Source organism: Sinohyriopsis cumingii, chromosome 9, assembly GCF_028554795.1.
Source record: "Sinohyriopsis cumingii isolate HCF-2022 chromosome 9, ASM2855479v2, whole genome shotgun sequence".
Lineage (NCBI taxonomy): Eukaryota > Metazoa > Mollusca > Bivalvia > Unionida > Unionidae > Sinohyriopsis > Sinohyriopsis cumingii.
The window spans coordinates 77,455,791-77,527,879 of NC_142969.1; the positions used below are offsets into that span (position 1 = coordinate 77,455,791).

Below are 72,089 nucleotides of genomic sequence, written 5' to 3' on the forward strand. Positions count from 1 at the left end.
TCAACAAAATAGGGGGAGGGGGTTTGAAGGAGTTTGAAAATTGTTGACATGGGGGAGGGGGAGTTCAAGATAAATTGACGTCAACCATGTTATTTTTTACAATAAATTTAATAAATCAAAAAATAGGACATTAGTCGATGTGTTGGTATGGCACACACTCGCTTGACCGTCAACAGCCCAACAATTTAATCCTAAACCGGTTGAGCTCTTGCCAAGGAAGTCATAGTCTTGCATCATCATATTTTGTTTTTATTTAATGTAGATTGTAGACTGTAGACAGATTAACCACATATGGTAATAATCTGAAGATTAATACCATTGTGGTTATTCATGTGACAGATTTTAATTTCCATAATTCTATATTTAGCATAAAAGCCAGCCGTATAAAATATTGTTAGTTTGGGGGGGGGGGTTTAAAAAAATTTGACATAATTTTATTAGGGGGGTCACTGAAAGTTTGACAGTTGTTGACAAGGGGGGAGGGGGTAAAAAATTGCCTAAAAATTGTTGACATAATTAATGGACGTCCCAAAGATACAGGCATATGTCATATGCACAGTCCCTTGCCTATAATTGAAGTTATCCATGATTTTGATGACAGTAAAACAACCATATACAAAAATAACTTCAACAGTTGTAACAAGATCAGCTAACCAGGCAAAATACCTTCTCATGAATATACAATGATCCCACTTATTTTTTAAACTGCCAAAGATTTTGATGACATAAGCCAATATTCCAGTTTTCATCAAACTCAGATCTGAATTACTGCTTCCTGAGTGGTAATAAGCACAGACAATTACATGTAAGATTGCACAGACAATTACATGTAAGATTGCCTCATTGTTATTCATGACTCATATTCATTACTGAAACAGTCCAAGATCCTGACAAAAGAAACATGTATTCCATGTAACCTTCTGCAGTTTATGGAGTTTTGCAAGTTTTTAATGTAACATTAGCATGTACAGCATTATTATCACAACCATTAGCTGGGGCTGACTATTGTCACAGTATTGTGGTATACTACACTTTTGTTACATGTGTTTAAAAAAAATCAACTGAGAGCCATCAGTGTCCTAACAATGCAAAGTGAACTCTGATCTTCAATGAGGCTAAAGTGTCACATTGAAATAGTTGGTGAGTAAAGACTGAAAATTGAAAGAAAATAGGAACATATCAAACGTTTGGGTGTAGAACACGGGTCTTGATGCATATATTCCAAAATGAAAGAAGCTTCTGTAGCTGTTATTAGAATGAGTAGGTAAAGTAGTGGTCATTATCCCATCTCCTTATTCAATTTTATTTACAACAGGATTGTACCAACATAGAAATTAGAGAAGTACATAAAAACTTTTTTAAAAAAATCAAATATAGGACAATAAGAGTTTCAAGCTATCTCTGGGAATACTTGAAAGCATCCCTCCATCAGTCCCACCCTAAAAATTGAATTGCTGGTCCCATTCAAGCTTGTTATAGTCCTGGCTGTAGCAGATACTGTAGATCTTCCAGCACAAGAAAAGGCTCAGCACATTACAAATTCACTGATAAACAAAACTCCTTACAAGTGAAAGCTACCATTTTTGTTGAACTTTAATTTATTTATTGGCTGTCAAACACACCTGCTAGGCCGATACATCAGCCGTATACCTGTAATGATATTGACTGAACCCTAAGGCTGATTTAATCGGCCTAAACACCTGCACGACAAACACATGAAACATTCATGCAGGTAATCAACTACTTCTAAGATTTCGCTAAGTTCAGCCCATTATCATATTTGCAAACAAAGCTCTAATCAACTTTTATTACAAGACTATCTCATTCATACATATGGTGATCATCATGACATATCTTTCTGTATGAAGCAAGGCTGCCACTTTAAGTAAACAGCTTCCATGTTGTTTACATCAATGTCTGCTGTTGACAACAGACTTTCACAGCAAAATGAAGCAGCTGTAGTGCTTCTTTCACTGATGTACTGTTATAGTAGCATAAAGCTGGTTACTATTTGTCCATCGCTTGCAGTAGCTCCCTGCCATTATCATCTGACATCTGTTGACATCATTATCCTGATCCACATTTCTGTGTTTCTGCATACAGAGAGGTTCCATTCAACCATAATTACATGCTTAATGATTGGCTGAGATTTGACATCTGTCCGAATCCATATTTTTGTACAGATCCTGCATAGAGATTCTGTTCGATCATAAATATACTGTCCCCACATTGAGAAGTAGGTAACATCATCCGTAAATATGACCCCCATACTACCAGGTTAACTATCATACTAAACATATCAAAGTACCATTAACATCATAGTAAACATTTTAAACTACCAATAACATCACAGTAAACATTTTAAACTACCATTAACATCATAGTAAACATTTTAAACTACCATTAACATCATAGTAAATATTTTAAACTACTGTGAACATCATAGTAAACAGTTTTAACTACCATTAACATCACAGTAAACATTTTATACAACCATGAACATCGCAGTAAACATTTTAAACTACCATTAACATCACAGTAAACATTTTAAGCTACCATTAACATCACAGTAAACATTTTAAACTACCATTAACATCACAGTAAACATATTAAACTACCATTAACATCACAGTAAACATTTTAAACTACCATTAACATCATAGTAAACATTTTAAACTACCATGAACATTATAGTAGACATTTTAAACAATCATGAACATCATAGTAAACATTTTAAACTACAATGAACATCATAGTAAACATTTTAAACTACCATGAACATCACAGTAAACATTTTAAACTACCATGAACATCATAGTAGACATTTTAAACAATCATGAACATCACAGTAAACATTTTAAACTACAATGAACATCATAGTAAACATTTTAAACTACCATTAACATCACAGTAAACATTTTAAACTACCATGAACATCATAGTAAACATATCAAAGTACCATTAACATCATAGTAAACATTTTAAACTACCATTAACATCACAGTAAACATTTTAAACTACCATGAACATCATAGTAAACATATCAAAGTACCATTAACATCATAGTAAACATTTTAAACTACCATTAACATCATAGTAAACATTTTAAACAATCATGAACATCATAGTAAACATTTTAAACCACCATTAACATCACAGTAAACATTAAACATTTTAAACTACCATTAACATCACACTAAACATTTCAAACTACCATTAACATCACAGTAAACATTTTAAACTACCATGAACATCACAGTAAACATTTTAAGCTACCATGAACATCATAGTAAACATTTTAAACTGCCATGAACATCATAGAACATCATAGGAAACTTTTTAAACTACTATGAACATCATAGTAAACTTTTTAAACTACCATTAACATCACATTAAACATTTTAAACTACCATCAACATCACAGTAAACGTTTTAAACTACCATGAACATCGTAGCAAACATTTTAAACTACCATGAACATCATAGTAAACATATCAAAGTACCATTAACATCATAGTAAACATTTTAAACTACCATTAACATCACAGTAAACATTTTAAACTACCATTAACATCATAGTAAACATTTTAAACTACCATTAACATCATAGTAAACATTTTAAACTACCATGAACATCATAGTAAACATTTTAAACAATCATGAACATCACAGTAAACATTTTAAACTACAATGAACATCATAGTAAACATTTTAAACTACCATTAACATCACAGTAAACATTTTAAACTACCATGAACATCATAGTAAACATATCAAAGTACCATTAACATCATAGTAAACATTTTAAACTACAATTAACATCACAGTAAACATTTTAAACTACCATGAACATCATAGTAGACATTTTAAACAATCATGAACATCACAGTAAACATTTTAAACTACAATGAACATCATAGTAAACATTTTAAACTACCATCAACATCACAGTAAACATTTTAAATTACCATGAACATCACAGTAAACATTTTAAACTACCATTAACATCACAGTAAACATTTTAAGCTACCATGAACATCATAGTAAACATATCAAAGTACCATTAACATCATAGTAAACATTTTAAACTACAATTAACATCACAGTAAACATTTTAAACTACCATGAACATCACAGTAAACATTTTAAGCTACCATGAACATCATAGTAAACATTTTAAACTACCATGAACATCATAGAACATCATAGGAAACTTTTTAAACTACTATGAACATCATAGTAAACTTTTTAAACTACCATTAACATCACATCAAACATTTTAAACTACCATCAACATCACAGTAAACGTTTTAAACTACCATGAACATCGTAGCAAACATTTTAAACTACCATGAACATCATAGTAAACATATCAAAGTACCATTAACATCATAGTAAACATTTTAAACTACCATTAACATCACAGTAAACATTTTAAACTACCATTAACATCATAGTAAACATTTTAAACTACCATTAACATCATAGTAAACATTTTAAACTACCATGAACATCATAGTAAACATTTTAAACAATCATGAACATCACAGTAAACATTTTAAACTACAATGAACATCATAGTAAACATTTTAAACTACCATTAACATCACAGTAAACATTTTAAACTACCATGAACATCATAGTAAACATATCAAAGTACCATTAACATCATAGTAAACATTTTAAACTACAATTAACATCACAGTAAACATTTTAAACTACCATGAACATCATAGTAGACATTTTAAACAATCATGAACATCACAGTAAACATTTTAAACTACAATGAACATCATAGTAAACATTTTAAACTACCATTAACATCACAGTAAACATTTTAAACTACCATGAACATCACAGTAAACATTTTAAACTACCATTAACATCACAGTAAACATTTTAAGCTACCATGAACATCATAGTAAACATATCAAAGTACCATTAACATCATAGTAAACATTTTAAACTACAATTAACATCACAGTAAACATTTTAAACTACCATGAACATCATAGTAAACATTTTAAACTACCATTAACATCATAGTAAACATTTTAAACTACCATTAACATCATAGTAAACATTTTAAACAATCATGAACATCATAGTAAACATTTTAAACCACCATTAACATCACAGTAAACATTAAACATTTTAAACTACCATTAACATCACACTAAACATTTCAAACTACCATTAACATCACAGTAAACATTTTAAACTACCATGAACATCACAGTAAACATTTTAAGCTACCATGAACATCATAGTAAACATTTTAAACTACCATGAACATCATAGAACATCATAGGAAACTTTTTAAACTACTATGAACATCATAGTAAACTTTTTAAACTACCATTAACATCACATTAAACATTTTAAACTACCATCAACATCACAGTAAACGTTTTAAACTACCATGAACATCGTAGCAAACATTTTAAACTACCATGAACATCACAGTAAACATTTTAAGCTACCATGAACATCATAGTAAACATTTTAAACTACCATGAACATCATAGAACATCATAGGAAACTTTTTAAACTACTATGAACATCATAGTAAACTTTTTAAACTACCATTAACATCACATTAAACATTTTAAACTACCATCAACATCATAGTAAACATTTCAAACAACCATGAACATCATAGCAAACATTTTAAACTACCATTAACATCACACTAACCATTTTATACTACCATGAACATCATAGTAAACATTTTAAACTACCATTAACATCACAGTAAACATTTTAAACTACCATTAACATCACAGTAAACATATTAAACTACCATTAACATCACAGTAAACATTTTAAACTACCATTAACATCACAGTAAACATTTTAAACTACCATGAACATCATAGTAAACATTTTAAACTACCATTAACATCATAGTAAACATTTTAAACTACAATTAACATCATAGTAAATATTTTAAACTACCATTAACATCACAGCAAACATTTTAAAATATCATTAACATCATAGTAGACATTTTAAACTACCAATAACATCACAGTAAACATTTTAAACTACCATTAACATCATAGTAAACATTTTAAACTACCATTAACATCACAGTAAACATTTTAAACTACCATGAACATCATAGTAAACATATCAAAGTACCATTAACATCACAGTAAACATTTTAAACTACTGTGAACATCATATTAAACATTTTAAACTACCATTAACATCACAGTAAACATTCCAAACTACCAATAACATCATAGCAAACATTACAAACCACCATGGACTTCACAGCAAACATCTCAAACTACAAGTTCAATTCCATAAATTAAATAACTTAAAAGAAACAATACATATATTGACATAATTTGACCTTGAATGATTTTAAATTACCCATTTATCTCATTCTAGGTGATAAATTCCCTCTTTTATTAATAAGTTATATTGATCTGTTTTACCCGATAATTTTGCTTTTGTTGGTAAATTTACTGCATGATCAGATGATGAATCCCATTGATTTGTGTCCTTCAGATGTTTTATAGCTTTCCACAGTGATTCCAAGTTACACTCGAGTACATTCTAGGTGATAAATTCCCTCTTTTATTAATAGGTTATATTGATCTGTTTTACCCGATAATTTTGCTTTTGTTGGTAAATTTACTGCATGATCAGATGATGAATCCCATTGATTTGTGTCCTTCAGATGTTTTATAGCTTTCCACAGTGATTCCAAGTTACACTCGAGTACAAGAAAAGGAAGATCCTTCATTGTGAGTGAGACTCCTTCCTGAATCAGCAGGTCACATACATCATACCTCTTTTTGTAATATGCAGTTTGTAATACTTCAGATACACAATCACCTTTGGGATTCCAGGTATTATTGTCTTTCAAATGTTTTACTGCTTTCATAATACTTTCCAATGACACTCCAAATTTCATTATGATACCAGAAAGATTCTTCATTGTCATTGAAACTCCCTCCTGAACCAATAAATCACACACATCATGCTTATTAAAAATACAATCATTATAAGCTTCTTCTAATGCTTTAGATGCATCATTACACTTGGGATCCCAACTGCCAGTCTTTTTCAAATGTTGTACTGCTTTCTGAACAGATTCCAATGATGGATTAAATGTACATATAACACTAGCAAGATTCTTCATTGTCAGTGAGACTCCCTCCTGAATAAGCAGATCACACACATCAAACTTTTCATCACCATAAGCCTCTGCTAATGCTTTAGATGCATCATCACACTTGGCATCCCAACTCCCAGTATCTTTGAACCGTTTCAGTGCCGTTTTCACATATTCTAGTGAATCTCCCAATATTATATGAGAAAGATGCTTCATTATTAAGGAGACTCCCTCCTGAACCAGTAGATCAAACACATCATACTTCCGTCCACTATAAGCATTTTCTAATGCTATAGATGCATCGTTACACTTGGGATTCCAACAGTCAATCTTTTTCAAATGTTGTATTGCCCTCTTAACACAGTCAAATATTGGACTGAATCTACATATAACCCCAGCAAAGTCATTCATTGTCAGTGAGACTCCCTCCTGAATCAGCAATTCACACACATCAAACTTTTGTGCCTGAAAAGCATTTGCTAATGCTTTAGATGCTTCATCACATTTGGGATCCCATTCATCAATATCCTTCCAACACTGTATTATTATCTTAATTTCTTTCAATGACACATGACTTGCCCCTAAAACATCACAAACATTTTTCATTGTTATTGAGACTCCCTCCTGAACCAGCAAATTAGCTATATCATAGTCCTGTAACACAAAAGCATTTTCTAATACTTTACATGCATCATCACACTTGGGATCCCAACTGCCAGTGTCTTTCAAATGTTGTACTGCTTTCTGAACAGATCCCAATGAAACTACAAATATACTTATGCATATACCAGTAAAATTCTTCATTGTCAGTAAAACTCCCTCCTGAATTAGAATATCACACACATCATAATTCTGAGCTGTTTCTAATGCTTCAGATGCAGGATCACACTTTGGATCCCATCTACCAGCAACTTTCAAATTTTGTATCACTCTGGCTACAGCCTGCTGTGAACCATCTTCTGACACAAGAGGAAGCATCTCCAGAGACACCTTTGTTTCATTTGTCAAAAGATAATCTGCCATATCAAACTGACCATAACAGTAATTATGTAAAGTGCTGTGGAACATGGATTTCTCATCATTTCATTCTTTATATAATAGAAATCTTTGACTGTATCTAAATACATCAAAGGATGGTCGAAATAATGTGATTTGTATTGCTCCTGATGTGGATCCCATTTATTATGACATTTCAGATGTTCCACCACCTTCATTAAAGCATTTATATCTCCATGCTGAACAACATATACTACATGCCTTCTGTCTAGTGTGGTCCCTTCTTGTAATAAAATGTCTATTACATCTTGGTGTCCTGATATATAGGCTCTACATAATCCTTTTTTCACCTCAATACATCCTGGATCAAAAACCAGACTTGTTTTCAAGTACTCGAGAATGGCCTGAACTCTACTGAGGTCACCATGTCTGGCAGCATTACAGAGGCTTACATGTGTATAACAGGCATTCATAGAAATTAATTTGCCTGCAATCTCAAAATGCTGGTAGTAGAGATCTAATTCCAGTAGGTTCTGCTTCTCTTTACACTGCCAACAGTCATGAACTCTATTATTATGTATGCATACCAAGAATCCATGAAATGACTGTACACTAATCTGACTACATCTTCATCATGTTCTAATACATATTGCAAAAATGTTATACACTCTCCTTCTGATAAATCATGGTCAAATGGTAAAAGTAAAATCATTAAACCATCGTATGACCTTTTAGCCATGACAAAATCCCTGATCCTATTACTTTTTAGCAACTCATCTTTCAATGTAATCAAAAAATGGCACTGTTTGAGAGCTGAATGATTCACAACTCTCTGTATAAATCCTCTCTCTATAACATCATGAACCATCCGCTCCACCAGAAGTCCATATACAGACACAGGTATAAACACATTATGGGAAGTAATGTCCTTTGTTTCTGCTGCGTAGGTCATAGGGTATAAATATTCGAAGTCACCATATTTTACAAGCATCTCTGGACACCTATCCCCAAGGACTTGTCCAACAGCTTCGTATACTGTAGCATGAGAGAACTGGATACAGGATTTATGAACCTCCCCTCCAGAATGATGTTTATATGAAAAGTTACCTCTAGAATGGTGTTTATATGAAAGGCCCTTTTTGACATACAGTCCTGTATAATGGTCATATGATTCTCTCAATAATATCACAGTTGATTCATCAAATGAAATGGTTAGATGCTTTGCTAGATCCTTCAATACTGGTAAATATTTCTTAGATTCATTTATTTGTGAAGGTGATAAGTATTCTTCCCCTATTTCAGCAATACAAAAAAGAAATGCCAGTGACAGGAAGCTGTCAGCATTTAAATTGGTGATATTGTTAACTAAGAATTTCTCTGGGGATTTGAAGAAATCTGGACCCTGACCAAACAGGTCATTATCCCCTGCAAATAGAGAGCAGCACTGGGGAAAACCAATTAAGCCACTAAAATTAGCAATGCATTGCTCTTTTTTATCAACAGTCATGTCCTTGTTATTTCTCTCAAGTTCTCTATTTAAAAGACTGATCTTGTCTGAATGTTTCAGTTCACCTGAACACAATGTCAGTGACCTATCACTCTGAAAGAGTTTAAATGACTTTAGCTTTGCAAAAGCCTTTGAGAATATATCATCTCTAATGGTAATGATGACCTGTAATTTTCCTACATCAACATGTTTCTGTATGCTCCATAGATAAGTATCTATCCACTCCTGCAGACGACCAGGGTCAAGGTCATATTGTCCAAATATGTCCTCGAGGACAATAATCTTCACCCAATCTGTGTCCACTTTCTTCCAATCTTTGGGCCTACTGACTACCACACGCTGATCTCTATAGTTATCATTGTCTATCAGGTGAAGGGCCGTTGATGTTTTTCCTTCACCAGGGTTCCCCTTAATGACAATTGATCTTTTCTGCTGTAACAGTTTCTTGGCTTCCTCTGTCTGTGTTGTTGAAATAAAACTTATTTTTCTAAATGTATCAAGGTTGTCCTCAGTTTGATCTAAAAAAGAAAAGTTTCATTTTAAACTTTATAATGTCTCAAGCTGAAAACAGAGCTAGAAAGAAGGAGAAACAAAAACTTACTCTGGAGCTACATCATTGTCTCCCATAGACGGGCAGATGCCAAGAAGAAGAATGTCTCAAAAGAATGACATCACTTTAAAAATAGTTATTCTTGATTTGTTGTTCAAAAGCTTTTCCAGCATACTTTTGCATGTTATCATATCATCTAAAAAAAATTCTCAGAAAAGATGACGGTGAGCAATTTGCTAGCCCATGATGGAGAAAAAAACAATAGTTTAAGAGATCAGATAACTCTTCAGAAAATAGTATGAATACAGTGACTTGTCAACATGCTTATCTTCTGCTGATCATAGTAATCCACTAAAACCTGCCAATTCGTTCAAACCTTGCATACATCTAAGTCAAACAGGGCAGAATCCCTCAAGACCAGAATGTAATTAATGATTACATAGCTCACCTCTATTTTTACCGATCTCCAGACTCCACTGTAAAGATTATGATGCAGAAATTAAATTCAGACTACACTGACTTTTACCCTTCTGGCAATATTTTCTCTTGACATTTTGAACTTTTAATAATGTTAAAATTAAAACTTTAGGCTTTTAATCAGCACTACAGAAGAGTATTGCACTAATAAACTGAAGCCACCTACCTACTTACTCTCCCTCCCACCCACATACCAACCTACCTACTGTGGTAGGACCATAATCACTAGAATTTAATGGGTAAAATTCACAGGGTTTGAGAAACCTTAGACTGAAAACCAGAAGTTCATGCTAATGACTTGGAATAGTTACTACAGTTTAGGTCCCACAAAAAAATGTACTGTCTGATTATCTAATTCCTATACTCATTCACATTTACAACACACAGTTATCCTGATGCAGTAAGACTTTGCAATACACAATCTAAAATCATTAATATGAAATGTTCATTAGTGATTGAAGATTAAACAATAAAAGCATAAAAACAAACAAAAGTCAGTGAAATGTCAAAAATGGGTCACAGTTACCCCTCTTTGAAGATAAAGTAGTATTCATCAAGAAGAATGGACTTCTCACCAAATTTCTTGTTTCCATGTATACAACTATTGTAAAGTAGATAAACAACCAATGTGGTAATAAGCTAACTGTAAAACTAAACCCAGTACTATATAAAGTGTAGGACATAATGACCTTCTTTGGATATAAGGGCGTGGTAATAGCAGAAATGCATACAACCATCTGGTTTGATTATTCTGGTATGAAGAGTGCTTTGGACTGAATCCAAGTCATGTGAAGTTATGAATTTTGGATCACAGTGGCATACCTTTAAGATGTATAACAATATTAGGCTATAGATAAGCAAGAGGTCCAAGTGGGCCTGATATTGCTTACCTGGCTAATATATAACTTAAGAGTTAACATCATTAATGTGCACAGTCTCTCACTCATAATCAAAGCCATCCATGATCTTGATGACATAAAGTCATTTAACGACCTATAAAAAATTGGATGAAAAATACAGTCATTATAAATAGAGATATAACAAGTTCAGCAAAGATTTTCATTAATATCAGCTGGTCTCACTTATTACAGAACCTGTCTATGACAGTGATACTTAATTAACAGGACACAAAGTATGTCCATAAATGAAAAACATTCCAGCCCAGTTGATCTGTTTTTGTGTTCCACAAGGTCCTGCTCTTTGCCCTGTTCTCTTCATTCTGTACACTCAGCTGTCACAGATACTGACATTCGGTGCCTCACTAATTGTATGCTGTTAACTCAAATATACAAATCTAGTTGCTCAGCTGAAATTGAGGCTACCATCAAAAGCATGGAAAGTTGCATTTCCGATATGAAAACTTGGATGATATTTATCAAGCTGCAGATAAATGATGATAAAACTGAAGCCATCCTGATTACCATGCAAAGGCTCCCTCATTCACATCCGTAACCTCAAACAAAAAATATCAGCAATACCAAAATTTAATTTACATAGTGAATACAAAACCTAGGTGTCACTCTTGACATTACGTTCTCCTTACACCAACATGTAATGAACATATGCAAGGCTTCACATCTAGAGCTGAGATGCATCAGCTCCATTTGCAATTTTCTTTCAGCTGATACCACTAGAACACTTGTGTGTCCCTTACTTCTTTCAGGACTGGACTATTGTAATTCACTTCAATCTGGTTCGTCTCAATATCTATTACAGAAACTTTAATAAGTTTAAAACATGACTGCTTGGATCATACTTAGAGCGGGAAGAACTAAGCACACCTCTCCTCTGCTCTGTAACACTAGGAATCAAACAAAATATATGCCACTTATTGTTGGCTCAATAATCCCAAAATAGTGTTTTAGTCCAAAAAGCCAATGAGTACTTAGTAATTCCAATAATAATTTAAATAAATAATTCCTCTCATATTGTATATGAACACAACTACAAAGTTAACTCTGATCATATATTCCCAAAGACAGATATGAAAGACTGATGTGAAATAGAAATGAATAATTGTTTACCAAGTCCTATATATTGTAATTTCACTTGATCTAAGACACAAAAGAATGCTCTGGAAATTTTTTCATTTCTAATGCAAAATTCCATCAAACTCATAAACAAGGACATGCCTTGAACTCAAAATCAGGTAGGCACACCCTCAATCATGACAAAAGCAAGGTACACCATATAGGTATATGTAACAATGTATTCAGCAGACCTTTTTCATACTTTATAGTATGTGAGAAAGCTTGCCAGTAGCTTCTCATGGGTCGGTGGTTCTTTCCTGGGTTTTCCCGGGTTCTTCCTCCACCATTAATACTGGCCGCCATGTATAGCCTATTGTGTGCTGAAAAATGGCATCATACCACATAACAACAACATATTTTATATAATTGATTCATATAAATTATTTTGTTGTCTATTTTTAGACAGATTATGCGATTATGTAGTCATGAGGATAAATATTCAGATAATATAACATTTGGCCAATCAACTCTTAAATCAATCAGCTGCTTTCTTACCCAACATGTAAGTTATCCACAAACTTTGTCAAGGTAGATGGTCTAGAAATTACATGTTTGTGCAGAAACTATTATTCTTTTAGCCCAGTGACCTTGCACCCTAAAATCATATTGGCTTCACCCTTACCCCAAGTACAAGCCATCCACAATGTTTGTTTTGGGTCGGGACTGGACTATGTTTCTGTGCTGAAACCATTTTCTTCTTTCAGTCAGCAAATCTTTATTTTTTATCTTTAAACCCCAAATCAATAAATGTTTTCTTTACACCAAGTGCAATCCATGATCAAGATTTTGTCCAGGTACAATATATGTAACATGGTCCTAAACAATCATCTGTCCTGGGCTAAACAAATCAGATAGCCCAGTGCCCAATGCCCATAGCCCCAAACCCCCCTAAATCAATATCAGATCTTTCCACGAGTTTTAGAGAATTACATGTCAGGTTTGTCAAAAACTCATTTGCCTGAAAGAAACTTTGAGTACTGTGATGCAATGCAGCATTTCCATTTTGAATTTCATTAAAGACACTGATAAATAATTCCAACCCTTGCTGTGACTTCATTTATAGCTACCTCCACCTCACAAAGATTGCTATCTTGGCTTTATCATTATCTATAAACTTTCTGTACAAAATAAAGCACAATACCTATGAATGGGAAACAGTGCTATTTCTGTTTTCCATATTTCTTTGGTTACCTATAACTAACACTCATTTGTCCTGCATGAAATTTATGAATAATGAGTTGTCCCTTGATCATGCTTGGTATATTAAGTGGTAATGTGATTGCTTGAACATTAAGTTAAACTAGTGAATTATTTACATATAGAGCATCCAATAAAATGTTTTCCACCCCAAATGAATGTAAATAATTACACCATACTTTAAAGAGTTGGTAAGCTTCTTATTCTGTTGATATATGGACTAAGTATCTTTGTAACTGTGGCACATCCAAAGTACTGTCACACAACCTAAATACAAAACTTTAAGCTAGTGTTTTTGATAGACATCTGAAAAGACCAATCATTATCCAACTTCATTTCTATTTTTCAAATTTGATCAAGAAACAGATTTTGGTGGCATTCTGAAAACAAAACTACTCAATAGTCTACTCTTTTCCAGCAATCTTGATAAAATGCAGAGACTGTACATCGACCTGATCATTAAGCCAAAAACATACAGTCAGAGATCACAAGAGCAGAGGTGTATATACCTGAAGCTGCAGAAATTGTGAAATTGTCCAGGTACAATTTATGTAACGTGGTCCTAAGCTGCAGAATGTAAAGAGTTCAGTTTCTTTCTGTAAAAGATTTATATTAAGCAGGTTTTTAAAAAAAATAATGATGTACTGGTATACATGTTTTTCTATTTTTAGGAATAGTGGCCATATCTAATTCAATATCATTTGTATAAATGTGGAAGGCTGTCACACTATGATGCTTTAAGTAAAAAGCATTTTTGATGAAGTCATAAGAAGTTTTATATTTTAGTAACTGCAGCCATATTGTTATGGTAGAATGGTCTTATTTGCAGAATCTTAAAATCCTTTCATGCAAGGATGATTTTATAAAAATGCCGTTGGTCAAATTCTGTCCAGTGGGTATTTATAAGTTATTCTTAATAAATTTGTTTTGTTAATTATAGTAACCATATCTGATGGCAAATCAGCACTCGTTGTCTGTATAATTTGATGTGAGAGTCCATAATGACACAATGTGTTCTCTCAAATTTAGTCAAATTCTGCGATCATTTTGCAACATGTCAGTCAATTGTAATTCCTTTTAATGTTGTAGAGTTTAACACCATGTTTCAGCACACAATAGGCTATACATGGCAGCCAGTATTAATACTGGAGGAAGAACCTGGGAAAACCCCGGAAAGAACCACCGATCCACGAGAAGCTACTGGCAAGCTTTCGCACATACCCACAATGGCCCATTCCGAGACTCAAACCCACACAGTCAGAGGTGAGATGGCAGTGATCCGTAACAGAGAGCACTTTAGACCACTCAGGGCCTACGAACAATAGAAGTAACTTATAGTGAACTGACTATTTTTAAAAACTTCAAAGGCCTTTATGCCAAGATGCCTTCTGTAAAACTTATGCTGCTGAACTTGGTAAAATTCTGATCAGGAGATGCTGAGAAGTCGTTTAAAGATTTGCTATTTTCTTGTAACAAAAGCCATTACTTGATGATAGACAAATTGACATTATCTGAACAAATTGGAAAGACTTTCAAACCAGAATGGTCTCAATCAGAACTGGTCATATTTTGTTAATCAGTTTCTGCAAAGTTATTTAAAAGTTTTTCTTTTTTAGATAATGCTGGGCATAATGAATCATGGATATGCATCCATCGAACAAACTCAAAGGCTCTGATGCCAGAATGCTCTCTTTAATTTCATGTTCGTATCAGTCAAGTGTTGATTCAGAAGAAGTTGAAAATCTCAATGGTGAAGGTCCACACCATAAGCTCACTTGGCCTTGTATCCAGATGAGCCAACAAGAGGCTAAAAAAAACTCCACTAAAACTGCTCCCCTGTCTCGCATTGCTTATCTGCCTAATAGCCAAATGAAGTTGACCCAAAGATGTTCTGCAACAAATTGTTTTTGATAACTTTAGCTATATTTGATAGCGCATCAACATAATTTGTCAAAAACTATGCCAGGACAATTTAGCCTAATTTGATGGTACACTGGCAACATTCCATAAATCTGCAACCCATTCAAGATAGGATATTTTCTGTCAAGTGTGGTAAAATACAGTTATGTGTTTTTTCATACAGGTTTTCAAACAATTTTGTTATTAATAGCAAATTTGTATTATAGCAAACTGCATCAATTGTACAAATTTTTTTTAAAAAATGTCTTGCTTTGATGTTTTCTGTCAAATTTGTTTAAATTTTCTTGAGTGGTGTTTGAGAAATCATTCAAAAGATTGTCTATTTTTATGTTGCATTATAAGAAGATTACCAGTAGGATCAGCATGGATTCCTGGGGCTGACATTATCCCTTTGAATCGTAACTTGGAAACCACTGAGATCCCCACCCAAGGCAGTTGTGGTGGCTCAATGGTTAAGCAGCTGGACACCTGACCAGAAGGTCCTGGGCTTGATTCCCAGCATCAGATCATGCATGGATCTTGTCCATGATCAAATTCACCAAAGATCTTCATAACATAAACATCTTACATAACAGATCTATCAGAAATATGGACACTAAAGTGTTCAAATAACTCAATGATGCTAAAATGTTACATAATCAAATTTATCTGAGATCTTGATCGCACAGGCTTACATACCAAGTCTGATGTGATCATAAGCTTGGCTCAGCCAATCAGATGCAAGCAAGATCATCTCAGTAATATGCATGGACATTTCATTAATGTGCTCATCTGAGATCTCAGTAATGTTTATGTAACAAAATCTGATCTAAATCAGCTGAGGAATATGGCCTCTAGATATAAACTTTCAAGTCAATTCTAATCAAAATATCCCCCAGCTCATAGATGATGGCTGAAAATGACAGTGCTGCAAAGTGACACTTTAAACAAACACTCAGTATTTCTTTTTATTAACAAACGTGACTAATACAATGAACAAGCATGTGTTGATACAGCTTAAAACAATTAATTCAATGCTGTTTCTTTATTGCCAGTGTATTTTTGTATTACCCCCCACCATCATGAATTTCTCTACTGGTATCGGTCATTTAACAGCGCATGCCATGCCTTGTGTGTGGAGCATCATGGGAGGCCAGGTTGCCAGGCTGGACCTATTCATGATTTAAAATTCATGATTTAAACCTATGTTCCAAATCTGATCAAAACTGGATCAAAATATTTCTTCCAGAGTGGTAACAAGCAATATTTATGGATGGGTGAGATAAGACCCACTGGATTAAATCATAATCTAACCTTGATAATATTAAATAAAAACAGAACAACTGAGAATAATAATAATAATAATAATGTGATGTGATGTGATTTTTATTTTTAACGTAGCTTTAACAATTTTCCAGTCATATCGCTACGATGTCTGCAATGTGGCAGTTTATAGTGATGTCTAGCACTGGGGCATCATGCCACAGACATGTAGCATGATGTCCCACTCAGTCTCATTATTCTGACACCAGGCCGACCAGTCCTAACACTAACTTCTTAATGCTGAACACCAAGCGAGGCAGCTGTTAGTACCATTTTTTAAGTCTCTGGTATGACTCGGCCGGGGATCGAACCCATGACTTCCTGTATCTGAGGCGGGCGCTCTAACCACTAGGCCACCAGAGCGGTCAATAATAATAATAATAATAATAAAATATCTAATTGTTCAAACAAATCTCCCTTAGGGTCCTATATGACAGAATTGAGGCCATGGAATAAGTTTGCATGATCTTAGAGTTAATACAGTCTATGCAGTGTGCTAAATAAGATAACTGTGTGTGTGTGTGTGTGTTCAGACTTACTTTTAAGCTGTCTCAGACTATCACTCTCTGTTCTTCTCTTTGCTGGTACATATAAAGATATAAAAGACAAATTAAAATTTAATTGTTCAAAGATTATAAAAATATTTTTATGAACAAAATCTTGTGTGGGGTTTTCATGGTTTTTTCTCAACTGCCTTTGTAAGATGAAATTTCCAGAAGTTTTTTTTTCTAAGTTTAACAATTGGTGCAAATTAACGACAAGAATACGGCACATGAGCACATATAACTAATTCAATTAAATGGCCAAACATTTGGTGCAGTAGACACAAACTTCATATTTTCAGAATTAGCTGTGCTTATGCATTTGTTTCTATTCTTAATCAAGAAACAAACCTTTAACATTTTGGCTAACTATCGACCCACAATAAGCTACTGGCAAGCTTTCTCACATACCCACATTGGCCGAATACTAGACTCGAACCCATGCAGACAGAGGTGAGATGGTAGTGATCCGTAACAGACAGCGCGTTAGACCACTCGAGGTCCCTAATCAAGAAATAAACCTTTCACATTTTGGGATCAGCTTACAAACATAACTCACACCAATTTGATTTTAAAGAATTCAAATATTTTAGAAAATGAAATCTGGTTTGTTGAAATAAAAATATTTAAATTAAAACGTTTCCAGAATCTATGTCTGAAATAGAGATCGTGCAAAAATCGAAATTAAAAAAATGAAGTAAATTTAGTCCAATTATTTTGTGTTTAGTTCTATTTAACTCATCAATAATTCACGTAAATTTTTCCATCTTTTCTTGCCTATGTTGGAAAATTTCCTTTTTGTTATTGATGTGAATATTTCCTCAAAATGTATACCTTTCCCTTGTAAACATCCTAAAACCATGGAAAATGTAAATTTCCATGGAAAAAGTTTTAATCCAGAATATCTACTGATATAAGTGTGGCATCAGCAATGAAATAAAAATGTTTCAGTTTGAAGCCTGCTCTAGACTGATTCCACAGTTCATTAAATAATCTGTTGTATGTGAACAAATGGTACTGATGCAGCTGTTTTAACAACATTACTGTCAGTTTGGAAAATGATGAATCCCAGGGTACTCAGAAAACTTGTTCTGTAAATAATCTAGAATTTTGTCTGTTGAACTTGTAAACCTACATTTAATTAAGGTTGATAGTATATTTGTCTACGGCCACAAGTGGAACAAAAATGTTGTAAAGACCAGAACATATTACAAATCCCACTTTAAAACAAAAACAAAACATAAAAAAATATTTAATTTTTCTACTTCAACGGTTTTTGTTCAATCATGCTAATAAGGATTTCATCCAATTTTGTCACAATAGTCTTTTTTTGTGAATTTCTGTCACAAAAGTCTATATCCAAATTTTTTTGAAAAAGTGACTGCCAATCTTAAATAACATTTCCTAAATTATTACAAAGGTTTCATAAAAGCTCAACAAATGGAGAAATAGTTGTGTTGGCCAGAAAATATTCAGGTCAACTATTCATTCATACAAAAATGCTGCTAGCAAATTTCATTTTCCCATCTTCAGTGGTTTTTGCTTAGACATGCTGAGAGGGTTTTATTAAAAAGTTGTAAACAATTGATAACATCTAATTATATTGAAACACCTAATTATATTGATATAATATACTCATATTGATAACATATAATTATATTGATAACATCTAATTATATAGATAACATCTAATTATACTGATCATATAGTGTGTACAACTTAAGGTCTCAAAGAAAAATAGGTTTTGCACTATTGTGCTAAAATTAATTTCAGACAGATGCATATTACAGATATACTGACTAGATACTCAGATGAAAATCAGTAGAAAAACAAAATGCCCATTTCTAGCATAATATATGAAACTAAAACAGATAACACAGCTAGCATTCTGTGAAGCTTTAATAGTCTTCTGATTTCAGTGTAAACAGTAATTATCCTGCAGACAATAATTTCAGACAAAACTGACCTTGCCATCTAAATGTTGGACCAAGTGACAAGTCACAAAAACATATCAATTGAAAAACATTATATTACATCAAATTAGAGGTACATAAATGATTGATAAAAAAAAGATTAATTCTGTTTTTGATTTTTTTTACATTATTTTTCTGGAAATCTGATTCATAATCTACTATCATTCACCACCTTTAGTCTGGTCAGATTTTACTTGGTGACTGTCACAGGCTCTGAGTAAAGTTGGAATCCATGTCAGAATGATCACTATTGGAAACATACTTTATGCATCAGTAATTACCTTTATTAACCACTACATAGCTGAGGCCTCAAATGAATTACATGCAGTCCACTCATTTAAATACTCAAAATGCACAATGCAGCTAAACCTGTCAAGGGCAACCTATCACATTATGTATCATTATGTTTGTGGAAATTTTACAGATGAATGCCTATCTTTATTCCTACAGTCAGTTTTGGCCTTCTGTGTAGGCTACAATGCAATAAAGCATACATAAATTTGTGGTAATGAACTAAATAAAAATATGTAACCTATGTTAGTAAAGCGTAACATTTAGGTCACAGTGACCTTCACTGAAAGGATGACATTACAAACATTTGCACCCAATTATCAACTTTTACTAACATCATATAAACTGCTCCCAATAAACGAACTTTAAAACCCATTTCAAAAGATTTCTGAAACATGCAATATAGGTCACATAAACCTTTTTGTAATCAGTGTAGTACACTATCAAGATATATATTTTATGGTAGCTAGGATATTATACATAATTTGCAAGCCAAATACACATGTATTCTAGTGTTAGACACAAAAACATAACCAATATCAGTGAAAATAGAAGCTAGTTCATGACAAGATTCTTTTGCTGTAAGGGTGTGATACGAACTACTTGCATATCATCAATTCCATGATTTTTGCATTTAACACTGACTGAGAACTGAACAAAATATTTATCCCAAGTCAATGAAACATAAATATGGCCATAATGACCTTAGTCATATTGTACTATGAAAAATTGGTTTCTTCAAATATGTTATCCAGTCATAATACCTTAGAGGAATAGGTAAGAGGTGGATGGAGGTACATCCCCTTACCCTGTATATATCATCTCTGGTCCCTTAACCCTTTACCTCATGCAAGCGCCTTTGGACACCTCTACTCCATTCACATGGAAGCGTCTTTTGATGTCTCTACTCCATTCACATGGAAGTGTCTTATCCAGGCAGGGTAATACCAACAATAGGTTCTGCTTTGGGCATTGGGTTAGCACTTTTAGCTGTGTAAACACAAAGTTGGCGAGGAGGTCGGATAAGTCCAAGATCCAGTAAAATCATAGATTCCAATAACACTAGCTTCAAATGAATCCAGATTGCAAACCTAGATCCAATGATCTCAGATTTAAATATATATATATATATATATATATATATATATATATATATATATATATATATATACACATACACACACAATGAACTTCGATCCAATAAACCTAGATTTCAAATGTGGATTCCAATAAACCTAGATTTCAAACCTGTATCCAATGATTCCAAATATAGATTCCAATCAACACTGATTCCATGTCAAGATCCAATGAACCTATATTACACGCCTAAATACAATGAAGCTAGAGTCCAAGGCTAAATTCAAAGAACCAGGATCCAATGAAGGTAGTTTTCAAGAGAGTGAAATGTATTAGTTTAGTTTTTAAGTTGACCATAATTAAAGCAGATAAAATAGCACAGTAGAAAGGTTTACAATGAAATCAGACTATAAACTAAATCTGACATATATATAATATAACCTTACCACTCATATAAAGATTTCTCTTTCATACCTGATTTATCACAGTCCGATATTCCTTCTTCAGCAGATGTCCTTATCCTATGAGAGTTGTTTTCCATTTGTGGTAGTGTATTGGTTTCAAGCACTTCTAATTTTCTAGCAAAAGCTTGCACATTTTCTTCAACTGCAACAAATCTTGATTCATGCTTAGCTACACATGTTGACATGGTTTCCATGGACTCTGACAAATGAGTTACAGCTGCATGCATCTCCTGGCATTTTTCTTCTTGCTTCTTTAGTACAGTATCTGTCTCCTCTTTAACTGACTGAACATCTCTTTGAATGAGGTCCATCCTAACCCCATGTAACTGCAACTCCTTTTCAGCATCCTCAAATCTTTCGGTTAGTTGTTCTCTAAGCTGTTTATATTCCTCTTTCAAAGAGTCAATAGTGTTCAATACTTTCTCCTGTGTTCCATGTTCCAATCTTAACTCATTTACAGATTCCTTCAAAGCTTTCATCTCAGTGTCCACATTGAAGAAGACATCCAAAGAATCATTATTAATCTGAAATTGAACATGATAGGAGTGAAATAATGGTTTTCATGATTGTAAACAAGATAGATCATGAGATTGCTAACCTGTCTGACACCTACCAAAAACCAAATGAAAGGGAGTTGGTCAAGAAATCTGGTTTAGTATGATGTTTGCTGATTTGAAAATGTCTTTCTAGTTTTACTAATGGCGACCATATTTCAACGAGGAAAAGTATAATTTGAACAAAGCTTGCAGAGACTCTATGTACTTGCTTAAAATACCTCTATCTCATAATTTTCTTTTATCAAGTTTTCTTAAATTATATTCTGCCATTTTTAAAAAGATAGTTACTTGAAGATTTTTCTTCTCTGCTTTGCAACGGCAGTCACATTTAATAGTTGACTGGCATAATTTTAACAAACTCAAAAGGAATTCAGGCCACAATGTTTGCAATCATTTGGGGGAATTTTGTCATAGCAGTTTTTGAGAAGTCATCTGAAGGTTTTACGAGTTTTAGATCTAGATGGCCACATTTCCAGAAAGATGGGAATTATTTTGTGGAAATTACTAAGACCTGTGTGCCAGATTTATGCAAATGTACCGGTAGTCACATTCTATTCAATTATTTTTCTTCTCCAAAGGCACTGAAGCCCCAGTGGTTGAATATAATTTCCAGCAATCTAAGAAAATACCATTTATTTTCATTTTAAATCCTGTATCTTGAAGAACTCTCTAATATTTCTGAGGGATATCAAGATTTTCCACTGCTGTGGTGGCCATATTGGATAATAAGATTGGCATCCATTTTGTTAAGAACCAGCTAGACATATTACAAATCTTGGTGAAAGCACTGAATACCTGATATAAATATAACCTTCTAATGAAGAGAAGTAATAACAATAGTTTTAAGATGGACCTTGTGGCAGCCATACTGGATAATGTTTGGCACCATTTTCAGTTAGGACCAGCTCGATATCATAAGAAATGTTTTGATGAAAACCCCCATGTCAACATCTCCATCCATTCAAAAGGAGTAGCATGATACTGTCACCATGTTGACCATAGATGACAGAAGTTGTAAGAAGTCTTCTGTTAAAAAACCCATGTTGATTCAATTTTCCATTTGGGAATGGTAGCGAACAATGTTCTCAAAATGGCTACCATGGTGGCCATGTTGGATGTCAGATGAACACCATTTTCATTTAGGACCAAACAGACAAGATAGGTATTTTGATGAAAAGCCCATGATGATGCTAAGATTGATTCAGGAGATGTAGTAATAACAATATGCTCAAGATGGCTGTCATGACAGCCATATCAGAAGTCAGGCTGGCACTATTTTCATTTTGGACCAAATGGATATCACAAGGAATCTTTCAGTAAAATCACCATCCTGAAATGACTATCACATCAGAAGAAGCGATAATATTTTTAAGAAAGTCTGAGTGGCACTATTATCATACCAGACCTTGGGATCAATGTGCATGTAGAGATTCATGGCAATTCTCCATAAGTTCTTCAGGTTAATGTAATTTAGAGGTTTCTCAATATTTAGTTAACATGGCCATATATAATATAATCAATTCCACAAGTCTTAAAGGTCTCCTTGTCAGAATACTTCCTGCCAAATATAATTCAGTTCTTTAAAGCACTTTCTAAAAACTCTATTAAAGATTTATCTTAAATTTGGTCAAATTTTGCTCACTTGATTTTGAGAGCAAGGTAAGGGAAAATTATCCTTGCTTAGTTTCATTATGCAACACAGGTAAAAGTAGTTGGTGAAATCTAATCACTCATATGCAGCCTTCATATTGTCCTCCAGTGACAATGCAGGTAAGCTCATGAGGCAGCAACAGTCCTAACGTTTGAGGTAGCAACAGTCCTAACTTCACAAGTTTTGATTCTTAAAAATTAAGCAAATATCATCTCAGTAAGAGACAGAATGGGACAGATATGCTCAAATATTATGCAATCAACCTAGTGATGGTGGATACAAAGTGTCAGCAGGACCTATACACAGTAGGAAAATATGTTCCCAACCTGTGCGTCTCTTTTTCGTAATTGCTCAATAGAACTTAACCACAACTGGGCAAAGCAATTTATTTAGATCAACAGATGGGCAAAATATGGCATGTGCACCAAATCTGACACATGACCTAGTTTTATCCATTAATTTACATCATATGATGTAACTTTGAAAATCCCTTATCCAGTCCATGTACTGGAGGAAGTAGCTCTTGCTTGATCAGACTGTCCCCGGTGCCGATATCTGGAATCTAAGGAGGAAATGGAAGTACCAAAGGTAACCTGGGGTTTTGGTAAGGAGACCCAGCTAACAAATAAGAGTAACTTACTCACAATTAAACTCAACCATAAACATCCCTCCACTATAGAGAATGCACGAAGCTTGCCTCTCTTCCTCAAAGAAGCTAAAACAAGGCAATCGTCCTTCAAGATCACTCACATATCTCACCTCTGTCTGTATGAGTTCAAGTCTCAGCTCAACCAATAAAGGTATTTAAGAAAGCTCACCATAGTCCCTTGTGCGTTGGTGTTTCTCCCCTAGGTATTCCTGGGTTCTTCCACCACCAATCCAACAAAAGAAGCAAAATCTTTGCTAGGGGTTCATGACCCTGTCTCTTACCATGGAAGCAGACATGACTGGCCCTTTGATCCTGTCTCCATGGAGAAAAGGGATTGGTGAGTCCCTCTCAGCAAAGTAGTGCTCCCCTCTCTTTTCCCTACTAATAGCGCTAGAGGAGGCAGTGAAGACCTCTCAAGTGCCCTAGCCATTAATCCATGAAGCCACAGCTAAGGAATTTATGGTCTCATGATCAGAGAAAAAGAGACAAGGCAGACTCAACACTTACAGTTGGAGACCCCAAGGAATATTTCTGCTACTAAACTTCTGTTTAAGAAAAAAACCCAAAAAAAACAGAAAACAGAAAACACTGAATTTACACAAAATGTGAAACATGTGTGTAGTCCTTAACCAGCAATGGCCCAGTTACAAGGATGAATATACACGTACACAACTATGAACTTGTTCCATTCTGACTGTGTGTACAGTGGTACTGCCCATTTAATGTGGGACTATACTGTTCTTTCCAAGACATGCATCAAAAGAAAAGAAAAATTTTGAGTAAAAATAAATTAAGCAGAAATAAAGGCTGTAACCATTTTGAACACTTATAAAATATTAGCATCAGAAAATGTCAATTTCAGCTTGCGAAAAGTTTGTAATATACAAACCCATTTGACTTGGCACTTTGTATTTAACAGCTCAAATTATGGTCCCATCATTAATAATGGAAGCTTGGTTTTAAATGAATAATAATGTGAAACACTGTCAAATCTTAGATGCTCTGAGATTTTAATTTCCATCACAAGGCATTCTGCATCAATGTCTCCATGTTATTTGTTCATTATTGTAGGAAAAATTTACAAAATTTGATCATGATAGAAAAATAATTAATCAAAAATTATGTATCAATTACCTAATCATAACAAAGACCTAATTTTTATAATTATTTTGATGCATATATTAAAGTATGCAGTTTCATGTCTGTGACTGTTGGTACATTAGGGTATTGAGACAAAAACAAATTACAAATTTATTTCTTTAAATAGTATTTGGTGTTTCTATATGTGGTATACTTTTGCAGCTTCAGCTGTAGTTACTGTGACGTGGATTTTTATTACACAGAAAAGGGTAGCTACATCACGGAAGATGTAAGCTACGCAACGGATCATGAATTACTCATATTAAAAGGAATATTTATCATGGTGGCCTACATTTATCACCAACAGTAACACCCTGTATGGTGCAACCTTTTGTTGTCATCAAGGGATTACTCATTCACAGGTTTAGTGAGATGCTTGCATAGTGAGAGCAAGCCAACCTTTGACTTTGTTAATTTATCATGCCAAAAATAAAATAATGTCTTAAAATGCAGCAAATACATATTTTCAATTCTTGTTGAAATTCTGTCATGCTGGCACATTCAGGAATTATTTAAACTGCAACGCTGACAGAAGCTCCTTGAAGTAATTAATGCTCAACTTGCTGGAACATTTTTCAGGAATTACAAAAAAAATTGTTTCTTCTCTCATTAATTTTCCTCTTAACTGCTGAATATTAAGCAATTTGTTTTTCTTTAGAAATTCTGATATACCAAAAATTAATAAGAAAAATACTTTCTTACACGTTTAAGTTAACCTGATCGTACTTAACATGTTCACATTATACATGTGATGGCAGTACACATTTCAGTATAGACCATTGCTGTCGAATCTTAAATCATGGGCAGAAAATCCATAAACTCAATTGTCAATATGTAGACATGTGTTCAGTTTAGTTACATAAATAATATTTTGGATGAAAATGAAGTTATGTATGTGGCATCATTTCAAGCATCCATCCTATATATCTATACACTCATTTCTGTGATCAGTACAGCCAACAAGCTGCACGGATTGCATTAATACACTTCGGTCATGACCTCTGACCCTAAAAACAGAGTACTGACTATTAACTTGTGCACTTGAATGCAAATCAATGCAAGTGGATTCTGACCAGACCTGTGATCTTCACAAGTTCAGTGGAGTGCAAAAATTCAAGCAATGGTCTTTGACTTGACACAAAGGTCAATTAGATTTAGTATTAAAAATTCCTTCACAATAAATGCAAGTATATTGGTGGTCAGACCTAAACAATTTTCATACTAAACCAATAAAATAATGTAAAAGCGTTTTAATGAAAACTACATGACAATGCCACTATCCAGGTACTATGAGAAATGATAACAATACATACTGTTGCCATGGCAACTATGATGCTATGTTGGTACACAGATAAGCAACGTTTTCATTCAGAAACCAGCTACATACTGACAGTATATTAGTGAAAACTCGATACTGATATGACCACCAATTCAAAATAAAGCCGGTTTAATACCGAAGAATCAAAACATTTCCTCTCGCTACAAGGAAGAGGATAAGGACTGAAAACGATGGTAAGAAATAGTCTCCACTGGTTAATCTACAACTCATGGGAGTCCACAAACAATGAACAGATGTCACTTCGCTGTTCTCACTCACATTGTCTCTCTGCTGCAAGGGAGAAGAGGGAATAGGGATATTGTTGTCCTGCTGTCCTTCATGTGTGGAGATATAACTGCCCTTACTAGGAGACCTAAACAAATGAAAATGCTTCTCGCCCATTCTTGAAAGTCTAGGATGTGAGAGTGCCCACTTTTCCTTTCTTGAAATATGTGTCCTGCCTCAGCTCAAGGGTACAGATATCCATGGTGCCATTAAGGGGGAAGGAATACCCATTTTCCAAACATGAATAGTTATGTGCTGTTATTACTCTCATTTGTAGGTAACTTGGCCATGTGTGGTGCAAATTCTCCCTTTCATTCATTATTTATTTGTATTAGTTGCATATGCTTTTGGAAAGTGATGATATTTTACCACGTTTGAGGCAAAATCAGAAAAACTGTAAGGATTTTACTTAGCTACATGTATTTATGGAATTTTCAAAGATTTATTGTTTGTTCTCATCATCAAACTCATTTGAGATAGTCATGATATAAACCAATTTAGAAAGTCTGATCGAAATTCTATTAAAAACAAACAGGTACAATTACATGTTTTTCTACGATTTCTACTGATGATAGCCTCTAAATTTTCCCCAATGCATTCGTACCACAATCAACAATCATTTAATACATAATAACAGAGAACCTTCAAAAAATTATATCCATGTACCTTGTGGATGTTTTGCAATTCTCTACTGACTGCAGGTTGACAGAACCTTTTACGCCTGTATGAATTGTTTTCTGAACCCTAATATATGATCATAAAGCTCCTACAGATAAACATACTGTCATGGACCTTGTAGATGTTGTCAATTATAGCTTTACCATGCCATATGACTTGATGATAAAGATCCTACAGATAAACATACTGTCATGTACCATGTCATGTACCTTGTAGATGTTGTCAATTATAGCTTTACCATCACGTACTGACTTGATGATAAAGATCCTACAAATAAACACACTGTCATCTACCTTGTAGATGTTGTCAATTATAGCTTTGCCATCCCGTACTGACTTGATGATAAGTATCTTACAGATAAACACACTATCATGTACCTTGTAGATGTTGTCAATAGGAGCTTTACAATCCTCTAATGACTTTAGACTGGTAGAATCTTCTGATATCCGTATGATATTGATGCATGTATCCTAATACATGCTTATACAAAACCTACAGATAAACATACTATGCATGTACCTTTTTTATGTTGCTGACAGCAGCCTTACAGTCTTCCAATGACTTCAGACAGACAGAATCGTCTAACATCTGTATGAATTGTTGTATAAAGCCTTATACATGGGGATACAGATTAACGTACTAAATATGTACCTTGTGGATGATGCTGACTGCAGCTTTACAATCTTCCAATGACTTGAGACAGACAGAATCTTCTAACAACTGTATGATCTGTTGTATGAAACTCATTCTGTTTGCATCTGAAACTTTCATTTCACCATTATGGATCACTGGTTACGTATGGTAGAAATCTGAAATTATCAATATAAAGTACAACAAAACTTAAAAAAGCCAGATTCAAAGAAGATGCAGAAATTGGGGTGAGAGTTTAGAGATGGGTATTTAAGATCAATGACTAATGATATCACATATTTTCCATGCATCTTTTGATATGCTACCAACTTTCAAACTTCAAGAAAACATCAAAAGGTGTCAAGAATCTAAGATCGCCAAAAAGTTCCTAAGTTTCTTGTATAGTGAGGTCAAGTTAATAATAAAATGTTTCCTTCAGATTCAATCATTGTCATGGAAACAAGTATATATATCATACAAAAATTAAAATGGGTCAACTAGAATCTGTATTAATATGTCCTTTGACTAAATATATATAAAAATATAAATATATAAATCCTTCATAAACTGGTAGATTATTAAAAACATTGATGTCAAGGACAATTCTGATTGCTCTTTTTGAAGTATTTAAAATTTTGACATATTATTCATTTTGGAAGCAATAACTGATGTCAGTTACTGGATATGGATTGTACACTATCAACTCCTACACTAAGAAATGAATAAAAGGTCAGTATCTAGCATTTGCAATAATGACACTATTTTGTTCATATTCGTTGTTCGTAACGACATCTATTACCAGCTTGAGCAAAGCTTGATTATTTTTATCATGTCCTGCTTGTTTAACTAAAAGGGAAAACCAAGAAAATGTTTATTACTTGCAGGGATACCACACTTTTTTATACAAAACTTTCCAGCTTTTCTTCTGGATGAATTTGATTATAATTGAGGTTCAGATATGACTCTTATGGAATAAAATTAAAAACATTTGCTATGACAACATGCAATTTTTAAAAGTCTAAAGCTGTTTCTTTTTCGTCTAGATTTCCCCATAACATCTGAACTAGTCATATAACCATGTACTAAACCACAGGATGTGTCACTAAACACAAGTATAACTACTGACACTCCTATAAGTCTGCACATAACTCATTTTGATTTACAAAATAAAAGTACTAAATTTTACTTTGCTGAACAGCATATATTTGTATGAGAACAGTATTGTAGGATAGTTTTGTTAAAAGCTACCGCATATAACTTTGTATAAAAGGCCTGAATTTTTGTTTCTTTTTCTTTGTTGACTTTTTTAAACAATTTTAACATATGCAAGTAAATTTCTTCCAAACACTCATCCTTGGAGTGAGATGCAACATGTATGCCTATGTCATAACTTTATTCAGCAGATGACTTGCATATCATATGCACTACTGTATATAACATTTAAGGTCTATACTAACAAACCACAGGCAGCTGATACAAATTTGATACTATCATAGAAACTGTCTTTTAAGGCCACACCTACAACCAAAAAATCATGGTTTCTCATGACAGGTCATAATACTATATTATCAATCAAACAGTGCACTGAGAATAACAGAAACAATGTTGGGGTTTGGACCAAGTTTAGAAAAACCTAGTCATGGGGTTATATTATTTGTCTCCCCAATATGATTTCCTTGTCTTGGTAAAACACAAAACATTATTTTTCTCACCCAAGTTTATCCAACTAAAGTAAAATAACCCTTCAATGTTGCAATTTAGTTAGCAGAGTTAAAACACAGTATTCATCTTGTACTATTATTGCTTCTCACTCTATATAAAGGTCATCAGATTTTGTACTCTTTTATGAAAATCAGCAACAGAGGGGGTGAACAGACCACTTGTCTGAAACCTAATTTGCTTAAAGTATAAGCTTCTTCCGAAATAATAAAAAAATAAGGTCACTACAAACTTGACCGAGAGTTGTGTTTACATACCAGAGGTCCCCGCCCCCTCTGCTGCTATCAATTTATCCAAAAACTGTAACAAGTCCAGTATGATATCTTGTTCTAGGATCATGTAAATTTATTGTTATAATCAATTTATCCAAAAATTTTATCGAGTCCAATATGATATCTTGTTCTAGGATCATGTAAATTTATTGTTATAAACCCGTGCTGGGTTGATTGTGCTTGTGAAAAGAAATTTCTGAATTTAATTATATCCATGTCACCGCTACACCAAGTTTGATGAATATTTTGCAACATGTGTGTATCAACTCCATTAAACATAACTAAAATATTACAGTTATCTCTGATTACTTTGGTATTTGTGTGTATTGCTGAGTAACATAAATCACATCAGTATTTTTATGTCTGCCACGTGAAAAAATTCTGGCAGGGTTTGATTGTTTGTCCAGCATCACATCGTCGTATACAACTAAATTATTAATAAATCCGTCTAAAACATCAACGCTCGGCACTTCATCAATATTGGTTATAAACTCTATAACATCCTTATCTTCGTTCAGCAATCTTGCATTTTCATTGAAATCTTTAAGTACATCATAACATCGTTGATCATCAACTGATGGTGCTACCAAATACAATTTATCCCACTTTAACCATCTCATTATCAGATTAAGTAATAATTGCGTCTTACCCGATCCAGAAGGACCTATTATTATCATTCTGATCAAATTTGGCAACGCAGGATGGTGTTTAATTGGCTCTTGTTTTCGTGTCACTGAGAAATCAATTATATCCATATATAAATAATATGAATCTATATTGTTTACATTACAAAGTTAAGACTCCAACTAATGATCATCTACGGTTACAACAAAAAATGCGAGAATAGCAGATGGTGGAAAGTGTGCAGTATGTAACAGAAAAAAGTTTTTGTTTTTACCCACAAAAGATGGTGGTGATATTGCTAAATTAATGTCAACTTTCCCAGGAACCCCATGGGCTAAATACCCTGGAGAAAAACATCTACCAGGATATAATTATTGTGGTCCTGGTACCCGACTTGATATCAGGCTTGACAATCAGGATCAAACAAAACCAGGTGAGTATCCCATAAATGATATTGATAAAGCATGTCATGTTCATGATGTGGCTTATAAAAATAAAGATCTACAACATAGGCATATTGCAGATGTGAAGTTGATTCATTCACTAGATTCAATAAAAAATAAAAATATCAAAGAATCATTAGCTAATTGGTTAGTAAAATCTGCGATGAAAGGTAAACTCGTATTAGGGGCTGGTAATTAATTATAAATGGAATCAATTTATTATAGTCCAAGGGGATATTGGAGGGGTAAAGCAGCAATTAGTAAACTCGATGATGCAGCAAAAGTCAAGCAATCTACTGCTAAAGCGTGGTTATCCAAACAAGCAATATGGCAAATTTACCTACCATCACCGAAACAAAAAATTCAGTACGCGTATTTCGATGTTAGTGTTCCTAAAGAAGTTCATCAAGCAGATATTCTGTTTTTACCACATGATACTGTACGTAGAAAAACATACAAATATGCGTTAACTGTCATTGACGTTGCAAGTAGTTATAAAGATGCGGAACCATTAACGACTAAAACAGCATCTGAAGTAGCCGATGCATTTGAACGAATTTATCAACGAGGACCTCTACGATGGCCACAGCTGCTACAGGTTGATCCTGGCAAAGAATTTCTTGGTCCAGTATCATCGTTGATGAAACAACATAACGTCACCATCAGACGAGGACACACTGCAATTCATCGTGATCAGGCAATTGTTGAACGATTTAATTGAACACTTGCTGAGCGGTTATTTGGATATCAACACGCGAAGGAATTCATTCAAGATAAAAGATCTCCCGAATGGGTGGCAAGATTACCAAGTGTGATAGCCGCATTAAATAATGAGATTACTCAAATGACCAACATGAAACCTATTAATGCAATTACCAAAAAAAACATACCCGTACAAAGACATGATTTTTCAACACAGCCAGTATTAGGTAATGTGACCGTAAGATATTTATATGAACGAGGTGAACTTGAAGGTGGCAAAAAAAGAGCGACTGATCCTATTTGGAGTATTACGACACACAAGATATCCACCGTGACAAGATCCACTGGCAGACCAGCAATCTACAGACTAGATTCAACTGCTCCTCAACGTGGATTTGTACATGAACAACTACAAATAATTCCCGAGGACACTCAATTACCACCGCAATCACTTAACTAGCACCCCTAAGTCGATTACACTCAAGACAGGTCAACATCGTGTTTCTCGTGTATGGCCAAGATGGTTATCTTTCCTATCTACGGTAAATTGTCTTGGATCATGTTTCAGATACCGCCATAACATTATGCAATTACAACTCGCACAGTGATTATTCTGCTGCTGTTTCAGCGTATTAATAAATTCAACGTCAAGATCAAAATCACGTTTATTTTTTTTATCACACTGTTTATAACCAGCTAATTTTTATCTTGTTATATCACCATCAACATCATCATCAATGATCACTGACTCGTTCATGATGATCCTTCGTAGCTGAGATATTCTTCTGACCCAAGATACAGCGAGATAAACTAAGTTTGACCACTCGATACGATCATTGACGATCCAAACAACTGTATCAGAAATAGTTAATCCCTGAGATGAGTGAATCATCATTGCGTATCCTAGCGTCCACGGGGATTTATTTGTTTTTAGTGCATCTTCAACAACATTGACACCAACTGCGACAATATCATTCAACACTAAATTCTGTTTCTCGATCTGTCCTGGTATATCAACGTCAATATTTTGTCGCCATGTATCTGCTGGTCGATAACATAACGGAACTGGCAGCATTGGAAACTTTTCTCGTTGTAACTGAAACAACCGCTGCTGAAGTGTGTCTCTGACTATCTTTCTGCTTGCAACTATCAGATCATTTGGTCTCCACGCGTGTAAAAAGTCGTTCATGGGTGTTTCTGAAATCACTTCACGCATTACTTGACATTGAATTTTATTCGACTGTAGTCTGATTAATTTTTTAAACTCCCTTAATTCTGGATCAAGTGCTCTATGATCATCAATTATGTGAAGATGGTCCAACAAAAGGTGGTGGTTGACCGTCATTGCCACACATTATCAAAGCAGTATTTCTTGTTAATAGCCAACCAAAAAATGTTTTTAATGTTTCTAACGGTACTGTACATATTTCATCCCAAACGATATTCCGAGGAATATATTTCTCACCCATCCTCGAAGAAAGTCCATGCGTCACCCTTCCATCGAAAGAAGCTGTGATAAGTACACGATTGTACCCCTCGTTGTTTCATCTCTCGCGCGAGTCTATGTGTAGGAGTTAAAACGATCATATCTGAGTTCTGAAATAATTCAAATGCTCGAGTCGTCTTACCAGACCCTCCCGGTCTGTTCAGATAAACTGTTTTATTTCTGGTTATTGGATCGTACACCGATAGTGCAGAAGAATTTTTCAGTGTTTGATATTTTTTACAATAAATATCCTTGATCGTAACATCAGCGGATTCGGAATAATCGAGTATGTTTTCTTTTTTTATTCTCCACGAACCCCACTGTGCACAAGTATCGATATGTAGTTGTTCTTACAATCCTGAATATTTTTTATTGATATAAAACAAGTCCGTGGCAACTCTGACAGCAAATTTTGAAATTTTATTCATCAGCGATAATAGATTTATCGAAACATATGCGAGCATCAATGATCTTATATGAGTATACTGAGGTGACTCACCGTCCATGTAGCTCACGATTGTACCTAGTTTAGTTCCATTTCACAAGAAAGCTATTTCTCGACTTATAAACGTGTTTTTCTTCGTTGTATCAGCGATTATAAAATTTAACTCAGCATCATCCATGATCAATCTTGCACAATGTCGTTTATGATCGTATGATCCTCCTTGAGTGAACTTGCCAATTATTTTTCTGCCAAGATCTTTCGTAATTTTATTCTCGTAATCTGATTTATCCGGATTTTCATCATCAGAATACTGTTTTTGTTGTGGTAACCAAACTTCGGTTTGTTTCCGATATGATATAATTGCTTCACTTACAATCAACTGTGTTAACATCGCACAATTAAGCATATACCGTAACAGTTCTATTGGTTCCCACATTTTTTCTGAAAAATGTTTTCCAAACCAAACATAACAAATTGGATGAAGTCCCATAGCAAACTCGAATGATTCGATACAAGCGAATCCAGTCAGATCAAAATCCGGTAATGGTCCATTTATTGATACTCGTGTCATCTCGTGCGTCGGATGACCGAATCACTCAAAGAACACAGAACAATCTCCGTACCCGAGAAAACTTCCGGGATGACACGCGACCATATCAACGGAAATAACATCTCTGTGATCGTATTTAGTATTCCATAATCCACCGTGTCCGTATTCAACACAACTGAATATTATGTCATTGAGAAAATGAAATCTAGTTGGCTTCCACGAATTTTTCTTTCTGGCAAAATGAGCCGCAACTGACGGAACAGTAAAACAATTGCTAAATAGTTCGTCAGTATCATCAGTATATTGTAGTACAAGATTTTTAATTTTTCCGTGGAGAGAACCTTCTCTATAAATAATGCCATTAGGTCATACAAACTGATCAAATTTATTTTTTTCTTCTATGCATGAACTCTGAAATAACCATACTGACACAGGATTGTCTTTACTTATTTCGTTATTAAAATCAAACATGTCTCCGCGGTAAATTTTAACAGTTCGATTTCGTGGAAACACTGTTACTGCGCTAGTCCATGCGTGTGCATTACGATAAATAATTTCGATCGAAGCACCTTGATTTATATTTTGATTCAAACAATATTTCTCCTGTTATCGTCGCTACGGTTATTGGGAACTTTAGTTTTTTTCCCCCCGTTCAGCCACATCTTTGATTGACGCCCCGGTATCTTTAACCATTTCTCCCCACGTGTTTATTATTTTATGTCTTTTATCTGTTAAGCCGTTTCCATGAGTAGAAACGGTAAAATGTTCTGTTACTCGCTCAGCCACACAGCTCATTTTTGAAAATTTCATCGGCGCCAGTTTATCAACGCTGGGTTTTTCATTTATCATAAAGGTTCCATAAATAACCGCGGTCACAGGATACGCTCGCTCATTATATGGTTTGTCAATGCCAGTCAGTAGACCTGGTTTAGAATCTTTACTTAGTACGACAGTTTTTTCACCCTTGTGTACAGGACCATATTTGTCACGGATAATCCAATTACCTGTTTATGTTAGCACGACAAATTTTATTCTGAAAAGATATTTGCGATTATCAATGTAGTTAATGATAGTTGCTGCTCGTTTGTCATTCATCGTAGCATCGATGACATCGTCGCATATAATCTTGAACGTTGACCATACATGAGATGCACCATCTGTGTGAAATTCTTTCTTGGCGCCGTGAATTTTATTAATCAAGCTTTTATTTTTCAGATCAACCAGATCTCGCATCGGTAGGTCAGGAGATATTCTGTCGAGATTAAATTTATCCATGCTCCAGGGCTTGATTCGGGATAATCTATCGAACTCGCTCATATTATATTTCAAACAAGTATTTAAATGAAAAATATTATATATAATGTCTCAATGTAAATGGTTGATGATCGGCTCATTTACTCGCTGTAATAAATCCTGTAAAAATGAATTCTGTGGACAGCATTCACAATCTGTTTGTAACGGTAGTTTAGGACCAATACCGTGCCTGCGATGTGGTGCTGGAGTGCGAGGAAAAACACAATTATGTGCTCGCTGTGGTGGTAAGCGATACAGAGAACTTAAAGGATATTATGATAAAAAAAATAATGACAGTGACAGATCTATAAAATCCATAGAGGACTATCTAAGTTTTCAGACAAATTATGATTTAAACAAATAATATTATTATATAAATGGAGAAAAATACGAGTGAGTTTGTGAAGCATCCTATCATCAAGAATTACGAATCAAATCGTAATGGTGTGATCAGACACTGTCGGTTGAAAAGACCAGTTGGTACTGTTAATAATACCGGTTATCTAAGGTTCAACGCTGGGAATAAAATGTATCTTTGTCATCATTTCGCATTTGAATGTTTCTTTGGGATGATTAAAGACGGTCTTGTGATCGATCATATTAACGGAGATCCTCAGAACAATTTCCTGCACAACCTTCAGGCTATTACACAAAGCGAGAACTCTGCACGGGGAGGGACTGGTCGGTTCAAGAGTATTGGAAAAAGAGCGATTAAATCTGTCAATGTAGAGACCAGCGACAAGATATTTCAGTCAATGAACGTGGCTGGCAAATATTTCGGTATTCACCAGCGTTCAGTCCAACATGTTACAGATAAGAGAACAAAATCATCATTTTCATACTGGTTTGGAAACTGGATTTCGTTCTCTTCTATTCCATTGGTGTTAAATACAGATAACACTGCCGCAATTGTGTAAAAGTCAGTGATGGAGATAAATCATCAAATTACCTTGAATTATATTTATTAACTATTTATTTAACATTTGGGTCTATAGTGTATGAGCAGACTACTTACCCGAGGAAGGGGGATAACTCCGTTGAGCATACCCATGTAATTGAGTTACTTCCCTTTGACCTTTTTACGATCGCAAGCGGAAAATTGTTATACGCTCCAGTTTAAATGAAATGGACAGTACGTCTGTTTTAAATTTGTGATGTATTCATGTATATCAATTTCAATGTACATGGGAGTTATTTGGATGTAAACCGCACTTATTTAATTTTGATCTGTCTAGAGCTGGCTAACGAGAAGAATATCAGTTATTACAGGAACCTCCCTTATATCAGTGACTGTATTTAGCACAAACAATATATTGACCTAGTTCACTACGATGTTTGCAGTGTTGCAATTTGGTCTATTTATCGATACTCGTGTTATAGTGCTGCGATAATAACAAGTGGCCGAATCGTTCGGTTCGCTACGATGTCTACAGTGTGACAGTTAGCCAGAACGTTCTTCCGGTATATATGTTATCCCGAAAAATAACAAACTTTTTAACTCTAATTGATACGTTTTACCTGTATTCAGAACTGAGAAGTTTTCACAGGAATAGAATCAATTATCTTCCCTATTTTATATCAGAGTGACTGTATTTAGCACAAACAATATATTTTTTTTTATTATCAGTTTTCCTAGTTCGCTACGATGTATACAGTGTGGCAGTTAGAAAGAACATTCTTCAGGTACATATGTTATCCTGAAAAATAACTAACTTTCTAAATCTGATTTATTAAGCAGAAATACATTATATCTATGTGCAGAACTGAAAAATTAGTTATACTTATATATTAAGTAGAGATAGAGATTTCTTCAGTGATGGTTAGCTATATAATAACTTTTAAAGCGTATATAATCAGATTAGGAACTGTAGCGCAAATGGTAGCACAGCTGACTCTCATTCTGGGGGTCTCCAGTTCGAATCTCCTGACGCACATATGTCGATGGTACCTATGGTACGGTTTTTCCTATATAAAAATGGGGGCAACAGCAGCCCATGTACATCTCACACTATGAAACCGTAGCGTGGGTGCGTTTTAGTAACCCCGGGAATTTCTCCTGGGGGGTGTACATGCTACTGTTTATTTTTGTTAAAATTTATTTATTCTGATATTTTTTATTTATTCTGATATTTATTTATATTTATTTATTCTGAAATATATACATTTTTTATTCTGAAATATATATATTTATTTATTCTTAAATATATATATTTATTTATTCTAAAATATTTTTTATTTATTCAGAAATATATATATTTATTTATTCTGAAATATTTTTTATTTGATCGATTTAAGTACCAACCACCCCATCAGAACTAACAAACTGATTGATTTACATGATTTTAAGTATCATTTACCCCATCAATTTCTGAATAAATAAAATATTTCTGAATAAAATATTTTAGATTATAATAATTATTTCAGAATAAATAAAATATTTCTGAAAATCATTAAGATTTCACATACAGATTCACTATCAATTCTTCTCCCCTCAGGTCTATTAAGTGTCCAAGGTGGTCAGTTAGTTTAAAATTTATTCGTGTTAACATATTATTATGACACCACAGATAAACAGGATTGGTTGGTACTTGCACGATCAAATCTCCAGGGGGTACTTGTGTTGTGAACATGTATAAAATGTATCGTTGTTGAGCCTTATTTGATTTTCCAAGATCTATTTGATAGCTACCATCGATCACATCACAAACGAGATTAACTGCGATTGTCGATGTTATATTAACTACTCCCGGTGAAACATGTCTGCCACCGATGTATGGATCGTTGTCATGTCTGCGAACAAGCAGAGGTGGTGCTATTTTTCTCCATGATTCGAAAGTTTTCGCTGATAAGATCGTTCAGTGATTTTACTAGTTTGTCAGCATTAAATCCTGGTATTATAAAAGTTGGTAATTGTTGTTCGGTTATTTTGTAATCATTGAGATACAACTGTTTAATTACACGTAGTTCTATATTATCATCATCATCATCATCATCGAGGTAAGATATATATTCCAAATGATAGTTTTACTGGTGTATCTAAGATCTGATATAACCTGATTTAGATGTTTTATCGTCTCAACGATTTGCTGTTTCAAATCATCACTGTAGTATTCTGTGATGTCAGAAAAGAAATTTCGTAGTTTGTTGATTGATTGTCTAAATTCAGAATTAACAGGATCGAGATATGACTGAATAAATCCTTCATTGATGATTGGATTCATTTTATCATCAAGGGTATACAAATCTCTTGTTATTTTAGGAATCTGCTCACCATCATGAGCAGTAGTAAAAGAAGAAATTCCAGTACTTCCCCACGGGTATTTACCTCGATATCCTGGAGTTGTCATAAATTTCTTTTCATTTACTATAAAATCACCCCGACGTGGTTCTGGTGGTCCATGCTATTCTGGCGGGATTTCAGGCCAACCTAGTACTGATCTTATCGATGATTGATAAATATCAACGGTGTAATCAGGAGAATGTATCTCAACCGTAGAAGATAGCGTCGGCTCATGAACTTTAATTGATATTTTTGCTTCTTTTTCCGTTATTGATTTTATTCTACGCGCAAATTCTTCATTGATCTCTTCAATCTCATAACTGCCAGTTGGTATTCCAACAACGTTCCAGTCAGGTGTTCCATCATCTTTATTTTTATCAGCAAAAACAAGCGAATTATTTGCTGGTGTACCATTAAATAATTTCGATCTGATATTTGGCCAACTGTGATATACTTGTAATTGCGCTAGTGCAATTTCTTTTACTGGAATTGTAGTTGGAAAACTGACGTTAAATTCAGGATTAATAGAACTTACTGAGATCATCGCTGTTTTCAGCGGAGTTGTGTTTGTCACGTTCTGCTGAAGTAGCTCTAATGATGTCATTATTAATATTTGTACCTTTAATACCAGCACAGTTGTATACGCTAATCATTTCTGTAAACTCAAAATCAGATATAATTCCATCATTAAGACCCGTCGATAACAACGAAGATAACTTCGAGTATGCTACCGTCGCCGTGTGCAACTTTATCATGTAATCGGATAATTTTTTTATTCGTACAAGTACTTATCTTTTTTGCAATGATATTGAGCATACCTGCAATTGATGTTGTAGCTGAAATACAGATTGTTACGGATACTGGCACCATTATTGTTATTGTTGATAATAATACGCCTGTGGATACAACAACAAGAGCGGATACTGAATAAACGATTATGTCAACGATAACTAGTCGTCGTCGATAATTCTTTATTTTTACGGTATATTGTTCGACTCAATTTTTTAAGTTCGTTTGCCATTCACGTGCTTGATTGTACCTGTACACGCCTGAGGTACTCAGTATATTTTATGCAGTAAACAATTGAAGTGTTTCAGCTACAAATTCTAGACACCACCAGAAAGATGTTGCGGTTAATTTCTTATCAGCTGCTTCCAGAATAAATACTTCTTCGTTTCCGCTATTTAATATGATAGACACAACTCCAGAAAACTTGTCGGTGGAATGACGCCATGGGTACGTTGTAAAAATCTCGAATTTTGCAGCACTGAACACAGACAGCCTGTACACGCCAGTGACTGTTGCGGTATATTTGATAGTTTTATTTTGCTGTGACCATGTTGCAAATCCAGATGACACTGTTTATACGATATTGGTAATATACCCGGGAGTTATTCCTGCTGGAATTTTAATCAGACTAATTTTGTTAACGATATCAGGAATTCCACGCACGACATCTTCTAATGTTTTTTTAGTTGTGTCTAGGTTAGTTTTGATATCAACGAGTTTTATGTCAACAGCCTGTGGAGTGCCAAAGAATTTATCTATGGATTCATCAGTTTTTTGAAAATTTCTTCGAAATCTTCCAAAAGCGCCCACGTGCACATCATACTCTGCCCGCAACGTGGATAATTTACCGTCAACGGTATTGTGGTTGATGTCGACGTATTTTTTGTTGCGGAATCTTCGTCGGATGTTGGATCTCTTAACACTACTATCTTGTTTCCGTTCATGCTGAGTTCACCTGTCATTGTGTCGCCGGTGCTTCTTACATGATTAGCAACGTTTTTTGCAATTTCATCTCTGATAGTTGTAAACGATATACTTGAATCCCTGATTCTACCGCCGTCAGTAAACACAGGAATGTAATCCGTGACCGCACCGAGTACTCATCGAACTATATCATTCCATTTGATATTGCTAGTTTTTAGTTTTCCGTATCGGTCCTGAAAAAGAACAACCTCATCTGGGTCAACTCCAGCTAGATTCATAATATCAGCGAGTTCATCTTTAGTTGCGTACTTCGACAGATCAATGTTGGATTTTTTTCTCTTACTGGTAGAAGAAGATCTTCCGTAAATATCAACCATTATAATTTAAGATCTGTTTAAAATGAAGCGGTTACTTGTATAATCATGCACGACTTTATGAAGTGCCGCGGAGGACTTTGATATAGCATCGAGTACATTAATTACTTCACTGCTGCATATTGGCGGATCCGTCATTGTTTGTGTTGGTAGCGTTGAATACCAAACCGCTGCATGAAGTGGTGCGACATACTTGATAAACTCACGAGGTGGAGCTAACCCATACGAATCAAAATAAACGATTCCATTTGGATCAATTGCATATGCGGTCCAATGAGTACCAGGTCCTGAATTATCATCGAGATTTATAATACCTGTTTCAGCGCTGTTTGGTCAGTCTGGCAATTGATCTCGCATAAAAACACCTGAAGTTTTTTATTTTTAGTTGTTTTACAGCATCAAGTAAATCCATATCAGACCTTTTCCCCAACGAGATCCCGGTAATCTTAATTTGGTCCCTCTTTTTTTTAATCCTTGCCCTGTTGCTTTCTTTAGAGCCATTCCAGCAGCGGTTCCAACAGCACCTAATGCGGCTGTTTTTACTACGGCAGGTGCCGCTGCAGCAATTAATGCTGGAATAGCTGCGAGAAATGGAAAAATACTGCATGTTTTAAATGAGTCTTTAACCGCACCCACAGAGAGATTAAGTTTGACGCCTGGTTTTGATTGTTTAGCGCTATTGAAATGCTTAAGTTGACGTTCTGATAATGATAATTTATTTTGACCACCCGTGATCTGATCTCGCTTTAGTGATAATTTCATTCCGCAGTTTTTTGCTAAATTTGATCGAAGGTTTTTAACCTGACCAGGAGTCAGACTGAAACTAACGTGATGATATGGCATTTAATGATAATACTCGTGTTTTTAAATAAAATGATTAAAGATTTTCCACTGGTGCATCAACGACTCTCATTCAACCACTACCACCTTCAAGTAACATCGCTTTGTCACTAAGTATAACAGCAATTGCTCTGTAGAAGGCACCACCAGCTGGCGGGTCACTAACACGAACTCGAAAGTGTATATCAATGACAGATTGCTTGGATAAATCAAGATGCTCCAGCAAAAAATAATAAATCGGATATAGATTTGTAAAATCTAACTGTGATATTTGCAGCCTAGTATCCACGTTGTGATCAAGTCCCATAAATGACATCAAACGATGATATGCACGCGCTACGTGATTTTGACCAAAATTTAACAATATATCTTCAGCTGTTCTTGATGTCCATTTATCCACAAGGAAACTTCATCAACTCTAAGTTTGTCAAATATCATATGTGAACGTTCTCGACTATTCATCCGATCACTATTTTGCAGCGCAATAAAAATATGTCGTGGCGCAGACACACCCTGTTGTGATGCTATATTCCATGTGAATAAACCATTAATATTACTTTGAGCAGTATCTGTGGTTACTGTTAACCATGAGAGCAATGATTTACCACCTTGATCCGTAAAAGAGAGTAATTTTTGTTCTTCAGTAATAGATGGAATCATTACTGGCATCTACAATGAAAGCTTCGTTATATTTACTTTACCAGCATCAGCAACACCAACACCTCGCCAGATTGCATCATTATCATCACCTTTTCTAAATAGCACAACTGTGTGTTTAGCTCCAAAGATGACCTTTCTAACATTTCTGCAAAATCCAAAGATATGGGATAATGGAATCGCACATGAAAAACTTCTATTATCTCCTTTTAACATCGATCGGCATATTGCAAATCCAAAGTTGTAAGTTGTGTTAGTACTTTTGATAATATCAAAAGCAGCACCTGGTCTGGCTGCATGTTCAAAATCATCTGGTTGTGGATCAGTTGCAGTACCTACTGGTGTCCGTAATTTAATATATTGAACATGATCAGCGTTGTTGGTAGCATCCTTGGCAAACATCATTGTTGGACCGGCTGATCTTGTGTAATCATCAGAATATCTCGCTAGACCAATTTTTGTTGTAGCAACATCAACATCATTCTGAATTGATTCAATATTTCTTCCATCAATCATGTATGTGGCGCTACTAAACAATGCCATAATCCCATTATTGACAAAACCAACTCGCAAATTGGCATCATATGGCGTATTAGCCGCAACATTCGTTACAAGTTCACCTTCTACTTCAATAAACGCCTCAGCGGGCAAGAAATATCTACTTGTATCCTGAACCTGTAATTCGATTCTCCCACGCTGATTTGGTTGTTTTGCGTCATAGGAATAAAACTGATAATCACATACTGATTCATCTTTGAGGAGCGGTGCATCAATGTCAAATGCTGGGTCGGACATACGCTTGAACATTTTATTATAATTATCAATTTTCCAAATGGTGATCTAAATTATCGCCGAAGACCACTTCCCACCATTAAATTTGCAGATATATTTCTTTCTGCTTCTTCAGATAATTCCGCTAGTTTTTGATTTGCGGCTTGATTTATTATTTTACTGACATTTGCTGGCATAACTTCAGTGCTGGCCAGTTTCATTGGTTGCTGCTGTTTTCTTCGTACTAATCGAGCTAGTCTGTCCTTGACAGTCAAGAACACTTTACTGGCAAGATTACCAATAGCGCCAGGAATTTTATCACGAACAGCCTCAATAGCCTTCATCCCTAATTGTTTTGCAATCGGTATTGCTTTTGGAGCCATCCTTCTAAATAGACCCAGAACAACATCACCAAAAGTCCATCTCCGTAAATTGTTTTGTAATTTGGCAGTCGTGAGTTTACTACCCTGACCATGATTGGTCCACACTGAACAGTGTGTATAATCATTTTTATATACTGATTAATTAATTGTTTAGTCGCTATGATAATCATCAGCAATTTCTTCAATAAGAGAACGATAAATACTGCGATCCATAATACCGCCTTGAAATAATCTAAGACAAATATCAGATATTTCATTGGTTATTTCTGAAGAATTATTTCCTGCACGTTTTCCTCCAATCAATATTTCTAGTCGTTCCACGTCAGAAAGAACACTGTTAGGACAGGCAATAAGACCACTTCCTAAACCACTTCCAGTAGCGTCATCGCCAGGATATCTTTCTTTACCCAGTGAACGTAATTTCTCCTGCTGTTTAGTTTCCACATCTCTAAATATTTCTTCTCTTCGTTTCCCTTCTTCCTCTACTTTTTGCGTTATTACTTCTGCCATCTGTTTTCTTTTCTCTCTAGATGGTTTCAACATCTTTTTTTGCGGTGAAGAAGATTGTTGTTGTTATATTTGTTGCAGAGATGGAGGAAGCTGATAGCAAGGCTCCTGCTGGGGGGATTGCGGTGGAGAAGATTGTTGTTGTTCTGCTTGTTTCAGTGTCTCTCTATAAAGTCTTTGAACTCCGTCAAAAAGACCTCTGTATTCCAAATCATTATTTCTGGCCTGTTTTTTGTTTCTGTATATACAATATATCCATTTAATAAAATTATCATCATTTACCTTTTCAAAACCGGGTTTTAAGATACTAGATTTATTAAAAATACTAATTAATATTTTTTCAGGTACTTTTTCACTTTTAGTACTCATAATATCTTCGACAAAACCCTCCCTAAATTTTGTAATCAGTTCAATATTTTCTTTTATTGGTTTATATGCAAGTTCTTTTTTCCCGTCGGTAAATTCAGTACGAATTTTAACAATATCTTCAGGTATTTCTTTGCCGGCGGGTGGAGGTAGAGCTTCAGCTATATCAGTTGGAAGCTTTCGTAAAATCTCTTTCGTTTTCTTAGTTCTCGCTGCTATTTTTTCAGTTTGCTCAGCACTTTGTTTTAATACTGGAAAAATACCCTTTTTCCTCTCTTTATCATCCTCCTCAATATCTCCCCACAACACAACTCTTGGTCAGGTACGTAGTGACCTTATTTTTTAATTATTTCGGAAGAAGCTTATACTTTAAGCAAATTAGATTTCAGACAAGTGGTCTGTTCACCCCCTCTGCTGCTAAACCTGAATAATTATTTAAGTGGAATCTAGCTATATATGCCACTCTTAGAAAATGAAAAAAAGATCAAGAAAAAGTTATAACTGTTACGTGTTAGATGTATTAGGCAATGAGCATCTCAAGCCACGTGCTTTTGTTTGTATACTGCACATTAAGACGAATATGTTGAGGACAATGGGGTGACCTATCGACCCTAAGTACACAAGTTCTACGCATGAGAAAAGAGAAACATAAAATCATTTGATCACATTTAATCAATGGATGTCATATCAAACTAACAATAATCAATTAATATCTTTCAACTGGTTAAGTTTTTTTTTCACGAGTTCTACTTTGGCAAATGTTCTATCGCAGGTAACGGTACAATCATGTGCAGTACAATATGAATATGCCTATAGGGCAGTTCTAATGAAATGTTTAGTGACACCAGGACATTTCTAATTAATGACTTTCTTATAAAAGTTATATTTTGTCTCCTCGAAATATGGCAAATATTGCTATCACTAGTGCATTGATATGCTACATGGAAATCATTTTGCGAAATAACGTGGACTGATGAATGAGCCATTCTGGTTGGTAAGTACAGGAGTTTACATTTGCAATCACATTATTATATTTGATTCAACTGGGGCGGACTGTGGGTGTTTGACAAAGTTAGATGTAACATATTTCTAGTTTTTGCCAGTTCTGCTGCAGCATTTGAGGGAGGTCGGCTTTGTGTGGCCAGTGATGCGTGTTGCCTGTGTGTCTTGAGTATCAAAAAGTTCAGCGTGTGTGTGTCCGTGTGTGTGTGTGTTAGTATCATAATGTTTTGTATGGTGTTATCAAAGTTGGAGAGACCTTAAGTTGTTTAATGAGTGTATTTTTGGTTATATACCTGTTGTTGTTGTTGTTCGATTTTATAACATCTCCATCAGGCACAGCAGAAGACATCAAAATTTTCTTTTTAAAGGTAGTTCCTAGCACGTGGACACCATGACTGAGACAATAGGTCTGAGATAACCAGACTGGGAGAGAAAAGGTCAGGTTAGCAAAACAGACAGATTTTTCTGTCACATGGGTGAGAATCTGGTCACTCAAGACACATGGTCTCTGGTAGCACTGGTCTTACTATAGAAGGGTTTGAAGCTGTTATCGTCACTCTCCAACATGACATTTTGATGATTGGAACCCACCTTAGTGTCAAGTTTGCATCGTGAGTGTGTGTAAATAGCAAAGTCGGCTCAGTTTGTGATATGGTTTGGATTGACAAGAAGAAGCTAAATTAGGCAAAAGTAATCAATAATTGGTTTAAACTACAATATTAAGCAATGATGAGGTTCAGATTTTGTTAAGAATAGAAATATAACTGAAGGTGCAAATCTTTATGACTCAGCTCAAGGACAAGTAAGAACTAAAATTTCATCAACACAGCCAGTTCTTGTGGGGTCAAATTGACAGGCAAAGAGGGTTTTGTTTGAGAACCCTGCTTATATCTGGTTGGTACACCTAACTACTTTCAATGCAATCTGACTATGGACTGTACATTTAGTGCAGTCATGGTCACTGACACCCAGAGCATAGTACTATTTACTGAAAATTGCTTGAAAAGTTGATAGATTTCTATCTATTTGGCAAGGTCTGAAAGGCAAGTTGGAGGTGTCCAATTGCTACTGACGATAAAGCTTAATACTGTGTTTCCAGTACCAACTACCAAATAATAAGCAAACAGTTATCAGAATACATTTTCATTGACTTTACAGATCAAAAGGAAAATTTGGAATGTTATGTTTTATTGTTTTTCTACAACACAAAGTCATGTCATAGACAATGCATTGGCATAGTTTGATGCATAAAAGAAAAATTCTGCAACCACCAAAAATTCAGGCAAGAACTCCATAAATTTAGCTCACAATCAATTCAATTAAACACAATAATATATTTGTTTCAGTAATCAAGTGGTTATGAAAAGTTACCAGTTTTTCCCCAATGTTGATCAATATTTATCAATCCATAGGATTCTCTGTGTTGAGAATAAATATGTTCTTTTCACCAAACAGTTTCCCCAACATTACAGGGTAGCATAGGAACCCTATACTGAATAGATATTAACCTCATAAATACAGAAAATATAAATGAAGATAAAACATCTTGTACTTATTGAGATAGTTTAGCTATTGGAAGACTAATTACACATGCAAGCCATTGTACAGGTTCTTCTGCTCTAAGACCAGTACAGATAGGTATTATCAGATATCATGTTTCTCCAGTGATAAGACCAAGAGATTAGTCTAACAAAATTGCCAAAAATGTACACAGTGGGCTTATCATCATAAGTATATTATTGGTTAATATTTGCTACAGTTCTGAAAAAATTAAAAATGCAGGTCGGTTTTGTATCCAATTAATACAGTGCTGACTTAAGGTGGCTATACATATTTTGCTTACATGTGTCTAATGTGATCAAATTAAAAATATTTTTGTAAAAAATTTACTAAATGGCCTAGTAATTGCAATAAATATAATTTATGTTACCTTGCTATACATTTTTTATTCACCACAAATATACCTTTCTGGTACAGGGAAGTATTCAATAGTACATGAATGAATCCATGTTGTAAGAATATTAAAACATTCAGTTCTAAAACTCCATGTTGAATAAAGTACTTGCAGTGCCCACCATAGAGCACGATTCAGACAAATCTGTCATCCCAATGACTGCCAGTTCATCTCAATATGCAGAGAAACCAATTTTTTTTCAAGTCAACATACCCCACCCCATTTCAAAGCTTTAGCTAATGCAATATCATGTCTGGAGTATATTTTCTGCTTAGAGAGCAATTTAAAATGGGTCATCATGCTTTGTAGTCAATTCTTATCTTATCTGAATAATTATCTTTACAATTACTTTGCAATCTACAATACTATCATCAAAATTTCATAAGTACATAAAATCAGTATTACACATGCAGTCTGGCAATAGAAGGATCAAAAAGGCACCTGACACTATTCTGGAAGGGTAAAAATGTCACTTCATCCTATTCTTGAAGGGCCAAGAAATCATTTCAGCCTATTCTGGAATGGTCAAGAAGTCACCTTACCATAAATCTGAGTACAGAGCAGACTATATACATGTACATATATCATTATATCCATAGTTTTCCAATCACATAGAAAAAATACGAACTGTTGAGAGCTAGCCATCCTACATTGAGAAAAAACTACAAACAAATAAAGCTGCTTAGAGTTACAGCATATTTAATTGATTTGGTTTGTTGCATTATAGCACAGCAACACAAGTAGATTACTGAGCACGGAGGCAAATGAACTAAAGTGCCTTGCTCAAGGCCACATTATATCACCGATTTGAACCATTTGGATGGTAGGATTCAAAATACCTTCCTATACATGTGATAGTACATCTTATAGTGACTAAGCAATGCCATAGGTAAAGAAATTGTATATTTATTTAACATTAACAACATGGTATAAAGAAAACAAGGTTTTTCACACTCTTGCTGTAACTTACCCTATGTGTAAGCACTTGGCCTTACTGTGATAGTTTGGGATGAAAGAGTTTACAGTTAGCAAGTAGCACCATAAGTGCCTGGGCATCACTCTCAGCAGGACCAGTATTGTCTGGTTGCTGTCCCCTTGGTAAGAAAACTTTGGCACATTCCCATGGTTTAAATGGCCATGAAGGGACATGGCTATTATCCCAGTATATTTTCTCTGATTTAGGTTTGGTGTGTAGATTCAACATTTCATAAAGCCAGACATCACAGTATGCTCTACATTGTTTGGGGAATGTCCAAACTCCAGAGTACTTGTTTCTTATCACATGGCTAGCATCACACATGGAACAAGGTGGCAGTGGCACTTTTGGACCTCCATATATTTTTTGTACAAGAGACTGATGCAGACGATCAATCTCGCTTTGAATGAAGGTGTGCAGTCCTGATTTCATATAATATAGGGCCAAGGTCAGCTTCAGCCAATTTCTGTACTCTCTGTCCTTGACCGTATCTGAGGGGTCAGGTGTGGCCATCTTAAATGTAGATTATCTAGTATGAACTCCAGTCATTATCACCAATCTAACATCACCACAACCTGGAAGAGAAATGAAAAGCCTCAGTAAGGAATTACTGTACCAACTATAGAATGCAGTCATTCTAGGTGTCATCTGCCTTAATCAAGTGTCAATAGAATTCAGTCATCCCATTCAAGGTGTCATTGGCCTTAAAGCAAATGTCTATAGAATACAGTCATCCAAGGTGCCATTTGTCTTAAGTGTCTATAGAATACAATCATCCAAGGTGGCATTTGCATCAAACAAGTATATACAGAATACAGTTATCCAAGGTGTCATCTGCCATTGTTTAATTGCTGAAATAATTTCTTAGATTATTTCAACAATTGTGTACATGTAATTATATCTTTATATACTGAATCAACAAAAGGTCTGCAGAGCTAAGATACCGTTTATAAATTGTTGAAATTTGTGACTAACAACTCAGTACATTGGAACGGTGTCTACGACACTTTGTAGTTTGGCCATACAACAAAAACATGACTATGCAGATGCAAGTGTATCATTTATCATCTAAATGTTCAGGGTTTGACATTCCCTTGTAAATAAAAGACAACTGAATGAAGCAGGAAAAAGAGCTTGATTATACACAATGCAGATGTTGAAAGAGTAGTAACTGAAAAGCCAAGATCTTTTAAAATTACATAACTTGTGGTCTGCTGGAAGCATGTATATTTTGTTTCTTGTTAAAATGTATGGGGTTTAACATCATTTTTCAGCTCATGTCAGGTTATACATGGTGGCCAGTATATTTGGTGGAGGAAGAACCACTGATGCACGGAAGTTACTGGTCAGTTTTCTCACATATCCATGTTGCTTAAGCCAACAGCCAAGTCTAGTACCCATGCAGAGAGAAGTGAGATGTGAGTGACATGCAAAGAAAAGTCCTTAGACCACTTGGAAAATTTGGGCTTCTACAATATATGTCATCCTTAGACACATGTTACTATATGATATCAAAAAACAGAGAGGAGTTCTTCATACACTAGTTGATAAATCAACATTTAAAAAAAGAAAGAAAAGGAAAAGAACAACATTAAAACGAAAGTACTGTGAATACCATCTTAGTATATGACCACCCATCATAGTTCTCTATGAAGATGTCTGAAACAAACACCTTGTTTCTTCCTTCAGTCAGAGCAACATTGACTTTTGACCCTCAAATTGTCTTCTTTTTAACCATAAATGCAAACAATTCAGAGTTTGGGCCAGGTCTGTGATGGAGATCTCATGCTATCATGCAAAAAATCATCTTGTTTCAGCTACCTAACCCTGACCTTTGACACCAAATCAGAAACCTTATTCCTTACCCCAGGTGCAAGCCATCTATAAAGTCTGGTTGCAATATGTCACATGCAACAAAATGTTATTCTGTGCAAACCATTTTTTTCTTCAAGTCACAGTAAACCTGACCATAAATATTTTGATAAAATATCATCCAAGCTATCCACAATGTATTGAAACAGTAGATTATGCAGAACTCAAGTTATTGTGAGGAGGCCATTTTCTGCCATTGGCATGAATGACCTTGACATTTAGCCTTTCGAAAACTTATTGCTTTTTAATATTTCAAATGGAAGTCATCCACACATTTTGATAACAGAAAACTAAAGATATTGGATAACTAACTGCAGAATTTTGTTTTCTTTCAGCCATTGTCACATTGAGCTCTATCCTTTTGACCCTAAAATCAGTAGGTTCCTTCTTTTTACAATATATCTACAATGTCTGGTAACAGTAGATGATGGATTCTGAACCAAAGTTATTGTGCAGAAACCTTTTTCTTCTTTCAGTCAAACTGATCTTAACCTTTGAGCTACAATCGACAGGGTTAAACAATTTTACCAGCATTCTTGGTAACTACAGATTGTGAACAAATTACTGATCTAATCTGATCTACTGATCTAATGAGGCACAATGTATTTCCCTATTTGAACTACTGCTAAAGTTAGTGTGCTTTGGTCAATTAAAAGTTCCACTTAATTGTTTTGAGGACATGGGTGCAACCATTCGAGAAGCTGCTTGCTTTAGATAATGCATATTTTCCGTAATAAAGTTATCACATGTAAAGAAATTTCATTCGCGTTGCATAAAACTAGCATTGCGGTATGCCAACATTTTCTCTAGTGTACATATTGCCAAAACAAATAACAGCATGTAATACTGGTCCCCTTCTCAGAGTTACATAATGACTGTAAGACACTAACTTAGCAACAATTTCATCATCTTATTGCAGTGCATTAACAATGTATTATAGTGACATTTCCTATTACTGCAGTATGCCTATTACCACAGCATTTAACATTTTTGTTCAGTGATATCACCATGCACTACGTGTGAATAAGCCGTTTGCAAACATAATATATATATAAGTTCACATAACTGTGAATATTAAAACTTTGAAGAACACCTCTATTCAGGGTAAACAAAATCATACATTTCCTTTACATGTACAAATTTAGGCAAGTGATCAAATCCTGTTCATACCAATCCAGTTCCATTCCTTTGTTTTGTACTTTTCAGCCATAAAATCATCCGCCTCACAATTTAAATAGTACAAGCAGAACTGTCAACTAGATTAAATGTATGAATTTAATGTTGTTACTTTGATACCCCACTATGAACTGTCACTGTATTTCTCATTTGCTGCCGTAATAGGACCTTCCCATAAAGCACACTTCACCCACTTTAACCCAGTACTTAGGTGGTCCCTATGATAATAAGTCAAAATTATTCACCAAGACAAATACGCCACACGTTGACTACTTATGCAGCAAGTACAGTAAAACTTGTTTGCATATGTTTTCTGTACAGTCATGCAGTAATATCTCATACCTGCCTAACATGAAAATGCAAGAATGATGTTTAATCAATAAAGTACAATAAAATCTCTGACAACACAAAATCACCTTATCGGTATTGTGTCAATGTATAGTACCAATAAGGTAATTTCGTGTTGTTCAAGATTTTGTCGTACTTTATTGATAAAACGTCAGACTCCCATGACTACTGCAGTAGTATAAAAATTTAAATGTAAAGTGTAACCAGGAATGCTGTATTATCATAGTACTTAATGTTCTTATTGGTACATATTACAAATTGGTTTCTTATTGCTACTTACTTATAACTTGTAAAGTTTCTATGATTTTTTAATTTTCTATTCCAATAAAATATCTTTGTCAATTGAAGCACAAAAATGTAAATAAAACAGCATATGGTGGCTGACACAGATTAATGTACCATGGGGAACAACTCTATATTAACACAGTATTTGCCTACCTTAGGTATGGTAGCATGCATGTATTATAATAAACATAAATTGCAACCAACCTACGAGAAGGAATATCCACCCTTGCACTGGCAGAATATTTCCACAATAAATGAAAGGATCTATTGATCAACTCAAACACACAAATGCAGTTAAAACGGAAATCTATGGAATAACAACATTAATTTACCAATTAAAAACAAATATTATTTAACTTTATATGAACTTTAAATGCAATGTGCGCAAATAAAAATACATATATACAAAATTAATATTATTATTATTGTTATTAATAAGTTTTATGGGAAGGTCCTAATCTTAGAACAGGTTGTTCTATCCCAGCTGTATCTCATCTAAATTCAAACAGTCTTTTTAGCAATGTACAATCTGCATATCACCCTTGCCACAGTACTGAAACTACTCTTCTAAAAGTAGTTAATGACATTCTCTCTGCATTGGATAGCAGAAAGATTACAGTCCTCACCCTCCTTGATTTGTCTGCAGCATTTGACACAATAGACCATGATATATTACTTCACCGTCTCCAGCATGTATTTGGCATTCATGATACAGCCTTACTGTGGTTCAAGTCCTACTTGGTCAACAGGACACAAATTGTTTCTGCAAATGGAATACACTCCAATAAAGTTGATCTATGTTGTGGTGTTCCACAGGGGTCTGTTTTTGGACCTGTTCTCTTCATTCTGTACACTCAGTCGCTCTCAAGTGTCGTAGATCATCATCCAGTGTCTCATCAATTGTACGCTGATGACACGCAAATGACAAATCTAGCCACCAAACTGAAGTTGGTGCATACATCCAAGGTGTAGAGAGTTGCATCTCTGATGTGAAATCATGGATGACATGTAACAAGCTGCAGAAGAATGATGATAAAACTGAGGCCATTCTGATCACAACACAAAGACTTTCTCATTCATCTCCTTTACCTCAAGCAATAAATATCAGCAACGCCAACATTAAATTCACACAACCGGTATGAAACCTAGGTGTTACTCTGGACAGTACTCTCACATTGCACCAACATGTCATGAACATATGCAAGGTTGCATATCTTGACCTGATATGCATCAGCTCAGTTCGCAAATACCTGTCAGTTGATGCCACTGAAACACTTGTGTGTTCATTAGTACTTTCAAGACTGGACTATTGTAACTCTATTCTGTCTGGTTCATCTCAATATCTACTCCAGAAACTTCAAAAAGTTCAAAACACAGCTGCTCAGATCATACTTAGAGTACCATGATCAGAGCACACCTCCCCGCTGCTCTGTACCCTACACTGGCTATCCATTCGATCTAGAATCAAACACAAAATTTGTTCTCTGTGCTACGTTTCACTGTCAGACTCTAGTCCAACATATCTATCTGACCTCACCTATGTGTACACACCAGCAAGATACTTACGCTCCTCTTCTGACAATCGTATACTCATTATTCCAAGTATGAAAACAAAGTCATATGGACAGCATTCTTTTGCATACCAGGGCCGAGCAACGTGGAATGAATTGCCCACTGAACTTAGACAAAAGACACAGTGATCACATTCAAGAGGGCTCTCAAAACTCACTTATTTCGACAGCAAGGACAAACTTAAAGACCTAATAATGTTTCCTACCTGAAATATTCTCAGCATGTTTTTCTATTTTATTTTTTTATGTTTTTCTAATTTCATGTTGTTTGTTTTTGTAATAATATTATTATGTTTCTTATCTTATAAGTGTTGTTTTAAAGTTGTAAAGCGCTTAGAGCTTCTAAAGATTAGCGCTATACAAAGTCCCCATTATTATTATTATTATTATTGAAATGTTAATGATTTCAAGAAAGTTTAACTGTTATTTCATTCTCATTTACGTACGAGAAGTATGAGAAAAGCAACATTTGGTCAAATTTTGGTACATATTGGCTACCATGGAATGAAATTCCAGTCTTAACTTTGCATGAACATGTACGTCATCATCGGTATATGACCTATAACCACTAAACATCAGATGATACGCTGAGTTTATTTCATAATCAAAGTCTATGCAGGTATTCCAAGTTCAACCAGAGTTTTCTATACAATGATTAATTGAATTGCATGTACTTTACAAAAAAGTGATGTTCATTGTTTTTCAATGAAAAGTTATAAAAAATGTTGACTTTTTAAATGGAATTTGTGCTATAAGATAGGTACATCCTTACTGGCTACAGCTTTATATCTGTAAACATTCAAAATTAATCATAAAATCCTGTTTCCTGCGATAATTTAGAGCCCGTGAAAATACAGCATTGGAGTGTACGGGTAGTAATGCGGCATTAGGACTTACCAACCTAGTACCAATGTTTGTATCCCTACTTCATGGACAGTTTGAGTCTACATCTTAATGACATCGCAACTAATATTGGCCTAACATGAAAATGGCGAGCTGTCAAATCAAAAATACACACTTGGTCTTGGTTGTATTCTCTGTCACTCTGCTTAGTGAAATGGGGCTAAACTAAACTAACACACATGTCCGGCAAATCTTTACATCTCCAGAAACACATGATGCCAGACTTTACAAATTCTCCACTCTGATTAAAATCAGATCTTCACAATTTTACGTGTCCTTCGCTATTATTGGGTTACTCTCGTAAGATACTGGAATTGTGAACTATCAATCAGTGTGTACTAAAAAGTCTTATGTGTACCAAAGGTCCCCATACCAAAACACGTCATCTTAGATAAATCTGGTACTTAATCATAAAAAAATGAATATATTGTTACACTCACCATTAGGAATGTGATATTTTAGAACATGTATATTTTTGGTTATTGAATCTTTTTATTATTTTACCTGCAATAACGTGCTTTCTGGGAACTAAAATGTATTCATCCCTGTCACTCTGTGGATTTGTAATACACACCGAACACAGTGCCACCAAAACAGGCTTTGGGATCAAATGACACTAAGATGCAGCTGCCAGTATAGCTTAACTTCCTTTGACACATCAGGTGATGTTTATTAACCAGGAAGTGTATTAGAAACCAGGAGGTGAATCACCAAAAAGAATTTGCTCTTTATTTCTCAGCATGACAGCTGTCTAAACAAGGATTTATCTCACCTCTGTTAGCAGGTACTGCTGGAACATTACTTCCAGGATTGCTATTCATCATAAAAGGGCTTAACCTGCTGGAACCACGTGCAGTAAAGGTAATTCCATCAGAGGAATAAAAGATTTTAACGCAGGAGACTATGACTCCTATGCAATGCTTCCTCTTCTATCCAACATCGACATCAAGCAAGAACTAGTGTCCAGCATTGGAAATTTTAGATGTGTCTTTTGTAAGGATCAGCTACATGAACATATTACACCTCGCGAGAGCTGCATGACTTAACCTGCAAAATTATTGTAAAGGACATGGCACTCACCGAGTCGCTGTCATCATAGATGCACCTTACAGTGATTTAGAGCATCTTGATTCTTTTGGTTTACCTCCTCCTGATGAAGTCATGCGTTACCTCCAACCATCGCATAAAGGAGCCATGTATAACTTGTTACAGCTTCAAGACGTCAACGATAGCAGAATGCCACATGTGGCTGGCACTGCATCAATTACTTTCAACAGAGGTACAAAGGAAAATCACACCTCAAACTCAATTTGTCACTAAAATAATGTACACATTAACATAACACAGCCAACATGAACTCATGGTACCGTAAGTGCAAAACCAGAACAGAGAGTGTCCATCCCGTTGAGGTGGTCACAACGAATCATCACTTCATGATCGAATTGAGGTGTGCAGCATGTGGTTTTAAAAAAATCACACATCGTCACATGTAAAGCTACACGAGCAGGAGTTGCTCAGCAACAAGAGACCACTAAAATGTAGACTATGTGCAACTATGATGCTGACAAAAGAGTTTCAGGAAACAGCATTTCCTTTGACTTAGTGTCATGAATAAAATGTTTCATTGTAGGCACTATGAAATTGATACGAGCTGCAAAGACCTTCACGTGGAAAGAAATCCATGCATAGAAGACTCTAAATGCTATGGAGAGAGATAAATTTTGTGTGGCACTGTGAATGTCTTTTCACTGCTTGGAAAACTTCCAGACCCAGTGGCAGATGCACGTTGCTAGGATATAAATACAATGGAGCATGGAATCCCTTAGAACAGTAACTGGATGAAAACAATCATCCGCTGCCCAGTCAAGAGCCCTACAACGGCGGTGATGCCATCGTGGTGCAACTTGACATCTGCTACAGAGATCATCCCGATGACAAAGCGGGATGCGATCGAGTCATGCTGAGGGACTTAAAAGAACTCAAGCCTAAAAATCTGAGACAGCGTGTAGACAGTTCTTGTACATGACATCATAGGAGTCAAGCATAAGTTAGGCAAAGGCATGCCAGGTAAAATGAAACAGACAGCAGAAAATCTTTCGGAACTGAAAGTTCTCGCAGAAGAACTGCATAAACCAGTGCGCAAGCATTTTCCACAATGCAAAGTAATCAGGTTCACAGCAGATGATACATGGTCAGCAGATCTCGTCGGCATGAGGTTACAGCATGTACAACAATCATTTCAAATATCTCATGACTGTCCTCGATGTGTTCAGCAAATATGCATGGGTAGTTCCTCTGAAAAGGAATTCTATCTTTGAAGCTTTTGATAGCATTGTAGGTGCATTAAAGCCAGTGTTTCCTTTTACGCACATTTGTGCATCAGGGACGCACGCTGGAGAAAATTGACGCACACATTTTGTTGCCGTGCGTTTTCTTGACGCAAAGGATTTTCATAATATGATCAGGATTTATTTAATACCCAATGCATTGGACGATGGATGGCATCGTATATATGTTGAGTATAGGCATTGACTGTTTCCCCGCTTTGTTTGCTCCCTGCCTTGCGCTCCTCTATTCGTATAGCAAAGTGCAACACAGGGAACATAAAAAACAATGAACCAGACTAGCATAGGCAATGTTATGACGGAGTAGCTTCCCCTAATCTCGCGAGCTTCTCACGATTTCCATCGAGCTCAGCATCTGTCATCTAGATGTTTAACCTCAAGGCTTGTTGCACTAGAAAGTGGTCTCCAGATTAAAACGTCACACACCAAAAAGCATTAGCGAAGAAAGTGAAAGAAGCAGAACACAAAAGAGTAACTGTGGATCTAACTTTAATGAAAAATGGAGAAAATAATTCCCTTGACTGGAATATGGCACATTCATTATGATTATCGGTGTGACTTCTGATCGCGTGATTGCAAAGACTGCAAAAGTGAGTAATCCTTTTGTAACAGGATTTTAGAATTTTTAAAAATCTGCCCTCATTCTCCATAAGATATCTGGAGAACACATTATAACCTAAGACATTATTTCACAACAAAGAAATCAGTAAACTTGCAGAGACAAATGCGTTATTTGGATTACAAAGTCAGCGGGTCATTGCAGATTTTGTTGGTTTTTAACTTTCGCTGTAATAAAGAAAGATCTTAAAGTTCAAGTGTAACTTATTAGAAAGACGATTAATCATTATCCTCCTTGATATTTGGATAAATGTGTTCTAGGACGAAGTACAATGAAACCTATGATAGTACACATTTTATGAATTGCAGTAAATTAACTCCCAATTGGTTAAAAAGATTTATCTGGGATTTTGTATTGGCTTATATGCAATGTGTTGGGCTATAATATTGCTTGAGGAGACTGTTAAAAGTACGAATTTAAAAGAAAAATGAACTAATAAAATTATTCTTTGAATGGACAATGCATGTGTTTGTTAATTGTGCATGTTGGTATATTTGTATGTTTAGAGAGAGAGAGAGAGAGTATGTTGTACAAGTTGCAATATCCTATTTCAAGCTGAAAAAGTATGAGTCGTATCAAAATTTGTCATTACATTTTTGACCCCCACATTTTTTATTTGACCCCCAGTTTTGACACCAAGGTTTTTCTTTTACCCTCAATTTTACACCCGTGGGGGACACACTGATTAAAGCCCAATAAACTATGGACAGAGCACTGTAGTGAATATTATAACAAAACCGTCTCAGACTGACTTCAAAAATATATATCTTGTACAGCATACACAATCAAATCAAAGCGGCCGTTGCAAGTCATTCTAACAGAACATTAAATAATTGCATGCGGAAGAGATTTACCAATGATAACACCAACCGATACTTAGATCTTTTGCCAGAAATCGTTGACCAATACAATCACACCTGGTACCCCTGCATTTAAATGACTCCCACATAATCATCTTCGGCTGACAAAAAACAGCAAGGCACAGACACCTTATTTTTTAGATCCAAATTCAAAGTAGGTGATCACGGCAGAATCAGCAGACAAAAACACCACCTTCAAAAAGGAGTCTTCGTTGTCGATACCCTTCAAAAACCCATTCCGGTCACATGTGCACTCAAACATTCCTACGGTGAGCCCATACAGGGTTCTTTTTATGAGCAAGACATTACAAAAAGGTTTGGTTATCCTGAACAATTCAACTTGTGGATTCCAGCAGCATCACTGACACCATTGTCTCATTGTAGCCACAACCTCTAAAATAATCTTATCATATGCCTTGCCTATGCTCTTCCCAGATACCATCTTACATTTCACTACATGCTTATGAAGACCACTCTTCTCACTTGAACACATACTCAAATTTGATAAATTCACATGACCTACCAACTGACCTCAGGTCACCCTATTCCACCAATAATAAAACTGATCTCGCTGTGGCGCTGACAAATTAAAATGCTTAAGCTCATTTTTGATGTAGTATTGCTGATTATACCACTGCACCGGACACTAATGACTACAGCTAGACCTCACCAACTACTCATTCTCATAGTCATCTTCACTCTCCACACAATATATCATCTCAGGAACATAACTCAAATCCTTATTCGCATATGCTATAAGCTCTTTTCCTTTGCATGCTTCAGCCACTCCTTGGACTCCTCTTCACTTAATTCTAGTACTGGACTTTGCTAACCTCACTCAATCCCAATCGACCGACACTCCATCAGGATAACACGGAAGAGACTTATTCGCTAGTATTACAAGTACACCTCTAACACAACATAAAAAGTGAGCCAGAAACCCTTAGTATATGGACAGGGAACACTCATTATCATGCAGAGAGCCACTACACAGGTCCAAAACACACCCATTTTTTCTGCACTGGAGTCACCAGAGTAAAGTGCGCCAGAAACCCCATATCCCAGTAGTATATAGACCCATGGGGGCACTCTCGACCAGTCTTTATCATGCAGTGATAAAAATGAGCAAGAAGCCCAATTTCTATATACTACTGAGATAGGAAAATCCACTGCCCGAGACGGCCAAAACTGAATGCTGTTAAGCTATTTTCCCCAATGTAATGGCTCTGGTGGAGCACCCACCCTAATTATTTTAAAAGGATGATGTTCAAAATTAAGATGGAATTATATATATTTTCGAGCAACTAACAATTTAGTCTTTAAATTCCCCTCTTAATACCTTTTGCAGGGTGTCCGAATTATCTCTATATAATTCCAAAAGCCGAGTGTTGGGAGATTTAGACTGGTAAAAAGCCAAACTAATTCACAACACGTCAGCTATTCTTTATCTGATTAAGTAATCCCAGTCAACACTTCTAGTTCCTTGGGGTGAACCCTTAAAGAAACAAGACTTGCGAATGTTCATCTTTTGTCAACACACCAACATCATGACAGCAGTGTCGTTATCTTTGACTTGATAAACTGAATGCCTATTATCTTTTTTTTTTTTTTGGACAGTGAAAGAAATGAGGACTCCCTGTTGAGCATCTAACAGCTGTTTCTGGCCGCCATGTATAGCCAATCTTGTGCTGAAAAATGGCGTTAAACCCTAGAACAACAACAAATCAGAGCATACAGAAATTTTGGCAAACTGTATTAGTCTGACTCTTTGATTGATTCAAACTTTATAATGCAGGAAAAAAATAACATATACTGCAGAATTTAAGACATCCACTATCTGAGCATAGGTGGTTATTATCTGCTTACCCTGTTGCAAGTTTTTAGTAATGGGATTTGAATTCAACATGTTTGAGTAGCGATCACCCTCAAGAATTTATTTTAATCTACATTTTTTCCTCCAAGTACGTTACTTTGGAAATATATGTATCAACATTTTGGCTCGAAATTTCAATTTCTGTTCTTTATATTTCTCTATCAATGATCTTTAATCATATGCCCAAGCAAATAAAATTCAGCACGACATCTGCCAGCCAATAAAACTGATGATCTTTGAAAATGAAAATATTCACTAAGCCTGAGCTGTGCTCAAATTGGTCCATCATGTGGCACAGTACGAATCCTGATTGCTGAATGCTTGACACGTAAATGTCATCCCAAAAAACTTCCAGATGAAATTTGCTTATCCAATGGACTTTTACAGGTACTAAATTTGGTCAAGAAAATAGGACATCGAACGTTTACTGATGAGAATAAATTTATATAAATAAGATACTTAATTACAGTTAGTACACCAAATTTTATACAGAAAAAAAGTGCATATGAATTAAAAATATTTCCTTCATCTATGTGCTCATCTTCTTTTTTTTTAAATATTCGTTTAACTCAACATAGTGGCCTTATATGGACAGAGATATTTTAAACTTAGAACACTGAAAATTATTTATTGTTGATACAAAATGTATAGTACAAGGATGGAAAGGGCAAATTTAATTCCATTCACACGTGTCATTAACATGTTAAAACAATTACATGTAATAGAGTTAACTCATGCAACCTTCATATCAACCAACAATTCCAGGACAAGACAATTTTCAAAATGTTCATCATACAGTTAATTAATCTGGGATTATGATTTTCCCTATATTTCTATTGCAAAATAAATGACTATTAAAAGAAATGTACAAAGACTTTTTTTAAATGACTGTTGAAAGAAAGAATATTATATCCAAATTACTATTACATAACTTGTAATGGGCCAAATACGTTGTTTAACAGTGGACTTCATATGATGTTACGAATCACTACCTTGTATCTAAAAATAGAATGTAACCCCAGTCTCGTGCAGATAATAATATTGTGGGCCAGTACCATTATTTGAATTATCAAATACTGTACTTTGAGAAAATAAATAAAGCAAATTAACTTTTAATCAGTATAATAAAGCAGTAATTATAGATCATTGATTGCTTTGTAAATACATTTCTTGCTGCCTAATAACCTATACATTAGGCTGTTCTGTTATATTTGTACATTTTTTAAACACTACTTATGAACTCATTCTTGTGATTTAATTCACTATAATACTTATGCATACAAACTGTTATTTTTAGATCCATTTTAGACTAATATATCTTGACTTTATTGTTATAATATTGTCAATAATTTAAAAATTTGACTTTTTTAATTTTAAGAATAAAAATACATAATTATAAATATTAGTAATTTTTTACCTACTAAATTCAACTAATATTAACGGAAAATACGATAATATGTATAGAAATGCTGAGCACAAATCATCAGAGTTATGAAATGGCACGTGCATCCTGCTAAAATGACGGAAAAACAGTTGTCACATGTACGATAGTTTAAGACTGTGTATTTAAGCACCTTTAGTTGCAACAAAAGAGGACATCATTTATTTGGCAATCAATTGCTGATGCTTACTTAACACACAGTGTAGAATAAGGTTTCTTTGAATTGTGTCGGAGAGTCAGCCCTTTTCAAACAATAATTGCAATGATATGGATTATTGTTAATTTAAGTCACACTGGCTTTCTTTCTTGTTCACTTAAGACAAACCTTTAGCTATTGTGTAGTTTGGTCACAGCTGAATAAATATGAAAAGAGGGCACATCCTGGGGGAAAATAAGGCACCTCACAGGAAGAAACAGAGCGTCCTTTAAGAATTTCACACATATTGGACCAGGAAGATCGGTCAATATTTTGTGAAAATGAGGCTTAAAAAATGCCATGAAAATCCTCCCGATTTTAGGTCCCAATCCAAATATTTCTTTATTCAGTCTCCCTACATGGCTTTTGAAAAGTTGACAGGAATAGGTACAATGTTTGCTTATTTTTCTAACACTACAATATGGGAGAAAGCAAATTTGCTTTATCATCATTTATTTCTTAATTTCATTACAAATCAATGAAAACATTTTCACTATATTTTTCTTTCGCCTAAAGCAACAGTTTCAAATTTAAGTTGACTTCACTCCTGAGTTCTAAGACTTCCAATTTCCCCGTAAATAAGCACACACAAAATTGCAAGTAAGCAAGAGCAAAATAAAGCAAAATTAGCTTCTTTTCATGCATTACAAATTGTACCATTTTGTTGAGAACATAATATATAATGATATAAAAATATGAAAATTGCATAAAATTTAATATTTGTTTCAGGGTGACTCTCTACAGTGTCATGTCTTGCACAGGGTTTGATTTTTGAAAAGAATTTCACCAGTTTTCCCTACTGGTTCAACTGGCTTTTTAAAAGAAGTCCTTGTATATCTTAGGTCTTGTTAAAATAATTTATAATTCCATTTATATTGGTGTATGACTGATGGGTGTAATATGGGTTATATAGTACATAGCTTGGTCATATTTAAGATGTGCATCTAAAGAAAACTGCTAGCTCTGCTTGGTTCTTTTCACTTCCTGGACTTAAGCACAGGGGCTCGTTACAAAGAAAATTTGGAATATCCGTCCTTGAATCAAGGGATGGGGGTTCTAACCTGTAACAATATTGTTACAGGTTAGAAACCCAACCCTCCCCCCATCCCTTGATTCAAGGACCGTCCTTCGTAACCAGCCTCTGTGGACTTAAGTAGTAAACTGTTTTTTTTTTAAAAAAAAAAGGCTGATAAGTTCTTTTACATTCTATATATTTGGTAATTCATTCATTGCATTTTCAGAAGCTGTTATTGTTTAGTCTGGTAAATTTCATTTTCCCTATTTTAATAACTGCTAAAGATAGTATAATTTAGGTTAATTCCGGCTGATTATTTTAGCACAAGGGATCAGTCATTTTGGGCAACCATGTGCTCCAATTATGTACAATTTCTACAAGTACAATATCCATAGACATTTCGGACAAAATACAGTAAAATCACATAGAGATATGCCAACATTCTCTCCACTGTGTATGTTGCAAATGTAAACAACGTCACCTTAAAACTTTCAGTGTCACTCTCTCAAAGGTTCATCTGTAGTTGTAGAGCGCCCCCATAGTAATCATGGGAGGTTTACATCAATTTCAAGAACAGTACAAGACGGAAACATCTTATTCACAAATATATCTGTATCGTTAATTATTAAACAACAATATCTGAAAATTCACATCATTAAGTTAATAAATCTGATATGAGGAAATGTTACGAAACTACCCTCTACACATGTTTGTCAGAAAAAATATGGCCGATGGTGCAATGCCAGTGGGTAAATGACATCATACAGTATTCATCCGGGTACAATATGTCGTCGGGTTAAAAAGCTTTGGTGTTTAACCAAAGGTTTTAACTAACGACCCTTGGTACCCGGATGATACAATATTTAGCTCGCTAACGCTATTTTAAAGCAACGATACAAGCCTATGTTATGTACCCCAACAAAAATTTAAAAGTTGATTAGAACCGGTATAGGAATACAGTACTATAGGCTTACGCGCAAATAATAATAAAAAAATGAATGCTTCTTTCAGAATTACAAAACAAATTCCGACCTAAATATGGTGATAGTCGGACCATCTTAGTGAACGGTGTTAGCAAATTACCTGAATTCTGCAAAAATGGCTAGTCGTCCAATCGAAAGTACTTTATGATGGCTTACGTGTCCTGAAACTGTTGGAAAATTTCCTTCTATCATCTTGTATTTTACCAACATTCGGTCTACCTCATAAAAGGTCAGAGTTACGCATGGGTAATTATTAAGGTTGTTGGGCAACAACTTGAAATAACAGCACAATTTGGAACCTCGCGTTGTTGCGTAACGTTACATAGCAACACAAATACACAAGAAAAGGAAAGGGGGCATATTTCTGATTTTTGTTCGTGTATGTGCCATGCAATCACGCTTCCTCCCCCCACCTCATAAAAATCACAATAGATGGTGTTATTGTTTCCTTCAAATCTGCTCTTTGATGTGCCCCTCTCTTAACCAATTCAACATCTTGAAATACCAAAGTAGACTTCCAGTCGAAATATCACGCGCGACTTACGTTTTCATTATTTTTTATGTTTTGTTTTGTTTCCTTTTATACCAGACTGTGTAAGACGCATTGACAACCTTGATGTTTTCTTTTTTTTTTAAGTATTTATATTAACTTCCTCGATGGTGATTTCCAAACGTACAATTCTATAATCAAACTTTCACTGATTAAAAATATTATTAAACATAAAAACAAAAGATTTGTTTGTTTCTTCTTCATAATCAAGAAGTTAATGTGTCTTCAGCATCCTGCAGTACACGACTATGGACAATATCCCACGTGACGTCTGTTTTTCTTTTAGTTCAAACAAAAACTACCCACCATACGATGATCTTCTTGAACTTAAATATTAGTTTCTCCAGATTTATATATTATTTAGAATGAACAAAATATTGCAAACAAAACCCATGTTCATTTTATTTTTTTTTAATTATTTTTTTTAGTTTAAGTATATTTAATATTTCTGTTATGATGATTAAATGTAGACCGTAGGAATACATTGCTTTTTGTTGCATCTGAACTCACTTTTAAATAACCGTTATGTAAAGCGTTACAGGAACTTTGTTTAGTCATTTTTATTCCAATCCACTCTGTGACTCTTTTGTTACAGTGTGACAATGGTTTTTTTGCCCACAATTCAGGTGATATTTTTTGCGTACAACGCCTATTTTTGTTTCATAACAAATCTTCTAGATGCATTGATATTTCTGAGTTCTTTGTTCCTTTTACTTTTGAGATTGACCTGTTGTAAACGTATAGCTTAACCATTTAAATGCTGTAAAATCTGTTTTTATTTTCTATTAAATTTATTCCTGTCTATCCATTTCTCTAAGACGAAAAAATAAATGTAGTGGGGACAAACTATACTTTGTCCTCTACTTGTCAAGCTTACTTACGATGAGTCTCATTGATAGAATAGAGCCTCAGCGATAGAATACAGTGGGTCTCAATGTTTTAATACATCCTCAAAGATAGTATACAGCCGGTCTCAATGCTAAACACCGAACATTTAAAATGTGTTCATGTATTCTTGTATTTGCTGCAGAGGTTCTATAATTATGGTAAGCCAAAGTCTAAATTCACAAAATTGTTAAAGTACATGATCATTATAGATGCACTATCTGATCTATATTTTTACATTTTGAATGGAAAAATCAAAAGGAATTTCTGGACGACTGTTATTAGAATGGAACTATAAATTCCTATATATAATATTTGTTATGGGGCTGAAATGGAATTGCATCTTGTCTTCAACTGCAAAGACATCGAGAGGATTGCAGTGGATTTTACTTAACCTGCATATGAACTTTAATGTTTACCAAAATTACTATGAATGGCATGGAAGCAATTTGAACAAAACCTTATTGCCGTACCAATCTAGAAAGGGACATAAAAGGAACTTCAGCTGGTTACATGCATGGGTTATAAGAGCGGCTAATTACGCACTGCATCGGGACGACTTTTGAATGACGGCAGTAATATTTCCATTCAGAACAAGCTACATGTTGTTATACTGTTACGTTCATTCATTGGGAAGAATACAGAGATCTTAAGAATGATACCCACATAGCAAGTGTGGAGGTTAACTGGTACATAGATATGGATATCATTTCAATATTGGACCAATACAGATAGAGGAGGGAGACCCACGGAATCCACATTCACAATTCCCCGGGTCCGACGCCTTGTCGGCATACATCCAGCCATCCGTCCGTCCTCTTCCGCCTTCCTGCTGTTATTCTGTTGTGTTATGTCCAATCTATGCCATATATAAAAGTGGCATAAAAGCTTCAGTAACTGATTCTGTTTTGACTGCATCACACAGATTTATAAAAGAGGCTCAAAAATGTTATACACGTTTTAAACGAAGAATAGCACGCGCACTTGTGGAAATTCTTAACAGCTAATATCTGACATAAGAAACCGAAGCAATAGCTCCAAAACAATTAGTATTATTGGGTACGCACACCAATCTGGCAAAAGTTGTGTCGGTGTGATGGGTTATTTCAACATATTTAACCCGACTCCTATCTGAAATATACTGCATATAATACTAAAAGGAATTCGGTGACAAGGACACCAAAATAAACAAAATTAATTATTTGAAAAGGGCTGATCCACAATTTTGTGTTGGCGAACTCCATAAGGTTTATCTAGACAATACCAATGGATGCTTATAACGAGATAAAACAGCGGCAATTTGAAATTGTTTCTTTGTTTACGCCCAGTTAGATAAACGTCTACATATATAAAAATCTCAATGACATTGGGACGCAATAATTGTAAAGGTGTGCATGGTGACATGTGAACTATGCAGCAGAGCATGCTATCATAAATACTGTAAATGACATTTGCTCGTGCATCGTGTTGTTACATGTACTCGGCCATGTCTAAATGTGGCATTGGAATCAAATCACGTTATCATCTTAGTCGTACTTGTTGATATGTTCTTGAGTAATATGGCGCGCGTCGTCTGATATTCGCTGAACCTGTGATTGCATTAACACCCATGACATGTGCATAAACACTTGTGACATGTGCACAAACACCCGACCCTGTTGAGGAAGCATGCAAAAAAATAAAATGAAATAATTGCTAAGAATGAAGTGCTCGCGTTTTCGGATTTTGGTACAGTACAAAATTTAAAGCAACGAGAATACAAAGGGGCATGGGAAAAGAGAACATATTTGAATTATTGGGACGCACGGTTGTCTTGGATCAACTTGTTATCCTAGATAATCCACAACCGGTTGCTAATGCAACAAAGGTACAACAATTGAAACAATCTGCATATGAGCGTGATCAACAAATACCAAGAGGTGCAAGAAAAGCTGACATACAAGCCTTATTATGTGAGTATGAGGATGAATAAGATCCTCATCGGGATGAACAAAACCGTCATCTGGAGGATTATCAAAAAAGTCGTCGTATGGCATCCGTCATTGCTATCGCTGCTGCTGAGTATATTAGTGAACGAGAACGTCGTCGCCATTATATACATGCTATTGCTACTAAGGCTGGTGTAAACGGCCAGTTATCTTTCCAATAGGTGGAGCCACAGACAAACCAAGTCCCAATATTTGCTTATCCTCGGAGTTTATCGATAGCTAGAACATGTTATTCTTGATCAGTCTAGATATATTATTTTGTTTAACTCATTATAGACAATTAAATGTATACAGAGCACCTGTGAGAACAGTTTCGTATTTCAACCTGAAACAAAAATAAAAACGTTGTATTTATTTGGTGAACAAATGTGAAATACATGGACATGGAGAGGTGGGTAAGCTTGGTACAAATTTATAATAATTACGTTTATGAACACCATGAGTTGTTCAGACAGTCCGTTGTCGATATATCTATTTTCATACACATGTTGGTGCAGCTCCAGCTTGTGGTTATCGATGTTATGTCGTGATTCTTTCTGATAAGACTTTGTCGTTAAACGGCTCGAATGACAGAATGGGGGTTCTTGATGCGCCTGTTGAAAAATGATCGAGTAATTGATTCAGTACTTGAACCAGTTACATCATTAAATAATAATATCCAATCATGAAATTAATGTCTACCTTAGTAGAAATATCAGCTTGGGAAAATAGAAAATGCCAAAAACAATTATTGTGATGTTACATTATGGCTGTCTCTAACAAAATTAACAGGAATTGTCCCAGTGTGTTTGACCCAAACACAACTCGATCAGTTTAATGCGGCCAGACACAATAATACATCAGTGGTATTAAAATTATTCAAATCAGAGATACTGCAACTGCAAAAGACCGGTGGACTATTTCCGTTCCTTGCAGCGATTCCTGCGTTGTTAGCAGCAGCGGCTTCAGCGTCTGCATAGCGACCGCATTATGGACTGTCGGAACAGCATCGGGAATGGCTTTGAAAAAAAGACGAACGGGGAGGCATACTAATAGAAAAAGGAAAATGCCTTCGATTGCCAGAAATAAGTCGTCGAATACCATCCAGAAGATGTCTTGGATTATCTAGTACAACACTCATAAGGCCACGTTCTTGGACAATTTTGATATACTCGACATACAAAATAAGTCAAGCATTTTCGTGGTGTCTTTGTGCGAAATGAATTTGTTCTCGCTGGAACCACGCACACATGAAACTGACATTGTTAACCTTGATTCAACAACAGGACATGACACCCATTACGAGCATCCATGGCAACGCATAATCATATGTTTTATTGAGACTCATATGGCATAGCGTCTGAAACTGCTAATTATTTAGCCAGACGTGGACAAAGCCATCTACAATTATTTTACTGGACTATGTCAATACAAACTCGGTTGGATGGACCGATATTTGGTCATCTTGTTGTTAAAGAGTGCACGTGAGCGTTCACCAAACAGCATACTCTTATCGATTTCACAATAAAGCACTGTTCATATTACACAAAATGTCCATTGACATTTACAGTTTTTACTTAGCCCGACGACTTGGTGTTGATGTACATCTGAACATGTGTTATGAAGTAAATCGACCCCATAGAAGAGTAACTCCCTAGTCAAACGTTTATACAGAAAATGACTCTATATCATAATTAATGCAATAGAAATACGAGTTTTTTATATAAAATAATTAATATGACCCCTCACAGATAAAAAGACCCCTATAAAATATTGACCCCATGCTGCTCATACTGCAATGTTTGAAATTAATTTGCTTACGATATAGCAGCAGCATTTTGGCGGTGGTGGTGACTTTTGTGGTGTCGTTTACGCGAGTGGCACCTCGATTTACATTTTGTAAGGTCTGGAAAGACATGGCTTAAGGAGGTGAACATCATTCTGAGAAATCATGTCTGAACGTAATCTAAAATTTGGTATCTAAATGCATTGCATCTGCTGGGTTCCATCATCAGTATCTACATAACCAATGAAGATAACATCAGTATCTACATAACCAATGAAGATAACATCAGTATCTACATAACCAATGAAGATAACATCAGTATCTACATAACCAATGAAGATAACATCAGTATCTACATAACCAATGAAGATAACTGAAATGAAATGAATAACAAGCATTGTGGTGTGGAAAGTGTGGTCCAGTGGTATAAATTCGGATTCCAGATTGAGACGTCGTGGTTCGGTCATCACCGTGGCAATGTTATTTATCCTTGAGCAAGACAATTAATCCGCATTGATTAGTACTGGTTCTATCGCATTGATTAGTACTGGTTCTACCCAGGAAGCCAGCGAGAGTGATTAATATAAACTGTAAGAGCATCGTTTGCAATCGACTTAAATTTAATATGATTAAACTAAACATTTCAAACGACGTCCTTTAACAAAAATGACAACAACTGAAAAAACTAAGCCATGTCTTTTTTCAGCCTATGTCACATGTATAGGTTTTTGGAATATGCTTGGCCTAATGTGCACTAATTCAGAGTCGATTATTCCTCGGATGAACGAGGGTGCTTTTCGTCTTACCGATCAAAATCTTAAAAGTCATCATCTAGTGAGAATATAAGCATACAAGGTAATAATATTTTGAGTAGATAGGCATACATGGTAATCATCTAGTGAGTATTTAGAGATACATGGTAATCATCTAGATAGTATATTGGCAAACATGGTAATCATCCAGTGAGTATATAGGCATACATGGTAATCATATAGTGAGTATATAGCCATACATGGTAATCATCTAGTTAGTATATGGCATACACGGTAATCATCTAGTGAGTAGAAGGCATACATGGTAATCATCTGGTTAGTATATGGGCATACATGGTAATCATCTATTGAGTAGATAGGCATGCATGGTAATTATCTAGTTAGTATATAGGCATACATGGTAATCATTACATGAGTATACCGGCATGCATGGTAATCATATAGTGAGTATATAGGCATACAGGCTAATGATCTAGTGAGTATTTAGGCATACATGGTAATCATCAGGAGAGTAGATAGGCATACATGATTGTTGCTGTTGTAGGGTTTAACGCCATTTTTCAGCACACTATAGGCTATATATGGCGGCCAGTATGAATGGAGGAGGAAGACCCGGGAAACCCCCTGAAAGAACCAGCGACCCATGAAAAGGCATACATGGAAATCATCTGGTGAATATATAGACATATATGGTAATCATCTAGTGAGTATATATGCATAAATGGTAATCATCTAATGAGTATATAGGCATACATGGTAATCATCTAGTGAGTATATAGGCATACATGGTAATCATCTGGAGAGTAGATAGGCATACATGGTAATCATCTATTTAGTATATAGGCATACATCAGATCATTAATCAGATCAGCTTCCTGTTGCTTTTTACTTTGTGACATTATAATTTGTAACGTTATCCACTTGGTTACCAACTCTCTCAGTTATTTTCATTCCCAATCAATGTTTACTTCCATATAGTGATACAGTTTTCTTCCTGTCTACATTTATAGAATTAGATATGATGTATATTCAGTTTATTTAGATAAAGTTTGTAGCTGTTATAGCATCACTGTGTTTATTGTACGTCCGTCGTAAAACGGGTCGTATTATGTGATGGCTCGTGGCCTCTGTCTGTCCGTCTTTCTCAAATTCTTGTCCGGACATTAATTCTCAAACCGGTTTGTATATTTGAATTATTATTGGTACAAATGTTACTTACATCGAGACGATGTGTCGGGCGCAACTTTCATCGCCGTGCGTCAAAGGTTACTGTCACACTATAGGATAAAGGTCAAGTCGTATCTGAGCCTTAACTCTTTAACCGGCTGGTATATTCGAATAATAATTGTTACTGACATCGTGACGCCGACGGGCATATACCGTCCCGCAAAGGCGCTTTTGTTAGTTTATTAGCTCACCTGAGCAGCTACTCAACTGGTCAGGTAGGTTACTCAGGATAATATGTTGTCCGTCCGTCAAGCTGTGTGCACCTTAGAGGTTTCATTATACGTAAAGTCTTAATCAAATAAACTTGACAGCAACTTGCATTACAACAATACCTTGGATACAGTATGTAACCAGCAATATCCGTCTATATGAACCAGAGCTATAAAACTTTGTTTGAAATTGTAATAGTTTACCTTGTGTTTAATTTTCGATCAGTTATAACCAGACGTGGCAGCAAGTCTGAACACTTCATATCCTTTCTTGAATTAGCAATATTAAATATGGTCACAAGAGTTATGTCCCTTTGTGCAATACTTCGCCTACAGCAGGGAGGGTGAAAATACCAATTTTGGAGCAAGGCTTCTCTGAAAATAAAGTTTCATACGAAAAATGAAACTACAAGGCTAATAACATCAAACCGAAGCCTCTAACCGACCGAGATTTTCTCCAATTGGGTTAGCTCATTTTGTTACTT

At 35.0% G+C, this 72,089-nt stretch overlaps 2 protein-coding genes across 2 annotated transcripts; both read right to left on the minus strand.

Moving 5' to 3' along the window:
* Window positions 1-8,642: 8,642 nt before the first annotated feature.
* On the minus strand, window positions 8,643-28,504 carry LOC149792063 (uncharacterized). The gene is made up of 5 exons (XM_089969520.1): window positions 28,385-28,504; window positions 27,943-28,110; window positions 21,466-21,979; window positions 17,648-17,689; window positions 8,643-10,150 (listed from the first exon to the last, which is right to left on the minus strand). Exons 1-5 carry the CDS (start codon window positions 28,502-28,504, stop codon window positions 8,643-8,645), a joined length of 2,352 nt encoding a protein of 783 aa, XP_089825646.1.
* A 20,231-nt stretch (window positions 28,505-48,735) lies between these two features.
* On the minus strand, window positions 48,736-49,233 carry LOC149792064 (uncharacterized protein CXorf38 homolog). The gene has a single exon (XM_089969522.1). The coding sequence runs from the start codon at window positions 49,231-49,233 to the stop codon at window positions 48,736-48,738; it is 498 nt and encodes a 165-aa protein (XP_089825648.1).
* Window positions 49,234-72,089: the final 22,856 nt, after the last annotated feature.

What these genes read in the sequence shown, in the direction of transcription:
- LOC149792063 (XM_089969520.1), bottom strand. Translation starts at nt 28,504, where the DNA reads ATGAAAGTTTCAGATGCAAACAGAATGAGTTTCATACAACAGATCATA. An exon ending in CAGTCAGCATCATCCACAAG is followed by an intron (nt 28,111 to 28,384) that starts GTACATATTTAG and finishes AACATCTACAAG; the next exon opens with GTACATGATAGTGTGTTTAT. An exon ending in ATCGGACTGTGATAAATCAG is followed by an intron (nt 17,690 to 21,465) that starts GTATGAAAGAGA and finishes TATATGTACCAG; the next exon opens with CAAAGAGAAGAACAGAGAGT.
- LOC149792064 (XM_089969522.1), bottom strand. Translation starts at nt 49,233, where the DNA reads ATGGCCACACCTGACCCCTCAGATACGGTCAAGGACAGAGAGTACAGA.